Below are 72,089 nucleotides of genomic sequence, written 5' to 3' on the forward strand. Positions count from 1 at the left end.
AAACTAATATACCTGCCTACCCATAATTCTCTTTCCAGCTCTCCTCGGAACGTCTACTCAATATATCTCCACCGAGAACTTACTCATAAATACTTTTTAATGCTACTTGTTTTCATGTATATTCCAGTATAAGCTGTCCTCCAAATTAAATTGTAAACTCCAAGGAAACAGAGGTGGGGTCTATATTTCTTTCTAATTGCCACAAATCCACCCGATAAAGTGCTTGATGAACTCATGGCTGTTTTTAAAAGAAACACTGCCTTAAATCTTTGGAAAAGTAAAAGAGCGACCCTCTTAAAAGAAAATAATTAAACTACAAATTGCTGCATCGATTATAAACTATTTTGTGACTCATAAAGTGGTTTGGAAACACCAAAAAATAAAATCCAAAAAGCCCATAATTATTGTTTACCATTTGCAATTTCAGTGATTTCTTTCAATTTTTATTTTAGGGAGAGAGAGAATGGGGGGGGGGGAGAGGGGCAGAGGGAGAGACAGAGACTCTTAAGCAAGCTCTATGCTCAGTATGGAGCCTGATGCAGGGCTCGATCCCATGACTCTGGGATCACGACCTCAGCAGAAATCAAGAATCAGATGCTCAGCCAACTGAGCCACCCACACGCCCTTCAGTGACTTTTTTTAAAGACCTCTAGGATTCTCCAGCTATATGCCAAGATCATATGGGATAAATGAAGATTTCTATAAATTTCATGTATGACATAATCACCAATTTATTAAATTTCTCAAACCAGAAATCCATCACTGATTCACTAAAACAAAGCATTTCTATTCCATATACCTTGTGTGTTGCATAGTTGTGTGTACAGGGCACTAGGATTAGAAAAAGGATGAATAGATTTTGCTTTACTTAGGGAAGTCTTCATGTGAGTCCAGTGAATGGAAACAGTGACAAGGATCCAGTAATGGACAAGTAATGTCATTCTGCTAATTTCATCTTTGGAAAAATCCATCTGCAAATTTGTCAAAATGATTTGAAGATATCCTTGTATTCTATGTAATATTCTACGTGGGCTCTAAGAGCCAACACAGTTCTTTCAACACTCTCTAATTGAGCATTAATAAATTAATAGCCCCCTGGACTGCTGCTCACGTCACCTCACTCTCTGCATGGCAATGCCAGCTGACTCAGACGCAGATTCCAGGAGGTGAGGAATGACTGTTTCGTCCTCGACAGAGATATGAAATAGTACCAAAGATTCATGTATTTAAGAATATATTTTTCTTTCTAATCTCTATCTTTAAGGCAACTCAATTTATTACTTGGCATTTATATTTCCAGAAATCAAGAGATATGGAGCCTGGCAGATTACGTGGGTGCTAAAAGGCTACAGAAGTGCAAAACTTCCTCTGGTGGTTTTTAAGGTCAGTTCGAGAGATAAAGGCGGAGACCCGTGTGGAGAGGAGACAAGGCCAAGTGGTCTCTCAGAAGCGCTTAGGGGCTGGGCTGAGGTGGCCTCACATAACGGATCAGTTGTAAACAGGAAAAAACTCACAGAAAACTTCAAATAGAACAAAATGTCCGTATCAGAAACAGACTGAAGTGTGTGAATTTTTTTTTTCAACGTTTATTTATTTTTGGGACAGAGAGAGACAGAGCATGAACGGGGGAGGGGCAGAGAGAGAGGGAGACACAGAATCGGAAGCAGGCTCCAGGCTCCGAGCCATCAGCCCAGAGCCCGACGCGGGGCTCGAACTCACAGACCGCGAGATCGTGACCTGGCTGAAGTCGGACGCTTAACCGACTGCGCCACCCAGGCGCCCCAGAAGTGTGTGAATTTTTAAATAGAAGAAGTCTCCCAAACACTGATGGTTCCTTCAATTCACTAAAGAAAGAAGTCTGTGTAACTTTCAAAATTTCTTTATGTTTAAAAAATTTTTTTAAGTTTATTTATTTTGAGAGAGAGTGAGCGTGAGTGAGAGAGGAGCAGAGAGGGAGAGAGAGAGAGAGAGAGAGGGAGAGAGAATCAGAGGCAGGCTCTGCACACTGTCAGCGTGGAGCCTGATGGGGGGCTAGATCTCAAACCACAAGATCATGACCTGAGATGAAATCAAGAGTCTGCCGCTTAACCAATGGAGCCTCTCAGATGCCCCAGTATAACCTGGGGCCTGCTTTTCATCCCTTTCTCTATATTGTGAGTATATTTTTTAAAAGTGTATTTTAAGAGCATGTCTGACACATTGAGGCCTTAGCTGGATATTTACTGGAAATTTTCCAGGATGAAATAACCCTAGAATATAGTGATCATCCTGGGGCACAAAAACCATCTTTGTACTAGCGTGGGGGTGGGGAGAGGGAGAGACAGAGCACACTGGGGCACTGGCTTGGAAAGATAAGTAGTCTTTTTTTTTTAATGTTTATTTATTTTTGAGAGAGAGAGCGTGAGTGGGGAAGGGGCAGAGAACGAGGGAGACACAGAATCCGAAGGAGGCTCCAGGTTCTGAGCTGTCAGCACAGAGCCCGACGCGGGGCTTGAACTCACAAACTGTGAGATCGTGACCTGAGCCGAAGTCAGACACTTAACCAACTGAGCCACCCAGGCGCCCTGGAAAGATAAGTAGTCTTAGAATATATACCAACGACTGGATACGCTCTACAAATTTTACCTGCATCACAATAGATTGAAGAATTTGCACGCTAAAATTGAATTTTAGGAGTTAACTGGGCAGACTCCGCAGTAAAATGTCTGGACTTGAGCCCAGCTCTGCCCCTTACTAGCTGAGATATCCAGGAAACGTCATTTAGCTTCTCTGTGCCTCAGTTTCCTCATCTGTTATGTAGAAGCAGTCGTACATTGCTCATAATACTGTGAGGATAAGACAAATTGATGTGTGCTTGAAGAAGGCACTGGCACATGGTAAATGCTAGTATATTTTTTTAACGTTTATTTATTTATTTTTGAGAGAGAGCAGGGGAGGAGCAGAGAGAGAGAGGGACAGAATCCCAAGCAGGTTCTGTGCCATCAGCACAGAGCCTGATGCGAGGCTCCAACCCACAAACCGTGAGATCGTGACCTGAGCCGAAACCAAGAGTCGGATGCTTAACAGACTGAGCCACCCGGGCGCCCCAAGTGCTAATATTATTATTCTCGTGGTGGTTAGGTGCTGAGACCTTAGACCGAGAAAGTTGGTCTGGGCTTTAATCCCAGCTAAGCCCAACTTGCTGGGTGATCTTAAGCGAGTAATTCAAACCATCTGTTTCGGCATCTGTATCTCCAGAGTGGATGCGATCATTGTACCTACCTCATAGGATTGTTCTGAGAATATAGTAGTTAATACCTATCATGTACAAATAAAAGTGCCACATACCTTGAGACGCCAAAAAATGTAAGCATTTATTCTTTCTAATTAAATTTGGGGTTCCAGATGACATGATGCGAGCTCCGTATTTCATTCTCTGTTTATTCAATGACATTCAAAACTCGGAAATGATGTTGAGGTTGAACCTCTTTCTATACAGAGTGTGTGTCCATGGTAACCTTTCATTAACACTGTTCCCTTGTTTGTTCAGAATGCTGTGCTTCCCTAAGAAACCACTTATGGTGGAGGGGACATGGTATGGACACGGTGCAAGTAGATCGGGGCTCGAGCCCCCTTATTTACTAAAGAAGTCTGGACAAGAAATACATTTGAAAGTTTCCAGCAAAGGGGGCGCCTGGGTGGCACAGTCGGTTAAGCGTCCGACTTCAGCCAGGTCACGATCTCGCGGTCCGTGAGTTCGAGCCCCGCGTCGGGCTCTGGGCTGATGGCTCAGAGCCTGGAGCCTGTTTCCGATTCTGTGTCTCCCTCTCTCTTTGCCCCTCCCCCGTTCATGCTCTGTCTCTCTCTGTCCCAAAAATAAATAAACGTTGGAAAAAAAAAAGAAAGTTTCCAGCATAGCGTCTAAGCCATGAGAAAAGCGGCGAACATGATTTACTCAATAGCTCAATTTCAGTTTTCTTCATCTGTAAAATGGGCCTAACAGTATTTAACTTGCAGAGGGTCGTGAGAAGTCAAAGGGAGGTTACTTGTAACGTGGTGGAGGCCTTTGGACCCAGCATTTCAAACAAATAGTCGTGGCCCCTACACACCAGAAGGCTATCAACGCGTCCCTTTTGGGAAGTTGTTATGTTGGTCCAAGGGAGGGGTGTGGAATTGGGATTTAGGTGGAATTGGGTCACCGAGAATACCTGGGCTTGAAACGAGCCCTTGTCTCCCACTCTTAATGAATGTGCCAACTGCTCCAGGGCCACGAGTGATGCCCCCTCCTCTCTGTTCCCACAGGCCCAGGCACAGCCCTGCATTAGCACAGTGCACTGCAGTGACATCAGCACCACTTGGTGGCAACATCTTCCCCAAACCCTGGGTGGTTCAGTTGGTTAAGTGACCAATTCTTGATTTCGGCTCAGGTCACGATCTCATGGTTCATGAGTCTGAGTCCCACGTCGGGCTCTGCGCTGACAGCGTGGAGCCTGCTTGAGATTCTCCCTCTTCCTCTACCCCACCCCCACTCACACTCTCTGTCTCTCTTAAAATAAATACATAAAAACTTTAAAAAACAAACAAAAAAAAAAACCGATCCAAACATGGGACATCATCAAAGGTAGCCAAGGCCGGACAGGTCAGTGCTTATTGGTGGCAAAAGTAAAGGGCAATGTGTATTAAAACTTCAAAATATTCATATTTTACCTATCAAGTGAAAAAAAAAACCAGGCTACAAAATTATAGAGTGTAATCCTAATCTTCTAAAAACAGACGTATATATAATATACTGTCCATACATATAGATGCAGGAGTGTGTCCATGTAGAAAGAAAGAGTAGAAGTAGAAAGAAATATACAAAAACATTAACTGTGCTTATCTCTGAATAGGTGACAGCACTATGAGGATTTAACGTTTTCTTTCTTATGTTTTCGATAATTAAAAATTGTATCAGAGTTCTATCAGGAGACGAAGGCACATCAGTTCTTTAACAGGGGTGGGCAGGGGCCAGCCAGCTGCTGACCGGGCAAATTTTAATCCAAGTGTCATGGGCATTGCTGTTTTGTTAAAACCTTAACTAGGAAAGTGATGTGTATCTTTAAACATCTCTCTGGCTGCTCTAAGGGGATAAGAATGGACATTAGAAAATCAATTAGGAAGCTATCACAGTAGTCTATTACAGTATGGTGGCTTGGAGTAGGGCAGTGATAATGAACTTGCAAAAGCTGCGTGGACCTGAGATACACCTTTACAGGTGGCAGCTAATGATTTTCTGATGGGTTGGATATGGGACAAGTGGCTTGAGGATGGCTTCTAAGAAGCTAGAAGATGCTGGTACCATTTATTAATATGGATAAGACAAAGAAGGGGGTAGAATACACTTTGGGGATGAAAGTGCTCAATTTGGGCTGTTTTATGTCTGATATTATCTGTGAGAGATTCAATTTGAAGCTTAGAAGAGATGTCTGGGTCAGAAATAAACTTGGAAGTTTCCAGCATAGTATCTAAGCCACAGGAATAGTGGAGGTGATCTAAAGAGACAATGCAGAGGTTGAAGAAGGTGCCTGGATCAAATCCTGATGAATCCCACTGGTTTGATACAGATGCTAGGGAAGAAGCCTGAAGCAGGGTGGGAGGAAACCAGAAGAATGTGGGCTGCTAGGAGCCAGGGGACAAAAAGTCTAAAACAAAAGGTCGAAATATTAGCAGCCCTGGACTGTGGTTGAAAAGAAAGAAGCAATCGTCTGTGGGTGATGTATTCTTTATACTTCCCGTCTTCTTCAGATTTTCTACAATAATGCATTCCTAATCACAACAGGACAGTAAAATGTTAAATGAATAGCTTTTATTTCTGAATATTTGACGCTTGTGTTTAAAACTTAAAGATTAATTATTGATGGGGGGTTTTTTGTATTTAATTTTAATTTTTTTAACGTTTATTTATTTTTGAGAGAGACAGAGAGAGACAGAGCATGAGCGGGGGAGGGGCAGAGAGAGAGGAAGACATAGAATCCAAAGCAGGCTGGCTCCAGGCTCTGAGCTGTCAGCACAGAGCCCGACGCGGGGCTCGAACCGACGAGCTGTGAGATCATGACCTGAGCTGACGTAAGACGCTTAACCGACTGAGCCACCCAGGCGCCCCTTGTATTTAATTTTATATGAGGAAATGACTGTTATTTGGGTTTTCACATTTATTGTTTTGTATGAGAAAAATTATATACTAAGAATATAGAGGCATTTAAAAATAATGGTTTAGAATAGTTCAGTTTTATGGAAAACTTGTGATAGTAGAGTTCCCATAAACCCCTGCACCTAGTGTTCCTTATATTAACATTTTCCATTAGCATAGCATATTTGCTTTAATTAAGAAACCAATATGGACGCATTGCTATTAACTAAAATCTAGAGACATTTTAAAAATCATACTACTATTTGGCTATTAGTTTTTCTATGGGTATTTGATCAATTTTAGGTCTTGCAAATGTTATGCTGAAGAATAGTATTCCACTGCCATCTACTGTTCCGCATAAATACATATTCTTTCCATTTTGAATCAGAATTTTTTTCATTTATCTATACTTTCAGAGCATTTTAGAGTTACAGGTTTCCCTGAAGTGACAGGTCGAGGAGAATTGACAAGATAAGAAAGCGAGTCAAGGGGACAGATGAGGTTGGAGAGGCAAAAGGGGCCAGACCACAGAAGAATTTGTGTGTTACTTTTAGGAATCTCATTCCTGATGGCAGAGGTGATGGGGAACCAGTGAGGGCTGCATCAAGGAGCGTGTCGGAGTCAGACCCACATTTAGCTGGATCACTTTCGTCTTCTTGTGGAAGACGGACTAGGGAGAGGGGCGTGTTGAGAACTGGAGGAGGGCACGGCCCTGGCAGTGAGGGCAGGGAGAGGGGAGGAGGGGTGGAGCTGAGAGTCTGCACTGCAGACTGTCTGGGGGCTGGCAAAACTTTTAAGTTAGTGCATTTGAACAGGATCTGAAAGAAAGAGTCCAGGATGATCTTGGAGGTTTAGTTTTGGTGACCAAGATGATAGAGGTGGTACAGGGGCTACAGGGAGAAGAGTACGGGTTGATTAATGTGGTTGAGGGAGAATCCAGGTGGCGCCACTTACTGGAAGTTGGATATAAAATTCAGAAGCGTAGATAGGAAGTGGGTATCTTTGCAAGTCATGAATAATGTAGAGATAGGGGTTGAAATCCTCAAAGTGGGCGACGTAACACAAAGACAATGCCTAGAATGAACTGAAGGGTGACACAGGAAAGAATCCCAGAGGATCCAACCTTGGGTGAGGGCAAGGGTCAGAGGAGGACAAGCACATTAGGGAGAAGGGGAAGGGACGGAGGGAGAGATTCATGGTGACCCGGGGAAAGAGAAAGAAAAAGCCAGTCCCTGACAGTTGGTGATTGTCCTGGCAGCCAGTAGCTGGGCCAGGACGATCCAATGTCAAGCATAAGTAATCTCACAGAATGTTAACATCAGACAAGGTCACTGTATCATTACGATAGAACAAAACAAAAACAAGACCGCTCCGTGTTCACATCTGGACACAGAAAAAAAACGCACCATGCAACTACAAAATAAGATAGCACTCTTCCTGATATAGCATAACTTAGAACAAAACATGAAACCAATTTGACAATAAATTTCATATATTGAAAAAAAAAGTGAAAAAACAAAACAAAAACAAAAAAAAACTTAGAACAAAACAGCCACATCCCTGAACCCTCTCCAAAATCACCTGGCATCAGCCTAAATCGTTTTTTTTTTTTAAGTGTATCTATGTATTTTGAGAGGGAGGGGGGAGGCAGAGAGAGAGGGAGAGAGACAATCCCAAGCAGTCTCCACACTGTCAGTGCAGAGCTTGATGTGGGGCTCGAACTCACAGAACCGAGAGAGCATGACCTGAGCCGAAACCAATGGTCGGATGCTTAACCGACTGAGCCACCCAGGCACCCCAAGCCTAAATCTTTTGACTGAGCTCTCCTAACATCCTCTGAGACACTCCCAGATTTTCCCGTGGTGTGCAGTGTCCTTTGCTGCAGAGTTAATAAATCTAACTTCATTTGACTATAGGTGTGTTCCTGATGATCTGTAGGCACTGGGCTTTAACATCTTTATGGAAGCCCAGAGAGCAGTTTTACAGAGGGACACATCACAGTATCTAGAGGAACAGAGAGGCTAATGATCGCCACTGAATTTGGCAAATATGAGCTTACTGGGGGAAGAGTTTTAGTAGGATATTGGGGGTAGACGCAGGGGTGTGCTTTTACTAGCGTGAGAGAGATGATTATGTATATTTCTTCCAAACTCTGTTTTCAGTGACATCAAGGTGGTAGCTGGATATCAGCTTTGGGGGAGTTTTACATGATGGAAATTGGCAGATGCTACAAGTTGAGGATGGGGGGGGTGGTCAGAAAGTTGGTTGTTAAACATTTACTATCACACTACTGGGTAGAATAGACAGGAAGGAATGGGAAGGGAGAGTGGAGAGACAATGAAAAGTTTGCATGAACAGGGGAAGGGGAGAGATGGGACAAACATTAGAGGTGAAACACAGAGTCAGCAAGAAGTGGACTTCAGAATGCCTGGTTTCCTGTGCCTTGCTCGTTCTACACCTGCACGGTTATCACTTTGGTTTACTAGTGAGGTCATGGCAGCTTCTCTGGGACCATTTCATTACAGCTCAGGAAAGAATTGGTAGTGGGTGGGATGTTTACAAGGGTAAAGAGGAGGGACAAAAGAAGGAACCTTTTGGAGAAATATTTTCCAAATTCTTACAAATGGTTATCGTAAATAGCACTGGCTCTGGTGACGAACGGCTTAGGACGACGTGTGGGTTTGCCACTCGGGGACTGTGCGGTCTTGAGCAAGTTACTTAACTTCTTGGTGCCCCAGTCCTCTGGTCTATATGAAGGTGATGGGAGGACATGCCTCACCAGGTGGGATGTGGAGTACTTTTCCGGCACATAGTAAACTCCCAGCAAATATTAGTTAGCTGCTATGACCATTAGAGAAGATAGTAAAACAACTACATGTTTTTGTTTTTAAATTATATATTCACGCAGTTTTGTTTGTGATATTTATTGCTTTTATAACCATAAAACACCCCAATCGATAAAAATAAAAACCTTTTTCAGATACACTTTACATTGTCAAGTGCTCTGTGATCCCTGTGTTATCCAGCAGGGGGGACTATTTAATTGTCTATTATCCACTATAAGCTATCATTTCACTAATAATGATTAGGATGAATGATTGCATTGTCTGCTAAAACGTAACGATTTACAGTTGGTATTCGTACAAAGAATTTGTTCCTTACAAGCATGCAAAGGCCCCTTTCTAATCTTATTAGAGTGGGAAACCTATGAACATCATCACCATCAACCCTTTTATTGTGGCTTACGATGTGCAGGCACTATTCTGCACACTTTACATATGTTAGCTCTTTTAATACTCATTGCAACACTATGGGGTGAGCACTATCCACTTTACAGATGAGGAAACTGAGGCACAAAGAAGCTAAGTGTCCCCGTATCGCACAGCTAGTATCAGAAAGGATCTGAACCTGAGCTATCTGGTTCCACAATCTGAGGGACATATGTTAGGTACATCATCCAGACAGGGTGGGTTTAGTCTCTTCCAGAAATTCCGAAGAGCTACTCTGCTCTCTTTCACCTCATTAATACTGTCTTTCCCTCAAATCTATTGGAACAAGAGAAAGAAGGTATATCTAGTCCCAAATCATTTAGAGATATTAAGACCAATGAAACTCTCGTTTTGTCTAAAACCACTTTGCTCCTGATGAGTACTCTATTTGATTTGTAAGAATCTGATTTCTTCCCTCACAAATATACTATAGATACAGCTACTTAAACAAATATTTACCTAACTTTTGAAAACCTGAGAACTTATTTTCTTTACACAATCTTCACCGTAGGCAGTTAACTCTTGGCAGAAGCCCTCCCCCCCACCCCCATGCTCTTCTTTCAAAGTGAAAATATTGGCCTCTAAGGAAAATAGGTGAATTCGGTTCATGTAAAATTAAGGCTGGGGAAATTTTTTTTCATGTGGTTTCAAACACTAACTTTCTCAGCACTTTTATTTCATGAGTCCTCAACAATTGTCGGAGAGCTGCTTAAGGCAAAATAGTCCTCTGTTTCTATCGAGAGTACCGAAGTGAAACAGAGGACTACATTTTAAACATTGCGAAGTCTTCTATAACAACTGGGTGGGATTCAGCAGAGATCTGTGGAGGTGAAAGGTTAGATGTGACCCCTCGTGGGATGTTTTTCATAATTTGCCCAAGGCCACCGTGGAGCCTGACACTGAGAATCTGTTTCTCCTCAGTGCCACTCCCGGCTGCCACCCCACCCTCCCTAGCACACCCCCGTCATGGTGGTGACAGAAGCAGGGCCGGGACACTGGAGGTGGGATTTTAGGCGCTGGCTGCATGCTGACCTATGGCTTTCATTTGGAGAAACCTCAAAATAGTAAAGGAAAAGAGGAGATTAAGTGGGGCTTCAATAGGGACGGGTTTGTGGTGGAGAGTGGACTGCCGCAGATCGGAACCTGAACCTATCTGGGAAGCCAAGATAAAGCGCTTCCAAGACTGGGGTGGCATCTGCTAAATCCTGTGCGTTCAGACATTAAATGTTTCTTTGAGCTCCCCCTAAGACCCAGACACAGCGCCAGCCACTGTGTTGAATAAAACCTGGCCTCTGCTGGCGAAGAGCTCCAGACCCAGCAGGAAAGGCGAGTACATAAACAGATAAAAGCGAGCCACGGTACAAGGTACAAAGGTGGAGAGCAAGAGGAAGTGCCCACCTCTGCTTAGGAGGGTCAGGGACCGGCTCCTGGGTTGCGCACGCGTTCAACCGGAGTGCGGCACTGACCCACAGGTACAACGTGGACACCCATGTCAAACTGCCTGAAACCTGAAGGCAGGATTGTTGAAAATCAGACCATTATCCGACCTCGGGGATGAAATATTTAGCTGGTTGGCTCGGATGAAAACGTGCACCCGGCGAGGCACGGAGAAGAACCACATTTGGCGTGAGAGGCTCCAGGAGGCCGGGGAACGCGGCAGTGGGGAGGCGCAGGGGCGCGCGGGGCTGCAGCCGGGACCCCCCCCCCCCCCACTCCCCCGGGCCCCCTTCCCAGGCCGGGCGCCGGCCCCCCGCGGCTCCAGGGCGGCGCGGGCGGGCCCGGCTCACCCACGCCCGGTGTAACCCGAGCCCGGCCCCGCCTCTCCCCGCGCGCACCCCGGCCGGCCGGGCAGGTCGGGGCGGCGCGCCGTGAGTCACCGGAATCTAGGTGGGGCCCCGGCGCCCCGAGCCGCGTCCTCCGGGAGCCGCCTCCCCGCGGCCTCTTCCCTTTTGTCGCGCTGCCTGCGCTCGCGGGCCACTCTCCGCCGGCGACCGAGCCCCGCGCGCTCCTCTCCTCCGCGCCGCCACCGTCGAGATGCTGCGCTGCGGCCTGGCCTGCGAGCGCTGCAGGTGGATCCTGCCCCTGCTGCTGCTCAGCGCCATCGCCTTCGATATCATCGCGCTGGCCGGCCGCGGCTGGCTGCAGTCGAGCGAACACATCCAGACGTCCTCCCTGTGGTGGCGATGCTTCCACGAGGGCGGCGGCAGCGGGTCCTACGAGGATGGCTGCCAGAGCCTCATGGAGTACGGTGAGTGCCGCCGCCGCCTCCGGGAAGCCCTCTGGGCTGCGGCTGGGCGTGCGCGGCCTCCGGCCTTCGGAGGCCGCCCTAGGCAAAAGGAGTGAACCGGGGCAGAGGTAGTGAGTGATTAAAAAAAAAAAAAATGTATTTAGAGCTTAGGTTAGGCATCCGACCCGAGCAAAAGAAAGCAGTAGCAGCTTTGAGTGTCCAAAACCAGGCTCACAGCTGGGCCAAAATGGCCCTAGTTCAAACTATTTTTTTGTAGGGGTTGTCGGTGACATGCAAAAGGTGATTTTTCAGCCATCAAAGAGGTTTAGATGAGTAAATACAATGAACAAAGTCTATTTTCTTGGAGACCTAGTGAACTCTCTTGTCATTATGCCACCGCCTCCTCTGATTCCTTGTAAGATGAAAATATACGCGCCTTCCCCAAGGTCGGTGTCTTCGTTTGGCTTGAACTGAGTGAAAGCAACTCTTACTCGATTAAAAAGAAAAAATGGAATTTTTGGCGAAAGTGTTAGTTATGATTTCAATGGGTACTGCGGTTCTTTTAAGGAGCAGGCTAGTTCTGGTTCTTTTTTTGTTTTTAGGGGGTGTCTTTTTGACTTAAGTACGGCATTGCTGTTGAGAAAACTCAGTTATTTTCATCTGATTTGAAATCGACACAGCAAACACATCTTCTACACCAGCAAAATGAAGCAGCGTTGACAAATTTCACATACTGCAGTTGGAGTTGCTTTATTTTTCCAGCATGGAGCAGCCTGGGTGTTTTACTTAATCGGCGCCACTGGAAAGGGGCACATTCTTGCCCGCTGCCACCCCCCACGAAGTTTGGTAGTTGCCAAAAACAGCTGGGATCTATTGTGATTAGTGTGTGTGCCTGGGGTGCTGGAGAGGAGGGTTTAAGTACGAGCCCAATTCCCAACTGAAAGCCAAGTGCTCTGGAATGGGGCTTTAGCAACTGAGTTTAAAACCAAGGAAGAAGCCTGCCCTGCCTTTCTCCATTCCCTGCTAGGGCGATTGACTTGATTCTTTACTCTGAAGTGGCCTAGGACTTCGAAGCACGCAGTTTATTTCTGGTTCTGGGGGCCCGTATCCAGAGCCTGGTGCTGTATCTTATCTACTGCGGAATTGTTTGGAAGTTCTCACCATAAGCTTGCCCCACAAAGGGAGGCATGGTCCTCATTAGCAGGTAATGAAATGTAAAGACCGCAAGGAATTCCTGCTTGCCTTAAAGTCTGTGTTTTTCCTCTCTTAAAACAAACAGAACGCCTGCCGGGGTTTCTAGTATCTCAGATCTTTTAGGGTTTTAAAGGGAATTAATTTCTTTGAAGTCATACATCTGTATCTTTTAGCCAAAATGCATTGGAACTCAGTCTCTCTGGGGGACTTACGAAGACTGCTTATACAGATGTGTTCTTGTAAACGGACTTGATGATCAGACGTCAGAACAGAGACTAATACAGACCCAGAGAGTACTCTGCGGTCCTCCGCACGTGAAGGTTACGCTGGACGAGAGGTGCTGCCAGAACGGCCATCAACACTGCTGCCGGGACATGATCTAGCCTGCACGGCTCTCCCTGGCTGTGGCTACAGCCCTCTTGTGAAACTCACACAATGCAGTTCTTATTTTTCCTGGACTTGGAGGATGAGCTCACCTTCCCAGGGCGTGGCTCCTCCAGCCTCAGAATGATACAGTGCTTTGTATGTGGAAGGGAATAAGCTGGTTTTGTTGGTGCAATTTTTTAATTAGAAGGCTAACGCATTAACTTTTTTAATTGTAAAGACAACCCTGATCCAGTCCATAAACTATGTTTCAGTTTGATATAGAAATTGGTTTTTGGTGGGGCGCCTGGGTGACTCAGTCCGTTGAGCTTCTGACTCTTGATGTGGGCTTAGCTTAGGTCATGATCTCACCCTTCTTGGGTTTGAGCCCCCACATCAGGCTCCGCGCTGACGGTGTGGAGCCTGCTTGGGGTTCGCTCTCCCTCTGCCCCTCCCCCACTCACGTTCTCTCTCTTTCTCTCAAAATACATAAACTTAAAAGAAAAAAAGAAACTGGTTTTTGGTAAAGTTCAGTTTTCCAAGCGGGTCTTGAAAAATCTGTTACCTGTATGATGCGGCAAGACTGATTTTCCGTAAGGGGGCGGTGGCATTAACATCTCAGTTCAGTTATTCCTGTGTCGTTTGCAAAGAGAAGTGCCAATAACGTGTTCGATGCAGCTTTTGCTCTAGACCTGGAATCAAATCATGAATCCAGGAGCCACGGTCATGGTCATTAGGCAACCGTGGGAAGAAGAATACTGATGTGAACTCTCAAAGAGAGGTCCATTTCAGGCTATTCTGGTCAGAGATGAGCTGGAGTGTTTATTACACTTTCACTTCATTTTCTGCCATGGATGTTGGCTTCCTTAACAGGTGTAAAAATTGTGTATTCCTACACTATAGGGCGATTATCTAGGCATCTCTGAACCCTGGAGATTTTCAGATAACCCCAGTAAGGCTTTGTGGAAAACAACGTGTTTATGGGAGGTTTATCTAAAATGTAGTGAGCAGTTTACACACACTCCCACGTATGTATAAACACAACAAAGAGTAAGGTGGATGGCTCTACTTAAAATATCTCAATACAGAGGATTGACTTTTGTACATCCACTTTTTAAAAACTTCTTGAAATGTACTAGAACATCAACATGACATCATTGTAACTTAAAACAATTTTTTTTTATTGTTTCATTTATTTTTAAGAGAAAGAGAGAGAGACAGAGAATGAGCAGGGGAGGGTCAGAGGGAAAGGGAGACACAGAATCCAAAACAGGCTCAAGGGTCTGAGCTGTCAGCACAGAGCCTGATGCGGGACCCGAACTCATGAACCTCGAGATCATGACCTGAGCCAAAGTCGGATGTTTAACCTACTGAGCACCCAGGTAACTTCAAGCCACACATGTAACTACCATCGTAACTTTTAAGAAAATATACCTTTTGATTACAAAGTGCTTGACCATCTCTTTGTATTAATATTCATAACATTAATATGCTCATTTTGATATTAAAAACACAGATTATTCTTCAAGTATTGGCAATAATACTAATAACATAGATGCTTTTATAAAGGGAGATAGTTCCTTAGAACTATGTAAAATGCAGAATATTATATTCCTCGTGGTTGTTGACAGTTTTTTAAAGAATTTCAGATTGCCACATCACCTCATTTTTCCTTATAAATCAACCAAATTATAAGCTGGATATTTGTTTTTACATGGTATTAACAACTAAATAGATACCCAGCTTAACAAATACTTGTTTAATTTTTTAAAATATCATGAGCATGTATAGCACAGAAAGAACCTCACATTTATATTTCTCCAAACAGGAAAAGAACATTGAAATAATTGTTCGAATTTCACATGTAAATAAAATGCAAAATTAAATTGGAATGCATGTTCATGCAGACTGTTTTTGTACCGTCGGCACCTTTTATTCCCCGTTTTTAAGAAGAAATACATCAGGAAGCTATTTTAAGTGTCAGTGATACAGATTCTAAAGCCCAAGCAAGCTCTGGCTTGTCAGGGTGGAGACTAATGGAGTTGGATTTATGCACCGGGATAATGGCGATGAGTTTATGCACCAAGAATGGCAGCGGGGAGTCAGTACGGCCAAGTCCAAGAGTGCTTGCTTTAGATCTGAACTCACAAGTTCAGAGCTTCATTTTACCAGACGCCCTTTGAATACCACAGAATGAATTGAATGGTATTTTTTTTTTTTTTTACATGAACTCAGTCTTGGATTAGTCCAAGAATCAGAGTATTTATTATGTGGATCTTTTTAGATTATTTAGCCCTACGGTTCTTAAAATGTACAGGAAATGAGAAGCATAAATACAAAGTGAATAGGTTTACATTAGGCGAAATTGAACTTAGAAGAGTTCATTTTGAGACTATGCTCTTGAGGCCTTTTTGCAGAGAGGTAGGGTGAGATCTTGAAATGTTATTGTTTTATGAAATTAGGCATTAGTAGGTAGATTACTCTTTGTGGGTGTGTGTTCATGTCTTTACACAGAAAAATAAAGGTTGGCCACTCCATTGATTTTCCGAATTAAAGCATAGATATGTGTGTTCATTTATAAAATCCAGACGTGTGGGAACTTGTGACCTAGCCATTTGCTGCACTTGGCAGTAATCGCCCGACAGCCTCACTCCCTTTTTAGTGACCTAACTTGTTTTCTCCGTGCAAGCGGGCACAGACTCACAGGCAATGAGAATTAGAAGGGCGTAAGAGTGCACCTGTTCACACTTTCACCAAAGCCTGTGCTCATCAACACCACCCACGATGAGTGGAGCCCTCTTCCCTTTGTTCGCAACTTAATTCAGTTCCCTGGACGCTGCTCTTGGTTTAAAAGTACTTGTCTTACGCCGATGGAGCTCAAATGTGCTTCCGTGTAAATTCTCCTTCCCAGCCTTCTTCATCTGACAGACTTTCAAATACGTGACCGTTGATCCCCAGTTCCCTGCTAGTCCTCTTGTCCAGGTTGAGGGAGAAATTCTCCATTTTCACATCTTCCCGTATGGGATGGATGGTTTCCCCACGGAGACTTTCAAAGAAGACCATAACGGGGCAAAGTATCATCGTTCCGTAAAAACACAGCGGTAAGTAGTTATCACCTGGCTCAGTTTCAGGAGAAAATGTAGAGCACGTAAAGACTCTCATGCCAACTGGATGCTGTCGCACATGCCCCTGACATTGCTTTGCTTGTCTTCTAAAGCTTCTGCAAAATCACTTCTTCCTATGTAATTTTTTTTGGAGGTCTGTTATGAGTTGCCCTCAAGATTTTTGCTACTCAAAGTGTCCAGACCACTAGCATCAGCATTATCTGGAAGGTTACTGGGCACTCAGTATCTCAGGCCCCACTTTCTGAACCAGAATCTGCATTTTAACAAGGTCCCCAGGTGACGCGTAAGCACTGTATAGTTTCAGAAGCACTGGTCCATATTCCTGCAGATTACCTCCTCATTGGGCATGCGCCAGGCTTTTTGAATATATATTCCATCTATGTGTATACTTATTTGTAGACAGGAACTGTGTAATTTGTAATCATGGTTTTATCCAGTTTTCAGTCCATGACGTAAAGAGTCTATCTGACCTAAAGAACTCTATACAAATAGTATGAGATCTGATCAAAGCTCAGATTTATTAGGTAGGCCCTTCCCTATTAATAGATGGATCTTTTGTTCTGGAAAGGGATTCTACTTTAATTGGGCGACAGGTGGGCATCTGCAAGGTACTGAGTAAGGGGCTAGCTAGACCAGACTGTCATGGTCAGTGTTGGGTGCCCACATGGAAAACTACTGAAAAATGCTGCAAATCCATTAAAAGAAAAACTAACTTTGGAGGAACAATTAGTGACCGTCTCTAAAATATTACCCACAATACTAAAAATATTAGTAGTGCTCTCGTCTGTATGTTGTTTTTTCTTTTTTTTTCCTTTTCACAAACTTCAGTTTGATTTATGGTTTCCAGCGTGGCATTCAAGGTATTTATTTTTCCTCTTTTTTTTTTTTTTTTCTCGCTCCTTTCTTATCCGTTGACCTTACTGGTCTTTTCCTAGCTGTATTTGTCTTGTAACATTGCATTTTCAAATGTCATCACTGGAAAAAAGATAATAGCATTTTTCTCATACAAAAAACCTAAAAGCATTTTCTAGGAAAAACTCAGAATTACATTAGTGACCATTGGTGTCGATCTGATGTTGAATCTTTGCAAGTGAGAGCAAAATTAGGTAGGCTGTTCTTTATCCAAATGGGTCTTTAATGAATCTTATTTAAAAGTGGGTTTATAAAGTGGCTGGTCTCTTTAATAATATGAACTTCTCCAAGTGGCACTTAGAAAATAAATTTAGGATGTAATAGGTTATATACAACACCAAATTGGTCTTCCCTTAAGGAGACAGAACAAACAAAAAATATTCCTGCACAGAAACATAGCATCTGTGTACTTGTAGTACTGCGTGATTTGTGGTCCCTGTTCGGCGAGGGCTAATTGACAGTGAGAATCCTCCCTGCTGTCTGTCGCAAACCATAATTAGGAAAGACAATAACATTTTGTGTACAAAATAATAATGGAGAACAGACTTGTCTTCAGAATAAAGATGGACAGTCTGCCTTCGAAGAGCCAAGGACCATCCATCTGTACATTCATGGAAGAAATAGCTTTAAGATGTTTTCCTCTTGGGGTTGGTAAATACGGTATAATTTAGACCATGGTATAATACAAACATAGAAATCCTTCCTAAAAGGGTTGGATACATTTGTAGGTATTAGGCTCATTCTGGGTAATTAAGTGAAACCAAAAGTACTCGGGGTGCAGACTTAACTTTTCACAAGGTGTGTCGGGGAGATTTGCCATGTTATAAGTCTGCATGGCTGTCGGCCCCCTTCTCGGGAGGAATGTTGGGCTGGGATGACCTTGATCAGACCAGGTAGGGTCCATCTCATCATTTTACAGCAAAACAGCCATTGATAGGAGAGGGCAGATTGCCTTACTCATCGCTCATCAGCCAGGTCTTCAAAACTGTGCCAAGGTTTCTGTCTTCTGTGATAATTAAATGATTCAGTGTGGGTTTTTCCATGCTGCAGGAGCAGGTTATCACGTGTCCTGCTTCCAGGGAAGCCTTTCTCAAGACAAAAGGCCACTTACTTTGCCATTTTGATTTTCTCAGACTCAGCGTTTAAACAAGACACTACTGGATTATTTCACACAGCTTAGGCAAAGTTCTTAAAATGGGCTGTGTTCATATTTGTGTTCACCTGTTGGCTTCAGGGTAGGCGAAGGGGCTCACTATTTTCTGAATTCCTTTCAAGTACGTGAAACGAAATGTAAATTACACTTCAGCTATCATGTTAGAGGGAGTGGGAATGGGGATAATCTGTATTAATCTTCCCCAAATAAACAGGAATAATTATTAATACTACTCGTCATAGCTACATCCCTCATCATTTAGTCAGCTATACTTTTCAAACCTTAATCTGTGACTGTCAGAGTTTGGTCAGCAAAATGTGTTCCTTGTTAGGAAGGTTTTTTTGTTGTTGTTATTATTGAAGACTCACATTCTGCTACACAAGTTTTCATTATGTTTGCACTCCTCCGAATGCTTATACAGATTGGTTGCCTTTCATGGCAGTTTCTAACCTGTGAACTCAACTTAAAAGGCAAAATCAGTGTCTGCTTCTTTGAATGTAATGATTGGATTTAGTTGTAATGATTGACAGTAGCCATAAAAATCCGTAGAAATGAGACTGTAATCGACAGTGGGTCATATACCGAAAGTTACATGTTCTTTTTTTGGCAGTGCTCTGTTTTGGTAAGGAGATTAATCATCTCTCTTAGTTCTTCTCAAACTTTAGTATGGATGTAAGAGATGCCAGTAAGGCACAGATTCCTGGGTACTACCTCTTGAGTTATGATCCGTTGGGCTTGGAGGGAGTCACGGGAATCTGTATTTTTAATAAGCACCACTGATGATTTTGACACCGTGATCTATGGGCTCAACCTTGATATGGTCTGATTACTATTCTTTCCATAGCACAATCCCACTTCTCTTGCAAGTTACCTTACTTGAAGGACGAGGCAAAAGTGAGAACATTTCACATTCTGGCTTTATTCATTTCTGATTTAAAATAAAACATTTCTATTTTATCTTGCCCCTAAGACCTCCGATCGATCTCCGGAAAGAGCAAAAAAGGTCTGGAGGAAAGTAATGAAAATTATAAATATAAATAAAAAATTATATATAAAATATAAATTAAAAATATATAAAATTATTAAAAAATTTTAAAAATATAAAATAGGCCCACTCATGCTGTGTCTCTGCCTCATCTTGCAGGCCACTAAGGGATAGTTTGTGGGAAAACATGGTATTTCTGAGACATATGAAAATGTGTTCTCTTCTTAATAACCTATTACGCCCCAGTCATTCCTAAACCTAGAGGAAGATCTGGAAGGAGCATGGGGGTTGGAGAAAGTTTGTCTATAACAGATGATGATGTAAACATGCAGTGGGTAACTGAGGAACAAGAACGAATGGAAAGAAGTGCAGAAGTAAAGAAATACAGAAAGAAAATGGAGAAAGGTGAGGAACTGGAGAAAAGTCAGAGGAATAATATGCAAGGAACTTTTCGAGTGGTAAAGGCTGGAGCCTTCCTAGCTCCCTGACTTTTCACACAAGGGCTGTCCTCCTCACAATAATGTTGAAAGAAGGCATTTTTAGCCCAGGTTAGCAGATGTGCAGGCTGATGGTGGCTAATTGGTGACAGAGGCAGGGAGCACATGAAGTCTGGCTGGCTTCTGAGCCCCTGTTGTTTTTGCCCCCTGTGTCTTCCACTGTGACCAAATGACCTAGAATTAAGGGAGGATGAATTTGTCAGCCGAGTGGTGCTCGAGGAGGAGTGAAACCAGGACAGATGAACACATGACTTGCTTTTTTGAGTGCAGTAAAAAAGTAAATAGATTAAGAGTGCGTGTTCGTCTATCAGTGAATGAATGGATAAATAAAATGCAGACTGGCCACACAATAGGTGAAAGAAGACAGTCACAAAAGGCCATGCAGTATGGATTCCGTGTATATGAAATGTCCAGAACAGGAAAATTGATAGTAACAGAAACCAGATTAATGGTTGCCAGAAGCTGGAGGAAAGGGGTGGGGGTGGCACGTATGGAGCTTCTTTTGCGGGGATGAAAACTTTGGAATCGTAAGCGGTGATGGTTACACAACCCTGTGAATGAATATAGCAGGAGCATACTTTGAAAGAGTGAATTTTATGGTATGTAAATTATAGATCTAAAAAGAATCATGTTTCGGATTTAGACAGGCTGGAAATCGAACCTGCCTGAAGCACTTATCAGCCGTGTGGCTACGTGACAGGTTATTTGAATTTTCATAGCCTTCGTATATACTCATTTCTAAAGAAATAATGACAAAGATCTTTGATTTTTAAGTAATCTCTGCACCCAACATGGTGCTCAAACTCATGACCCTGAGATCAAGAGTCCCATGCTCTATCGACTGAGCCAGCCAGGCACCCCGCTAAAGAAGTGATGACAGTATGAACCTTAAAAAGATTGTGAAGATTCTGTGAACTAAGGCATGTCAGGTTCTTAGCACAGAGCCTGGCACAGAGCGATTACACCATCAGTGTTAGGCCCTCTAGAGAGGTTGTATTTGAAGAGATTTGAGAAATTCGTGCAGGTTGTGCAGTGGGAATTATTGGCTGGGATTGTTGGCCAGGGTATCATGGCTCTCCATATTTCCACAGGCTCAAGGTAGAACAACACGGGACTGGAGGTGCCCGTGCAGATTTTCAAACCCAGAAATCAACTGTCACTTCATCCTGAGGCCTTTGAGGGCCAATATCAATATCAAGAGCTCTTGTGCAAATACATCCTGAATAGTTCAAGACATTAACATTTAGACTAGCAACTGGATATATTTGTACCTAAACTTGTTATGAAGTCACAGCTTCTTCATAATTAAATTGTTTTATTTCACATCTCTGCCTAGTCATGAGGCAGATGATTTCAATGATTATTTTGGCACAGAACCAAACACTAATACGAAACAACGACGTTTTGTCAAGGTATTTGAACCATTTCCTAACGGGATTCTAATTTAATTGCTCAATATAAAAAATGTTTACTATAATTGTGTTGTGTTAGAACTTGAGTGAACCTTTTAAAGATGCCTGTTTATATGGCCTTTTTATTACGTGAGAAACAGTTTGATGAGTTTGAACTTTCATGTCAGAGATCTAAACATTCGCCCGGACTCTGAGGGGAGAAGGCATTATTGTGTAGCAACGTATCGGGCACCCTCCGCACGAATTGCCTCTTCTTCCCTTGAGATACGGAGACGCTTAAGTGCTGTCAGAAAAGCTGTCCTTGCGCCCAGATATAATGAACAGAGAGCAAAAAACTCCTACTCATGCTTCGACAAGTGATTTTTAAATTTGGCATGTCTGTCTTATTAACTACCGTTTCTTTTCTCTTACAGCGTGGGGACGGGCAGCCGCTGCCATGCTCTTCTGTGGCTTTATCATCCTGGTGATCTGTTTCATCCTCTCCTTCTTTGCCCTCTGTGGACCCCAGATGCTTGTCTTTCTGAGAGTGATTGGAGGCCTCCTGGCCCTGGCTGGTAAGACTATGTCAGCAATTCATACCTTCAGTAGGCATCACTATAGTACTGTCTCTCCCATGACCCTTGACAATTACACTTCCTGATCTGTTTGCAGAAAATGTGTCACCAAGGGCCGAAGTAACAGTCAAGTGTCTTAAGATCTAGGTCCCCTTCCTCCTGTGGCTCAGACGGTATTACATGTCCTCCATCCAAGGGAGGAAGGTTGTCACTCTGCGTGCTGCTCTCGCTTGTAGATGACCCCATGTCCAGCGACACCCCTACCTTGAGGGACCAGGGCTGAGTCAGCCCTGGAAGTGTAGTGTTTCCATAGCGATCCCAGTGCGGGCCTCCTTGATCCCCTTGCTGAGGGGGCTGGAATGTCCCGGAGCCATTTTACTTATTGAAGGATGTTACTTATTGAAGGATGAAGCTTATGATATAGTGGGGCATAGAAAGGGTTTCTGTGGTGGGACGGGAGACTCTAGGAGGCGCCTGGACTGGGATTGCCATTTTGTATCATAGAGCCAGTTCTGGGGGATGGGAATTTAGTTATGTAGGTGAGTGCGGTCAGAGTGAACATTTATTAACGGAATGCAAGAACTAGGAGTCTAGGAGCAAGATTTATTTGAAATTTTAGGTGGGATCCTGGCACTAGGGACCTCAGCCGCAGAACTGAATTTAGATGCAACACTGGATTTTCTGAGGAAGAGAAAATCCACAGGTCTTTTCTCAAGGTACTAACTTAGGCTCGAGGGACCAAAGCAGAAATCCAGCTACAGACCTGGAGTACAAGTACAGAGTGAACAGATGGTCTTGGAACAAGTCAGAAGCCTTGTGATTAGAAGAGGTGCATAAGATCAAGCGTGAGCCCAAAGGGAGACTGCCCTGTTCTGGGTTCCCTGAGCTTAGGGAGGGTGCTCGCAGAGCCTGGGCAGAACAAGTTAGGGGTGAAAAGGGTCCTGGCTCAGAAGAAGGAGGTGGCCTCAGAGAACCAGCCCGTATAGGTCCGGCCCTCACCTTTACCTTGGAGAATTTCCCTTGATTGAAACATAAGGTTTACTCCAATGTTCCTTATGTCTCAAAGTTTGCTTTTCGAATACTATTTTAAAACCAGAAGTGGTTTGGAATCACAAAACATGAAGAATCTTGTTGAATCCTATTTCTGCTTCTATTTGGCTTTCATAGTTAAATTTATAAGACTTTATCAAACCAACACACGCGATGTATCTTCCTTTCACATGCCTTAGAAGACTAGATGGGCGCCTATTTTAATCACCATTAGAAATAACACCAGGACATTCATATTCATTGAAAAACCCCAGTTGGTACCATATGACCCGGCAATGCCTCTTCTCCGTATGTATCCCAAGGAACTGAAAGCAGGGACTTGAACAAGCAGGGACTTGGACATGATTGTCCACCCATGGTCATAGCAGTATTATTCACAACAGCCAAAAGGTGGAAACAACCCAAGTGTTGCAGGAAATGTTAAATGAAAATGTGGTATATCACATACAATGGAGTATTATTCAGCCATCAAAAGGAATAAAGCTCTGATATATGCTACAGTGTGGATGGACCTTGAAAATCCTATGCTAAGAGAAACAAGGTAGACACAGAGGGCAAGTATTTTATGATTTCACTTATGCGACAGAAAGTAGATCCAAGCTTACCAGGGGCTGAGAGAGGGAGGGGTAAGCAGAGTTTAGGTTGGGAATGTTGAAAAAGTTTTAGGTAGAGAGAGTGGTGATGATTGCACAACATTGGGAACGTATTTAGTGCCGGCGAATGGTACACGTAACCAGTGGTTACATGATAAACATGATGTTGTATGGAATTTGCCATCATTTAAAAAATCCCACTTTCCTCCATGTTAGCGTTAAAAACATTACGATCTGGGAAGGGCCTGCTCGAGCTGACAGAGTTGCAGGAGTTTCTGTTGTAAGGAAGACTAATTCTGGCAAACTCCCACAGCTTCACTGCATACTGTCCTGCTTAATTCTGCCTTCTCACCTTACGACTGAGTACTCATTTTTGCCTTGAGAGTTTGATAAGTAGAACGGGGCATGTTGTTAGAAGAGGGAAAGGCCTAGGAATCTTCAGTGTACTTTTAGTGGTTAGCAACGTTCAGTTAGGGCCTACTGGACTTCTAAGAAATATTTCGCAGCAACAATTATTTTTAATTTTATGTATGCCTTGGGGTTACTATCTGAAAAACTGAGTACCGATACAATACAGATTGTGCAGAAATGGATCCAAATCATTGTAAGAACTTTACCTATGATGAACTGAAACAGGTGGTGAACGATATTTAACATTTATGACCAGGGGAATTTGAAGATAATTTAGGCAAGGGTTGCTTTTATGTCTTACGCAATATTTTGCAGTAAATAATAAACTTAACAAGTAAGAATTTGCCATTTAAAGCATATAAGAAACAGAGAAATGTTAAGATCTGCACCGAGATCACTCTTCTTAAATTGCCAGAGAAGGGGAATATTTTGAGTTGAAAAACGGAAGGAACAAACCATGATGTGGAAACACTGATGGCCTTTCTAGCAATAAAAAAACAAAAAAGGAAAAGAAAATGACTTTGAGGATGCATTTGTGGAGCTGGCAGAAAGCATTTCGGTGAAAGGAGGAGGATTGAGGACTCTCTGCTCTCCAGAGCACGGCCAGCTGGCCCCTCTGGGTGCAGACTGGTGTCTCAATGTCACAGATTGAAAATGCATTCATGCCCAATGATGTAACAATGCACGGGTGAACTATGGCGTGAGAGAATGCAAGAACGCAGCATAGTGCGTGGAAGCTCGTTACAGCTTTGTAGAGTTATGCATGTTCATTGGAAAATAAGACAAAAATAGATTTAATCAAGTTTGTATTTTTTTTTTAATTTGCTTAAAATGCCAATATGATGAATAATAACTGTAATAAGGTGACTCTTCTACCAAAGAGCTTAGAAATCTTCTGGGTCTGTGCATTCTTTCTTATATCTTCCTTCCACTTCCCCAAGGCACTGACTCTTCCCCTCTTGAATTCCCGTCCCGCCATCCTGGAACATTCTTGCCTCCGACCTCCATCTCTCCATTTCTATTTATTCTTCAGATTCCTGCCTCCTCTGCAGGCTTTTCTGGTGCTTCCCTACATTGGTCATTCGCATCATTGGCTTGCTGTGCCTGCCACTTAGTCACTCGTTTATTAAGTGACTATTCCAGTGGTGTAGTTTATCAACATTGTCTCACGTATGTGTTGTGCACACGTGTGTATATGCGTACATATTACTTTTGCTAACATGGAAAATATGAACTGTGTTTGGCACAGGAATTACCAAGATGAAAAAATACTCTTCGGTACCACCCTGCTTTCTACTCTGTACTATAGTTTTGCACCTTTTACTTTAGTAAACGTAATGCGTACACAGGTACTACCGAGAGAGTCCCTAATTGTTCTGTCTGTATTTCGTATATTCAGTCTTCTGCTCAGTGCCAGGTATCTCTGACATACAACACTCAATAACCTGTGTTGGCTCATGATTAACCACATTCCCCCGGTCCCTTTCATTAGCGCGAAGTGGATTTAACGGTTATGTAAAGGCAAAGACATCGTGGAAGAGGGAGTTAATCTGTTGTTACCACGCATTCATCCATGCGTCCATATTCACTCTTTGGGATGTTTTTCTTCCCTTCAGCTGTCTTCCAGATCATCTCCCTGGTAATTTACCCCGTGAAGTACACCCAGACCTTCGACCTTCATGCCAACCCTGCCGTCACTTACATCTATAATTGGGCCTATGGTTTTGGGTGGGCGGCCACGATTATCCTGATCGGCTGTGCCTTCTTCTTCTGTTGCCTTCCCAACTATGAAGATGACCTTTTGGGCAATGCTAAGCCCAGGTACTTCTACACATCCGCCTAAGGTGGGGAGTGAGCAGAAGAAACTCGATGCTGCCAAGATGGATCCCAGAGCAAGAAACTGTCTTCCTCAGCGTCCTTCGAACCCATTTGGTGGGCAGTGTGCATATCATGAAATTAGTCAATGCTAAATAACTTGGGAGAAAATATTTCTTAAATGGCAGTACAGTTTCATATTCACCTTTTATATATGTTTGTAAACAAAACTTACTTCTTTTAATTAATTACCTGTAATATGCCCGTATCTCCTTATTTCTACCCATACCATTTATACTGCATTTGTAAAAGAATATGAATATGAAACGTAACCCCTTTATACGGTAAAAAATGAGAAGGCTTCAAAGATTGGTGTGACGGTAAAAGAATATGAATATGAAACGTAACCCCTTTATACGGTAAAAAATGAGAAGGCTTCAAAGATTGTGTGTTTTTCTCAGGTGGAATGGACTGGGTCTATTAAAAGCCAACAAGAAGAGAGCGGTATTAGTAAAAATTGTCAGTGACCAACTATTCCACGAGAAATACAAAAAATATATATTTTTCAAGCCTTCACCTATTTAAAGAAGCAAAATATTTTCCTAAATGCATACCATTTGTGAGAATTTCTAACTAATATCCTGATTTTTTTTTTTTTTTTTTGCAAAACTTCATGTTAACTTGATATGGCATCTACGAACGTTTTCTTTCATAGCCAAAGCCTGCTGCCGTAGTCAGGCCTCCTTACGTAGTGAAATGTTAAGACAAAATTTTCTCTTTTGAAGTGGCTTGTAGGGTTGGGGTGTGGGAAAGTGCTGAATTCATAGATCTGTACTCTTTTGTGTCTATATGTTCGGGAACACAGTAGATCTGATTGAAAGCTGGGCTGGGTCTAACTCATCGCGGCTGACAGGTGTGATTTGGTTGTTTATTGAAGCATCAGGAGGGCCATTCCTATCACAAAGTAGCATGAAGACAGCGTCAGGAGAAGAAATGGCTTGAATTCTTCATCTCAGGTTTGACTGGGCTCTAATCATATAGACACAGCTTCTGATAGATGGCAATTGTAAACAACACCTTAAATGTAGTTACAAACCTGGTCTTCCTTGGAAAAGAGATTTAAAATATCTGATATAAAACATACAATGGGAAAAATCAGGGATGTGAGGTTTCTCTGAATGGCAAATATATGATATATCGCGTTGACTATTATTATTTTTTTACCATTTGTTCTTACATAATGAAAACCAATTCATTTTATATACCAAATTATTATTTTGTAACTTGCAGAATAAACCATTGCTGTTTTCATTACGAATTTTCCCCAATAAACCAGGTGTTCTAATCTCGTTTCTAGTTTGTAGTTTTTGGTTTTGCTTTTTTCTTTTTTCAACTCTGGGGAAGGGAATATTTTTTTTAAGTTTACTTATTTGGAAAGAGAGAACACCCACACAGGTGGGGGAGGGGCAGGGAGCGAGGGAGAGAGGGAATCCCAAGCAGGCTCCACACTGTCAGCTCGGAGCCTGACATGGCGCTTGAACCCACAAACCATGAGATCGTGACCAGAGACAAAATCGAGAGTCAGACGCTCAACTGACTAAGCCACCCAGGTGCCAGGAGAAGGGAATTTTTAAAAAAAATGCTTTGAGTGGGGCAAAACAATAAGAGTGTTGGATAAAATGAAAAGTAGCTTTTTCTTAGTTTTAAGGGTCTTGCTCATTTGCGGTTTCCAATAACAATTTTTGAATGAACTTTAATGGATTCTATTAGTCTCCTCCCCGGACCTCTTCAATGACTAGCACCCGGTACACAGGTATCTATCCGTTGCTGCCACCAGAGGGAAATGGACTGAGAGATTTCCCATAGCTCTAGATGCCAGGGAACATTTGTGTGGTTTAGCTGAAGGTTCATCCTTCTCTCATCTTCCTGCTTGAGATACGATCGTCTTCCATTCAGATAGTGGGACAGCAAGGAATTTCTTTACTTGTTTTCCCCTTTTCCACCTTCCCCCAGTTCTCCACCATGGATTGTAGGTTAATTCTCCTGTGGTGTGTGTAGATGTGAAGACGGGTTGCAGAGTGGCATGGTGGGATATTGGAGCCACTTCTCGGTGCTTCTGTTGGCCGGTTGGTTCTTGGCAGGCAATTTTTTTCTGTTTTTCAACATATGAGCTGAACGTTTCCCATCATAAATTTAGAAGACTGTAGTCTGGGTGATTTTTCACACCAGAAATTTTAAAGGCTTCTGTGACAGGTAGAGGAGTCGAGGTGATAATTAACAATGTTAAAAATGTCATCTTCTGAAATAATAGCACAGGTAACTCAAGAAGATAATGGGTAGCTAGAGATTACGAAAACAACTTGTGTACCTGAAAACGACTCTCAGATACACGGTTCTCTAAAGCAAGCACTCCTGTCTTGGATTTTCCCTGTCCAACTTTCGCCTTTCCCTCCTTAATAAATTATATACTATAGTCTAATGATGCACATGTAGGAAAAATATGGCTTCCTGGGACCTATGGTCTGTATTAACGGAAGCATTTCAATCCGAAATGTTTCCAACAAAGACATACTGTTATCTTGGCTAACATGTTCTACTTCTTTCAGCCCTGTTCAGGCACAGAGATCCTCTGTTCCTTGTTGGTTCATATTCACCAGGACAGATACCTTTATGTCATAAAAGGGGCAGAATTCCAGAGAGTTCTAGAGAGTAACGAAGAAGTTGACTAAGAAGCCATCTAAAGACTAACAGTGCATTGCATGATATTTTCCCTAGTAAAGCTGAGTGCCTTTTGGCTCTCTAATTATATTGAGTCCCCACCCTTTAAATAAGCAGTTGTAGGTCCCCAAACACTTTCTCACGCTCACACTGTAAGTAGTCAGATATGCCGGGTGCCACTTACTGTTGAATGCCACAAAGAAGTAATACGTCAAGGTCCTTCAATTGTCACACAAGGTTAACTATGGAGTGTAATTATTTTAGTTTCAAAACCATATATGACAGGACTGACAATAAAGTTTGATAGGCTTTCCTTTTCTAAGAAAATGAAAACAATGGGAGAACATAGCCATAATATCTTGATTATGTTGACTTTTGCTACCAACTCCTGCTGAAAGACAGCCCTATTAATATAATAAACATAAATGCTGGATCAACTTATCCTGTTTTCCCAGGCGTATCCGAAAAGGCCATATTTGAAGGGCATCCAACTTCGGCTCTTGTTGGCTGTGTAGGCTTGGGCAGTTTACCTCTCCACTGGCCTCATAACCTCATTCATAAAATGATTGCAAATTATCCTTTTTGTTTCCAAATTCTTTGATTCTGTGTGTTTGTATGTGTATCTGCTCATTTGTCAATTTACTTAAATATTCTTGGGTAAAAGAAAATAAGATAAAGTGATCCTATTTTTTGTGTGCTTCCCCCCCCCCCCGCCCCCCAAGTTGACTCTCATAGCTAGAGACAATGATTAAAATCCTAATACGGTGATGGATTTTTTTTTTCTTTAGTTGAAAATGAAAGAAGATTCCTTTAGTTGGAAGAACCACTAAATAAGTGAATATAAACTCTATCATAAACATAAGTCAGCCTAAAGCTTAGAAGAAAAGCTTTAATTGTATTCTAGGGAGCTTCTGATTCAAGATGGTAGAGTGGACTCCATTAAATCCATCACTTCTGACCAATATAGAAAAAAATTGTAGAATAACAAACAAGTCCCAGAGGGATTAAATCCATAACAAGGGAGGTGTCCATCAGCTGACCAGGGGCTTTGCCAAATTTGAGAAGATGAAAAATGTTGACATCGTCAACAGTGGAGTGAAGCTACCACCCAGAATAAACTCAAGCTGGCTGTTGGGAAATTAACAGCTGTGCTGCTTGATAAGGGGCAAAGGGGTGCCAGTCTTGGAGTTGGCAGAGTCAACTGGAGTTCCCAGTACTACTGGGAAAGGAGGAGGGTATGGATCAGGGGAATTGGTCTGCCCCATGAAGATTCGCCAGTTGGCCTGGCCTGGCCTCCCCTTCCTCCCATCAGATTCCTACCCCTTAGGGAGGGGAGCAGTTGACCTAAAGTGCTTACTTATAGGCAGAACCCAGAGATGACAATCGTGCTTATTAAACAGTATGCTCTAAGTGCTTCCCGTGTGCTAACCCATACAAACCTCATCTAGACCCTCTGATATGGGTTTAATTATTCTTAATTGTTCAAAGAAAGAATGGAAACAGGAACATGAAATAACTTTCTCAGGATCAGACAGCTAGTAAATAGCAGGAATAATAAGTGCAAAATACAGCGTAACAGTATTTGGTGCAGTAGGGAACAGTACAGTAAGTCAAATTACCATGCAAGTATTCTCTGGCTTGCCCCTCCTGCCATTATGTTGGTGTGGGTCCCTCAACATCTTCCGCTTCTCCAAGCTCCAGGGAAGGTTGAGCCTTCCCAGTATGCTGGTAGGCAGGTATTGTATAATGCAGAAGTGTAGAGCAAAGGAGAAGGTGGAGGGCCAGAAGTATGAAGGGCTAGACCTGGGTGGGGGGAGCTAAACGGCATAAATGGGAGAGGAAAAGACAGGATTTAAAAATCAATTTCTAGGATCTATCTATCTCACTGCATGGAGTTTAAGAAACCCAGTTCACACTGTTTTGAGTTTTCATGACCATACTCTCTTCTGGATCACTTCCCTATGATGGGACCATGTGAGTCGTTCCTTCATAAGTGTTGCAGGTATAAGCCACTGTCCAAATTATCACAGGGGTCTGAATGAAATGAGAGGGTCCAGTCTTGATTTGGTGCCTTGATGGAGAGGGCCTTGTAGATAAAAACCCAATAGCATCTTTCTGAAGCACTTATTTTCAGTCTTCTGAAAATGGACCACTTTTGATATTACAGATTACTGGCCTTAACTTTTTTTTTTTGACATTAGAATCATCCATACACTATAATATGTTGTGAGTCTTAACCATTGCTTATAGACTACTTTGAAATATATATTACAGGGGCGCCTGTGTGGCTCAGTTGGTTAAACGTCTGACTTCACCTCAAGTCATGATCTCATGGTTTGTGAGTTCAAGCCCTGTGTCGGGCTCTGTGCTGACAGCTCAGAGCCTGGAGCCTGCTTCGGATTCTGTGTGTCCCTCTCTCTCTGTTCCTCCCCCACTCATACTCTCTCTCTCTTTCTCGTTCTCTCTCTCAAAAATAAAATAAACATTAAAAATTAAAAAAAAAAAGAAATATATATTACAAAGAAAAACCACATGGTGAACACGTGGTGTTCTCCTAAAATATAGAATACACAGATATAGGGGCACCTGGGTGGCTCAGTTGGTTAAATGTCCGACTTCAGCTCAGGTCATGATCTCATGGTTCCTGAGTTCTAGCCCCACGTTGGGCTCTGTGCTGAGAGCTCAGAGCCTGGAGCCTGCTTTGCATTCTGTGTCTCCCTCTCTCTCTGCCCCTCCCCTGCTCATGCTCTGTCTCTCTCTCCCTCTCTCAAAAATAAATAAACATTAAAAAAAATTTTAAAAAAAGAATACACAGATATAGATATACCACATCCCATCCTTTTGGCTTTTGTTATGCTATAGACTATTCCTCATCAGAAACAGAAACAAATAGAAAAAAGGGCTCCTTTTCACTCTCCTACATCACTGTGTCTAAATCATTCTCACCCAAGGAGTCTAAACAGAAGAAGGTGAATGCACGGGTCCCAGTTTTACCTTACTTTATACACAACTGTTTCATCTAAAATATAGCTGTGCTCATTGTAATATAACACATATTTTAAATTACAATTACTTAACCCTCCACCTCCCATCCCACAAATCTTCAAACCAAGTGGAGCAGATATGAACAAAGCTCGACATATTTGCGGAAGTCATCGTCTCCTTAGAAACAATTGTCTGAATTCTGATACCTTGACTTTAATTTAGGTGGAAGATACAAGTACACGTTTTTAATAGTCTCACATACTCAATTCCCTTCTGTAGAAAGAAATTCAAATGTTACCAGGAACACCATAACCGAAATCCCAACAATTTTGAAATCGAAGTTGCTGTGAAAAAGGGGTGACCCTGAACAAGAAGATTTCATATAATTATGCAGTGAGGATGCAAACACCTCCGTCAGGGGTGAGAGCGGATTGCTCTGGGACGAAGACACTGAATTCCAGCTCCTTCTTTTGAACTCCCCCCTTTGCCTCACTCTTTCCAAAACAGTTACTTAAAAACAGGTCTACCGAAGTCAAAAGATTGCTTTATCTCACCTCTGTGGATGCGGTTTCAGGTTTTAAAATGCCTGGGGGCAGACTGGGATGGGGACCTGTCAGTCAATGTTCAGCGTCTTTTGCTGTGTGAGGTAATTTTTCGGGGAGCCGGGCTCGCCTTGTCACACGTACAGTTCATTGTTCCTGGATTTCACAATTCTGCTAAGTAGCTGGGTGTATGTTCTGGGTGTGACAGAAGTGAGGTGTGGGAAAAGACAACCCAAAAAGAAAATTAAAAGAGGTTCAGATCCTGTCATGTTAAAAAAAATGTTCCACCTGTAGTATTCTGTGCTACATTGTTGATCTCAAGAACTTAACTCTGTTTAGCTGTGGAAATAAAGGAAAATTCAGAAGTGTGTGTGTGTGTGTATCTGGTGTGGTGTGTGAAGATAGTTCTCTGGTGAAGAAATGGAACCCTGCTGATTTAACTGGTGTAAGATTATCTTAGTGATAATGAGCCACGAAATAATCATAATAGCATAATGGTTTGCCCGGCCTGTTTTTCCAGTACAAAGATTCAAGGTAATTAAACTGCTATTATCAACTGCTTTTGAATTAGTTACTTTTGGGAGGGAACACTTAGATTTAGAGACTGAATCAAATCACTAAAAGTCAATTTAGTGAGACTTTGAAAGCGAGTTCCATATGCAAATCTTCTGTTCCTCTGTTCTATGCTTTCTGTTTTGGTTACTCTGTGGACAGTCTTCAACTGCAAGGCTTCAACCACAATTCATATTCCGAAATGCCACCCCACCCAATTCCTAGTCAAGTAACACCACAGCGCCTAAACATTGTTTTTTTCCAAACGAAACAAAACAAAAAACAAAAAGAAAGACTGATCTCAGTCCAGACAGAAGACTGAAAAACTGAAGTACGGATAGGAGGCTGTCCTTGGCCACGATTACTGTCACATTGATGGAGTTTACCAGTGGAATAATTAGTTGCCTCTTCGGAGCACGTCTAGGTGGTCAGAAGGTGGATTCATCAAGACTAGAGACGGCATCATGAAAAGATGAGTTCTTGGCAGATGGCAAAGAAATAGGAATGCCCGCCCTCTGTGGGGGGGTTCTCTGTGGGGAGGGCGCCGGACCTCAGGAGAAGGGCTGACGCAGCCTTCCGCCAGGAGCACGTGGGCTGGGTGCCCTTGTGCAGGGTGCAGCTGCACGGCCCCACTGAGCAGCCCTGGGATCCGGGCATCCGGACATCACTCCAAGGTGGAGCCCCAGGAGGGATGAAAGTTGCCACCAGGATGGTTTTGAGAAGTTAGTCGAGACTTCTTCCATGCCTCCCTGCACACCTCACCCCTACATGCCTCCCCGCCCCCCCGAGATTCTCTTCTGTGTGGCTCCGAAACAGAGGCAGCTTTTACCATCAACATCCAGGACTTAGGGCCAATGTGAGCACACTCCCCGTTCTCTAATTTATGTCTTTAAAAGGTAAATTCAACCTTCGGACACATCACTGATTAAAGTGGAAGCTGAGTCAGATGACGCTTGTCATTTTCTGTTCACACGTGCTGCAAATACACAGGCCTTAAGGGAAACTACTTATTTAACTACATATTAAAAAGAAATACCTCATTGAAGTTCCTTAGCTCAGAAGGCCACTTGTGTGCTTCCTGACTGAGCAGACTAACCAGAAGCTCCCAGGGACAACTGGCTGAATACTGATTGATTGACTGATTGATTGAGAGAGACAGCAAGAGTGGGGGAGAGGGGCAGAGGGAGAGAGAGAGATCTCAAGCAGGCTCCATGTTGAGCCCAACACGGGGCTCGATCCCATGACCCTGAGATCATGACCTGAGCTGAAATCAAGAGTCAGATGCTTGACCGACTGAACCCCCTACCATTGGCTGAATTTTAGCCTAATTGTCCTAGCAGGCTCTCTGGGGATCACTGGATGAACTGTCTCACACACACACAGGGGCGCTGACCTGGAACCACGGGAAAGCCGAGTGGTTGAAGGAAAAGCCATTTCAAGTGGCAGAGCCAGCTTCTAACCTTCCACTTGAGTCCCCTCAGTTTAGCTGGCCTGGTACTGAGCGGCTTCTGGATAAAACATGGCTAGTTGTTGTTCACATTCTTTTACACGACGGTTTTTTGTTCTAAGAAGAGGTGAGAAAAGAGGTGAGAGTTGATGGCTGTGTAATCCTAGGGCTGCTTTGGGAAATAAATGAAGAGTGACGGAATACTAAACACAGGCAGCCTGTTTCTGTGGTCTTTCTCTTAGCAGGTCTGCAATGAGGAAAGCAGTTTGGGGACGTATGTTTGTTTTGGTAACAGAGCAGCCCAATCTGTCCTTCCACCTGGGGGTGAATGAGTCATCACAGCATGAGTTAGGACTGGCAGAAAAGAGGAGACAACTTCTACATACTAAAGCACAACTTTCTCTTGAAACACCTTTTCCAGTGAAAAAGGAAGTTTGGAGGAAAAAAAAAAACAGGCAAAATGAAATCCTCAGAGAGGCATCATAAGGTTTATATTCTGTGCCAAGCTGATATGTTAACATAGTTTCTCATTTGTAGGGATTCACCGCTGGGAATGCTTTTTTTCTTTTGAGTTTTACAAATGTACTTAAGATTTTTGTAAAAGAGAAGTCATCATGTAGAATTGACCTAATATTCTCTGCACAAGATGAGAGGTCAGATTTTCACAAGAGAAATGCATACAGAAAGTTCCAAAAACTTCGTGTTCCCAATATTAGCAGCTGTTACTAAATAGGATTCTACAGTCAGGTAATAGCAATAATATCCACCTTGTGTCACCTTCTTACTGTGTGCCAGGCTTTTATTTGATGACCATAGTGACACTCCCGTTAGGGAGATACATTATCACGTCCATGTCAGAGTTTGGGACACTGAGGTTTAGGGAGGGAATAATGGAACCACCATTCAAGCCAGGTGCATTTGATTCCAAAGCTCCTTCTCTTAACCATACACAAATATGTTTGGGAAATACAGAGGTAAATACAGTTTAAAGAATTTTGTTTTGTTTTCTGCTTTTTAAAATTATTATTATACAGATTTCAGGACCGTTAATGTGCTAAAATGAATTCTAAGTCATCAAGAGGTTTTGAAATCAGAACACTTCCTTTTATTTTCATGGCACACTGCCACATTTGGATTCCTGAGACAAGGACTTGGGGATATGGAGTTTATTCGGGAGGTGATCCCAGGAAGCACAAATGAAAGGATGAGGAGAGTGAAACAGCTGAGGAAAAAAGACAGGTAAGTGTGTGCGTGTGGTCAGATCACTGCCGCCGAGGCTCAATATTGCTGAGGAGCCGTGGAGAATATACCTCAAAATAGTCCTACTGAAGGACAAGGAGACTGGGCTATTTATCTAAGGACTTTGTCTTTCATTGTTGAGATTTGCTCCTGGCATGTCTGGGCTGACCTGTCTGCAGGTTGAGGGTGCTCCAGACTTGCCAGGTAAAGTGCTCAGGCCAACAGGAAGAAAGAGAGATGTTTGGGTGGGAAGCAGTCAGTGTGTAAGGCAACTGTCCGCCGTGGCTGCAGGTTAAATCGGGGAGGAGTTGGGGAGACATGGGTGGACATCTACATTGTCTGCCGTAGTCCCTCACTCCTGGCTTTGCTTCGATCATCCTGCTCTGCTTTGGGTAGACTCTGGAATTCATGCTTCAAGGTAGTTATGGGCCATAGTCTCTAAGCAGAATCTAAAAATGGGAGGATGAGTGGGACACCTGGGTAGCTCAGTAGGTTAAGCATCCCACTCCTGATTTTGGCTCAGGTCATGATCTTGTAGTCTGTAGGGCTCCCCACAGACAGCATGGAGGCTGCTTGGGATAATCTCTCCTTCCTCTCTCTGCCTCTCCCCCATTCACACCCTCTCTCAAAATAGACAAACTTAAAAAAATGGGAGGATTGATAAAATACATTACAGTCTTCATAACTGCAGCTGGGGCCAAGGTTTTCAGATATTTCATAACATCAACTATATCCCCGTGTGGTGATCAAGGTCAATGAACACCAGTATATTAACTCTGATTATTGGCCTACTGGTCTACCTGCACGAGGGACCCAAAATGACCAGTGTCCGTAACTTTAGGCTCGGTGGAACCCTTATTATATCCCCTGGTTGAAACTCCTCCCACCTTTTGGAGACCTAGACCTCTAATTCTGCAGAGCCAAAATTTTCTAGTAGAGGCGGGGCAATTTCCCACAGTTAAGATACTGGGAGTAAAGGTTCCAGGGGCTGATCCCAGCCCTGAAACATCTGTGAGCTGGTATCTTAGCTGGGACAGTAAAAGGCTGTTTTAATATTTTATCAGTCTGGCAGCTTCTGAGAGAGTATAGTATATGGAAAGACCTCACGGTCATGTGCCCATTGTCACACCTTGGCTCCCTTAGTTTAAGGAAATATTATACAGGATCTCATGTCAATAACTCAACAGCTCCACAAGCCCTTGGATAATGGGGCTCGAAGGGGCATTGTAGGCAGGGAAGGGAAACAGAAATAAACATCAGCCCTGGTAGGATGAATTACTACCCCTTCCGGGATGGAAGGGTCTGATGTCTCTAAGTGCTTTAAGTTTTTGAGGGGTGGTTCATTCCAACAACTGTCTCTCAATCTAACATCCTCAAGATCCATTCCCACATGTGTTCCCTCAGTGCCCACTGGATAGACCAACCAGGCTCTGCAGTTATTTTGGTGGACAGACCATTTCTTCCCATGGCATGAACTTCACTGGCCCATTCAAGATATCCTAAGCCCTCACCCTAGTGATTGGTCTAGAAGCACTGAGGGAAGGAGCCATGATAAGGACACTATCACTTTGTGAGGCACCTGCTTCAAGCAAGGAACTTTATGTGGTTCCAGGCAATGGGAGGTAGCTTTTCTCTGCTAAGGGGTAGGGAACCATTCAGACAGTATGGCGCTTTCCACCCCATGCCCCCACCCCAGGTCTTAGAGTCCAACCCATTCCCTATCAGCGCCTGATTTTTAACATGGAAGACCTCCTAGAACTGTTTTCAGTCTCCTTCGTATGTTTATCATCCTTGTATCAGATCTTAGGTTGGACTGTCAACACAGCTTGCCTTCTAGATACAGGAGGTAAGGACCTCTTTAAAATGCTTCCGCGGGGGACCTCTGGCTTTCACGTTGTGCCACAGCGAGTTGATGCTTGGTGGACCCAAGAGTTTTGCTCCCGCTCTCCGGTTAAGAATCCCACCATCCTTGTCATCACTATTAGCCCCCATGTCTTTCAAGGGTGACAGAGAGCACACGAGCCAGTGCTTCCTCTTCTACCCAACTATCACAGAGAGCATTTTAGTAATCGGGAAGCTCCAGGCTGTCAGGAGTTGTTACTACAGCTGCCCATACCACCAACAGTGCCATCCTGGCTGCCATCCTCTGACTGGAGTGAGCCAATGGCTGGCTCTGTCCTGAGGCCCCTCCCAGAACCACTTGTTGTAGATCGGTTTTTCACAAAAGTAGAATGTGACACAAGGATTAGTATTTAGGGAGGTGATCCCAGGAATCTCAAGCGGGGAAGTGAGGAAAGTAATATAGAGAAGGGAGAAAAACCAATAAAGCGGATGTTAATGTTACTACTCCTGGTTACTACCGGAGGGAACGGGGACTTGATCCTGCTCTAGACCCTCTGTGCAACCACGCAGAACTGTCCCATGAGGAGAGGCAGAACCTGGAGTCTTTATCAACTGACCTCCGTCCCTTAATGGCTGAGGATTAAATCTTCGGTACTTCAGAGGAGTCCCGTGCTGGGGCTGAGCAAGCTGGTCAAATCCCTCGGGCAAAGAGGCAGAGGGACACCACGGCTGCTTGGGATGTGCGTGGGGACCATCCGCCACAGCTGTGGGGGGCACTGAGCAGCTTTCAGAGTGGACGTCAATAGCACCAGCCCCACAGTCCTATCGTCATTCAGCAGAAGTCTGGCTGGGAGACACACATCTGGATTATTTACCCCACGTACTTCCATCGCTTCTCATATCCCGTAGGATTACATTGCAACTCAACAGCATGGCCTTCAACACCCTCCATGATCTGGCTCTGTCTACTTTTTCGTCTTGAAAGGTAGATATCTTGAAAGAAATTCCTCTTTCAACCACTGTCTTTATCCTTGCCTACCATCTCACTTTTGGATTCTCCCCAAAGATCTAAATTCTTTTTTTTAAATTTATTTTATTATTATCTAGAGTTGTGTCTCCCTTTCTCTCAAGTCCTGGCGCTAGCTATAGCCACCAAGGTCTGGCTCATCCAGGCTCGCCAAAACATTCCTATGTCACATCACTGCATATTTACAAAGCAAAATAATACAGGGATTGTGAGTAGACTCTGGTGTCTACTAATGACATCTTTGCTCATTAGTAGCTATGTGACATTCAGCAAATATTTAATATCTTTAAGATTCTGTTTACTAATCTATTAAAAGAGGGTAATTATAGTTGCTGTGAGAATCAATTGAAAGGCTGTATGAAAAGAGTCCAGCACCATGCTTAACACACTGAGTATTTAAGACATTGGAGCTGATGTTATTTGTGTATATATGGAGATGAGTTTTTGGAACGCTTTCTAACACTGCTTGCTCCCCATCAACTTGTTTTGCTGGGGCTCTCCTTGGGGTGAGAATAGGGATCAAGGAGGGGTAATAATCAAAGAAAAACAGTGAAGCTAATAACGTGCAAGGGTGGGTGTGCCATTCACTCCTTTAGAGAGAGGATAGGAAACACTAAAGTAAGGAAGCAAGTTGGCAGCTTGGAATCTCCAGGCTGACCTTCTTGAGTCTCCTCAGTTGTGAAATCAGCCTAACTGAAAGAGAAAAGGAATTTCTATATTCTAAACCTTCCCTTACGTAGGAAGAGCAAAGTGGGGAGGTCTGATTGCAAAGTTTCATTCTCAACCTTAGATAGAGAGAACTCAGGATGTGATTTATATTAAGTTCCCACTAAACAGGGGAACCTCCCGCCACAAAAGAGGAATTGTGGGTGCAAGCAGAGGGTGGCTTAAACATCCTACTTCTCATCTTAGGATAAAACTCTGGGTTAAAACGAGGAGTCAAAGAGGGGTAGAAGTCACAGAGAAGTAGAGAGGAAAACTAGCGCGTGCAGGTATGTGTGTCGTATCGTGTGCCCAGCTTCCCACTGAAAACTTTAGAAAGAAGCCATCTCTCTCCGCCTGCCAGGTATGGGAGTGATCCAAATCCTCCCCACCCCACACCCCACTATGCGCCAGTCAGTGCCAAGAGTGGATGAAGGAGCTATGTGATTATCTGAGGAGGTCAGAGGCTAGAAAAATGGCTCACATTTGTTGAGTTTGGGTTTTTTTTCCCCAAAGTGCTTGCCTTTCTTTATCCTTGTATCTCTGTGAGAAACAACAGACATTTTGACATCAAGTGGGTGTGTGACTTGTACAGAATTTACCTTAAACCAGGGAGTGAGAGCCAGGTCTAACTTCTACCTTTTGACCCGATGATTAACGTTTGGCCGTCTGGTCTTCATTAGTGAGGTGTCTTAGAGATATCAGATCGCCCCTTTTGAGACACGTAATTACCAGAGAATGAGCTCAGCATGTCAAGGAAAGGAAGAGATGACACGAGGATCTGGCTGTTCGGGATCATGATGTTCAACTGTCAAGTTTGGATTTCCGTCTTTCATACGCTTCAAGAACTTCTGGATTTCCACACCAGAATGTCTTTAAGGGGCCATCATTTTGCTTGAAAGCCTCAGAGAGCACCACTATTTCACTCTGCTCCGAAATATTCTGGCCCCGATCCAGAGTTTCCAGCCTCTCATTGCTGATGAGAGCTGACGCATGAGCCTGACAAAAGAAAGCAGGGCTGGAACAGTCCCAGAGCCCCAGATCCTGTTCTTTGTGCCTCTATAGGATTTATTTCTTCTTTCTGATCACCCAACAAGATAATGTTTTTTTTTTCCTAGCCCCATTTTTACAGATGAAGAAACCAAAGCATAGTAAACTTAAGAAATTTGACTAACATCACAAAGCTAGTAATTAGTTGGACTGGGACTGAACCTCAGGCCATCTGGCAAGACATCCTATACTTGTAGCTTCTCTGTCACATCACCACTTAAGGGCTACAGTATCCACAGCACCCTCTGAGGCCAAGGAGGGGCCATGTCAGCAGCAGTTGCTAGACAAGGTCCCTGAGAAATGGCCTCTGTGCCTTGCTAGAGCAAAGGAAACAGACCATTCATCACTCCAGGGATGAGCCTCTGCCAGGAGACAGAGGCCAGTCCGACTCGATGGGGGAAGATTAGGATTAATGCATTATGAAGTCCATGCGTTCCCACAAAGAGGTAAACACTCCCTGTTGTCTTCCTCCGGAGGAAGAGATGGATGGAATGGATGGAAGATGTTTGGGGAATGGCTGAGACAAGAGTGTGAACTTTGGACAGCTAAGCATTTACTCTAAAGGAATTAAGGTCACCAAAACCAGACTTGAACCCAGAACAAGCAAAGTTTCCTTTCACTGGCAACTTCGAGTGCACGGCTACCCGCTCCCATCCCCCGCCATCAGCAAGGAGCAAACTGGGATCAGTTGTGGAAAACAGAAGACCTACGTTTTGTTTTGTAGGGCTCCACAGTATATCTCCTCCTTTCTGTGCCTAGACTTCAATTTCATCATGCTAACCTGCCAGCTCCCTAAAGGCAGAGAGCATGCGTGTTTTTTATTGCTGGCACAGAACATAAGACAGGGTGCATAAAGGTGCTCATTAAAGCCTCCCGAACAAATGAATGAGTGAATGAATAAATGAATGAACGAATGAATCCCTTACAGCATGTGCCTCTTGGGCCCACAAAAAGTTACTTTAATCAACTTCTTGTTGCGTTAGTCAACTACCATCACCATGGATTGTTTTCATTCACTAGAGAACTAGTTTCTTGTTATGCAGCAACAGCTCTAGCAGGGAATCAACTTGAGAGGGCACTGATTGTTAGTTTCTCCCAGTTGCCTGCACCATGAGGGGTGTCTTCGTAAATTATTCCCTTATACTGGAGCCTAGGTTTTTATAATGTTTTTGCCATTATCAATAAATGTTGCAATACGTGTTTTTGTGTATTTGCATTTATCTACTAGATTTATTCCTTTGGGAATAGACTGTTAGGAGTGGATTGTATCTTTTTTTTAATGTTTATGTATTCTTGAGAGAGAGAGAGAGAGAGCATGAGCACGAGTGGGGGAGGGACAGAGAGAGAGGGAGACACAGAATTCGAAGCGGGCTCCAGGCTCTGAGTTGTCAGCACAGAGCCCAACATGGGGCTTGAACCCACGGATTGTGACATCATGACCTGAGCTGAAGTCAGATGCTTAACCAACTGAGCCACCCAGGCACCCCTGGCGGGGCTGTGAAAAAGTACAGACTTTGTTATCAGATAGAATCCTACCCTTTTCACTAGTTATTGGCATGGCCCAAGCAATTGGTTTGACTTACTGACCTTTAGTTTGTTTATATGCAAAATGAAAGATATTCCAACCTCATAGGTCTACTAAAACAATTAAATGAGATATTCCAGCACCTGTGATGTAATAAAGACTCAGTAAATACTTACAGTTTCTGAAATATATGGCTATATTGCTTTCCAAGGCCTTATGGTGCCACCAGTTCTAGGAATTATTAACATTTCTTTGTCATGCAGTCATTAAAAAACCAAAAAATTACATAAATGTACATAAATATTATTAGTATTATCCAGAATATATTTTTAAAGATTTCTACAAATGAATTAGAAAAAGAAAGTAACCCCAGAGAAAAATAGGCAAAGAGTATTAATAGGTAATTCAGAAATTGAGAACCTGAACGGCCAAGAAACATAAGATGGTTAACTTCACTAATTTTCAGATAAATGGCAATTAAAACAATGATATACTATTTCACTTACCACTAGACTGGTAAGATCAGAAACGTTGACAATACTTAAGTAACTCCACGGGCTTACTCAGACCACTCATAAACTGCTGCTGTGAGTGCAAATTGCCTCAGTGCCTTGGAAGAACAATTTTGTAACGCTGACAATTTTTGTAATACTGCAAAAGTTGAAGACGTGCATATTCTGTAACCAGAATTTCCACTACTGGGTTTAAACTGCAGAAAAACTCTCAGCTATGCCTATCAGGAGACACATCCAGATACTTCCATTGATAGAGTTTTTGTGATATTGAAATATTGGAGGGGCGTCTGGATGGTTCGGTCGGTTAAGTGTCTGACTTTGGCTCAGGCAGGTCATGATCTCACAGTCCGTGAGTTCGAGCCCCGCATCGGGTTCTGTGTTGACAGCTCAGAGCCTGGAGCCTGCTCTAAATTCTGTGTCTTCCTCTCTCTCTATCCCTCCCCTGCTCACACTCTGTCTCTCTGTCTCTCTCAAAAATAATGAATAAACATTTAAAACAATTTTTTTATTAAAAAAATTGGAAACAACCTAAATGCCCATCAATAGGGGAATAGATAAATACATTTTAGATAAATCAATCTTAAGCAAAGGAATACTATATAACAGTTGAAACTAATGAACTAAATCTGTGTGTATCAACATACATAAATTTAAGGAGTTTTATGTAGAAAATGCTGTCACAGATTAATTCACACAGTAAGAAAATATTTACACAAGATTAAAAGCCCATCAAGCATATGTATATACTTCATTGTATATGGATATTATTGTATATAATATTGTATATAAAACATGGGCTGATGCATAAAAATATGCATCAAATTTATGGTATGATTATATTTAGGAAAGGTGAAAGGGAGCAAGACTGAGGACAAGAATAAAAGAGGTTTCAGATTTATCTGTAACATTGTCTTATTTACAAAAAAGCCTGAAGCAAAAATGACAAAATGTTAGATTGTTTTTTTTTTCTTACCTGTGGTTGGAAAACAGAAATATATGTATTGCATTCTTTATATTTCTTTAAATAGTTAAAATGTTTCCAAATAAAAAATGAGTTTCTATAATAGACAAAACTGAAATTTTTTATAGTTTACAATCACTCTCACCCCTCAAAAATTGTGAAAGTCTTTCCATGACAGCTCTGTAAATGCACACACATTAGTGTCATTTATCTGTGAAACTTAATGCCTATTAAGAGACGCTTATAGGGGCGCCTGGGTGGCGCAGTGGGTTAAGCGTCCGACTTCAGCCAGGTCACGATCTCGCGGTCCGTGAGTTTGAGCCCCGCGTCGGGCTCTGGGCTGATGGCTCAGAGCCTGGAGCCTGTTTCCGATTCTGTGTCTCCCTCTCTCTCTGCCCCTCCCCAGTTCATGCTCTGTCTCTCTCTGTCCCAAAAATAAATAAAACGTTGAAAAAAAAAAAAAGAGACGCTTATAGGGGCACTGGGTGGCTCAGTTGGCTAAGGGACTGATTCTTGATTTTGGCTCAGGTCATGATCTCATGGTTTGTAAGTTCGAGCCCCACACAGGGCTCTGTGCTGACAGTGCAGAACCTGCTTGGGATTCTTTCTCCTCCTCCCATGCTCATTCTCTCTCTCACTCTCTCTCTTTCTTTCTCTCTTTCTCCAAATAAGTAAAATAAACTTAAAAAAGAAAGAAAGAAAGAAAGAAAGAAAGAAAGAAAGAAAGAAAGAAAGAAAGAAAGAAAGAAAGAAAGAAAAAGAAACACTTATAGAGGAACCTGGCTGTCTCAGTTGGTAGAGCATGGCACTCTTGATATTAGGGTTTGTAAATTCAAGCCCCATGTTAGGTATAGACATTACTTAAAAATAAAATCTTGAATGAAAGGAAGGAAGGAAGGAAGGAAGGGGAAAAAGCAACACTTATCCTATTTAGAAACCCTGCAGATATTTTCACAAGTTCTTGTGTCCTTCAAAAAAACAAGTCAAAATGATACATAGCTGAATTTAAAAGTCCTACAATTCAGGGGCACCTGGGTCGCTTAGTCGGTTAAGTGTCCAACTTCGGCTCAGGTCATGATCTTGCTATCTGTGAGTTTGAGCCCCATGTTGGGCTCTGTGCTGACAGCTCGGAGCCTGGAGCCTGCTTTGGATTCTGTGTCTCCCTCTCTCTCTGCCCCTCCCCTGCTTGCCCTCTCTCTCTCTCTCAAAAATAAATAAACATTAACAAAAAGGTTCAAAAACCTTATGAAGGAAAACATGGGCCCTACCCATTTTCTGCTTGCTTTTTGTGTCCAGGCTTCTAAAAGCTATTACTAACCATGGAAAACTGTCTTACTTGTCTCTTCTGATACTTACCTCCATCCTTCAAAAAATGTCCTTTATTCCCTTGAGTTTTTTATTTTATACGACCTCTTACCATGGAAGAGAAAGATATGTCCATCCATATTTTATATCCATCCCACTCACTCCTACACATGCAGGTATATGTGCACATACGCACACGCACACACACACACACACACACACACACACACGCATGCAGACGTACAGACACTTCTCTTCTCAAGTTCCCAGTGATGTTATGTCACTAGTTTTGGTTACATCATGTTCATATTTTATTATTATGGTTCTGTAAGCATAGTTCTCAGCTGAGTCTCATAGTGAATGATGTCATGTCCTCATCCAAATGTTTGCTTTTATTGGAATGAATTCTTGGCTCATTTTTTCACTTGCTGAGGATTTTAGGTTGGAAATTTCTCTCAGGATTCGAAGGCATTTCTTCTAGATTCCATCTTGTTCTTGAGAAGGCAAATGCCATTCTGATTTCCTTTGCTTGTAACTCATGTTTTCATCTCTGCCAGATTTTAGTATTTCCTCTTTCCTTCCATGTTCTGAAATGTGTGCTGTGCCTTAGGGTTGGTTTTCATCCACTTGCAGTGTTTTGCGTCTCTGTTCTCCCTTTCTGTAACTCCTAGAAGTCCTCTCTTGGACCTGTACATGTCCCATCTTCTAATTTTCTATCTTTTTCATTGTTCCATCTCTTTTTTTTTTTTTACGTTTTATTTTTATATTTGAGATAGAGAGAGACAAAGCTTGAGTGGGGGAGGGGGACACAGAATCCGAAGCAGGCTCCAGGCTCTGAGCTGTCAGCACAGAGCCCGACGCGGGGCTCGAACTCATGAACCATGAGATCGTGACCTGAGCTGAAGTCAGATGTTTAACTGACTAAGCCACCCAGGCGCCCCCATCTCTTTTCTTTTGGCTTTACTTTCTCTTCTATTTTCCATCTCTCTGTCTTTTTATGCTTCCTTTGTAGGGATTTTCTCAATATTAATCTTTCAGTCTTCCTGGATTCTGAAAAGTTTTCTTTGATCATATTTTTAACTTCCAAGAGCTTTTTCTTATTCCCTAATTATTCCTTTTCTAAAAATAATTATCCTGACTTATTTTGTAGAAGCAAAGTCTCTCCTCTCCCATATTTATAAGTTTTTGAAGTTTATTTCTGGTCCCATCCCTGTCTCTTTTTCTTTTTAGCTCCATTTTTAATTGCCTATATTTATGATTTGGTGTCTGTTTTTCAATTTTGAGGCTTTTCTTGGATGTCTGACGATCCTTGGTTATTCATATATACCTCAGAGTTGGACACACAAAAAAATGTTTAGTTTGGAAGTTCCGTGTGTGTTGATTGAGCTCAACTAATGGGATACACCATTGGTTAAGGGGGTGAATCTGGTCTGAAGGAGTCCAAACGGCCAATATATGTAACTCTTGTTTCTTGGGCAGATCAGTTTTCTTGGAGCAGAATTTTCCTACTGGCCCAGAAGGCAGGCTGGTTGTTGTTATTCTAGGAGCCAGTGGGAGAATGAGCTGGAACATTCACCATTGAGTATGTAGACTTTAACCCACCTGTGTTCGACATGTGCCTTATTTCGCCCTCAACTAAGATTTGTCCTCAATCCTCTCTGGGCACATTTCTAGTCTTCTGCCAAGGCTGAGAGTGTCAACTATGTGGTGGGGAAGGGAAACTGGGCTGCAATACGCTTCCTGTAAAAACTTTGAATCGATCCTCCTATGTTCACCTTCACCCCGACTCCTTGCCTTCACAGATACGATTTGTCTTTAATTCCTGAACCTCTCTGAAGCAGGAATCGGCTTGTCTCTTGTTGGCTTACCTCTCTCCCCACCCTGCAGCCATATTAAAGATTAAAAAGCCCTTAAAAATTTCAGCATGTGCTGACATGGGAAGATCTTAATATATCATGAAATACAAAAGGCAAGTTTGGGGCACCTGGGAGGCTCAGTTGCTTAAGCTTCCAACTCTTGATTTCAGCTCAGGTCATGATCTCATGGTTTGTGACATCGAACCCTCAGTCAGCCTCTGTGCTGAGGGTACTGAGCCTGCCTGGGTTCTCTCTCTCCCTCTCTCTCTGCGCCTCCCCTGCTCACACTCTCTCTCAAAAATAAACTTAAAAAAAAAAGGCAAGTTTTATTTCTGTGATCTTATTTCTCTTTATATTAATATACATACACATATATGGACACGCATATATACATACATATGATATGTTATATAACATATATATGTGCGTGTGTGTTGGTGTGTATGTTTAATAGACAAAGAGAGAACCATGGAATAATGCATACCAATCTTTGGACATGCATATATACATACATATGTTATATAACATATATATGTGTGTGTGTGTGTTGGTGTGTATGTTTAATAGACAAAGAGAGAACCATGGAATAATGCATACCAATCTTAACAGCTGTTAATTCCATGAATTCTGGGTTGAGTGGGGTATGACTTTCATGATTTCCTTTTAAATCTTTTAAACAGGCACCTTCAAACTTCATAACAATTACTATTGTTATGGTATAGATTTAATAGTTCTTTCCAGGTGATAAAAGCAGGCTATAGAATAGTATGTACAAGATACATATTTTATTATGTAAATACTCACATACAACCAGGGAATGAGAGAGGCAAGGAAGAGAGAGAGACAATAGAGAGGTTAGGAGAACAAGCCTGAAAATATATAAAGAGGAACTACTTCAGGATAATAAGGTTAAAAATATTTTTTGATGATCTGTTCATTTTGCCATTCGCTTCCTCAGCACATATTTATTACATACATACTTTGTGACAGATCTCCAGGCACTGGAGATCCAGAGGGAATCAAGATAAGCCAAGGTCCTACCCTCGTAGGACTGGCATTCTGGCCCCTAAGAGCGTGTGCACTGACTTGCTTTCATTAAAAAGCGGTGTCTTCTACCTAAAAACAAAGAAACAAACAAAAAACACTGGCATTCTGATGTGTGGAGACAGCAAACAAATCAAATATGTTGATTTTAGATAGGGACAAGTGATATTAAAAAACAATTTTGAGGAGAACCTGGGTGACCCGGTCAGTTGAGCAGCTGACTCTTGGTTTGGGCTCAGGTCATGATCTCATGGTCCATGAGTTCAAGCCCTGAGTCAGACTTCGTGCCAACAGCACAGAGCCTGCTTGGAATTCTCTCTCTCTCTCTCTCTCTCTCTCTCTCTCTCTCTCTCCCCCTCTCTGCCCCTCCCCTTCTCACATTCTTTCTTTCTCTCTCTCCCTCTCTCTCAAAATAAATAAACTTTGACAACAACAACAAAAACCAAACAATTTGAGCAATGAGGGAGAGGATGTTGGGACTGTGGTGACTTCCTGTAGCTCAGAGAAGGCTTCTCTGAGAAGGTGAGAAAAGAATGTTGAGGAGTAGAAAAGCCCAGAAAAAATTTCAGGGAAAGGTGTTCCTGGCAGAGGAAACAGCAAGATGGAAATGAACTTGGCATGTATGAGGAACAGACAGAATGCCAGTGTAGCTAGGATATAATGAATAAGGAGAAAGGGGTAGGATATGAGTTTAGCAAGATAGTCGAAAGCCAAATCATATCGATTTTAGATTTCATTCTCCTTGCAGTGGGAAGCAATGCTGGGGAATGATGTTATCTAATTTATACTTTTAGCTTATCATCTGTCTGCTAACTGGAGAATAGACCAGGACCTGAGAAGTGTGCTTGGGATAAACTGGAGGCAGAGGGACCAGTCAAGAGAGTGCTTCAGTAGTCCAGGACAGAGAGGATGGAGGCGTGGACTAAGGCGGTGGTGGGGAAGAGGAGTGATTGGAATCCAGAGATATTTCAGAGGTAGAGCTGGCCGTACTTGCTTGGATGTAGTTATGGCTGGTGGGGTGAGGGGAGTAATGAGGGAAACTGGATAATAAAGGATGATGCCTCCATTTTTGGCTTAAGCAACTGGACACTGGTGAGATTGAAAGTCTAAGAAGCAGATTTGGGGGAGAAAACTAAAAATTCTCTTCAGATATATTCCATTTGAACTGCCCACTAGACATCCAAGTAAAGAAGTAAAGAGTGAACAATTGAGTAGATCTTCCTGAAGTTCAGAAGTGAGGACAGATCTCATCAGCATAAAGATTTTATTTAAAGCCATGGGTCTGAATTAGATTCTATAGGGAAAAAAAAAAGGACAAGGACAAGACTTTGGAGTCTATCAACATCTAGAGGTATAAAGGAGGTTGAGAAGGGGCAACTAGTGAGGAAGGAGGAAAACTAGGCGAGCAGTGTCATGAGAGCCAATTTTTTTAAATTGAAGTCAGATGTGAAAAATATACCTAAATAATGTTTGTATTTAGTATGTTTAAAGGCTGTGTAGCAAATTCTAATGCGGAATTTTTAGGTAACATTTTTTTTAAATCAAGGAAACAACAAAGTCATGAAAGCCAGTTACTAGTCGGGTAATCTGAATTTGAATGCCATGCTTTATCATTTATTCTACGTCCTCTGGCCAAGCATTTCATCTCTTGGACCTAAAATGTACTCCTCTATAAAAGTAAAGATACCTTGAGGCTATGTGGATGAGCCAATGATTGGTATATAAATGGAGAGTTGCTATTTTCTTTTGGGTTGCCTTTGGACAGTCACAAAAACAGCAGCGCTGTGTACAGAGGACACACACTCCACCTCTATTTATAAGGCCCTGTCCATTTTGAAGATAGTGCTATTGATTCTCTTTTTATCTATAATGCATCCTGGACCATAAGATCATATATCATGACACCAAGATTCTTTTTTTAAAAATTATGTATGTATGTATGTATTTTGAGAGAGAGAGAGAGAGAGAGCACTCAAGTGGTGGAGGGGGAGGGTCAGAGAGAGAGAGAGAGAGGGAGAGAGAGAGGATCCCAAGCAGGCTCCATGCTGTCAGCGCAGAGTCCAATGAGGGGCTCGAACCCACGAACCGTGATGTCATGACCTGAGCCGAAACCAAGAGTCGGACGCTTAACTGACTGAGCCACCCAGGCTCCCCATCAAGCTTCTTAATTTCCAATTACTCGTGACTCAATCAATTCTCTTGAGGAGCACAGAAGGACCCAAGATGAAGTGGCTCAGACTCCAGCTAAATCTATTAAGATGTCTCTGAGAAACATTCTTCCTACTCGTTGATGAATCAAATGGCAGCCATTTTGGTTTTATTCATGTACTTTGCTTTAAAATGGTGACACCTTCCACAGAGGTCAGAAGTTAAATTCATATAATTATTCAGCTTACTAAGGATAGTCCAAATATTCTTAGGGTTCCAATACTCTCCATGAAACGCTACACTGTAGCACTGTGGTGTGCACCTGACATATACGGGCACCCTGGTGCATCACAGTCCTGTCATTGGCTTCCGACCAAATCTTGGTCGGTGCACAAGTTGGCATTGTTTTTGCCGTAATGAATGGCATCGAAATGTATATCCAAGAGGTAAAGGAACATCAGACTCTGGAATATGACGCAGCCTTAAAAAGAGAGGAAATCCTATGACACGCTCCAACACGAATGAACCTTAAAGACATTATGCTAAGTGAAATACACGAGTCAAATGTTAGAGAAATATCTCATGGTTACTAAAACATGCATGAGCTTTAATCATGTTTTTAAGGCAATCTAGCTGAGAGCAGTGAGTGCTTTCTTTCTTTTTTTTTAAAGTTAATTATAATCTGTTATCTACAGGGAAAAGAAATTTGACTATTTTTTAAATTATATTTTAGAGAGAGAGAGAGAGAGAGAGGGAGACAGCATGAGTAAGGGGGGGGAGGGAGAGAGAGAGAGAGAGAGAGAGAGAGAGAGAGAGAGAGAGAGAGAGAATCCCAAACAGGCTCCATGCTCAGCACAGAGCCCAACATGGGGCTCGATCCCACGACCCTGGACTTATGACCTGAGCTGAAATCAAGAGTCAGATGCTCAACAGACTGAACCATCCAGGCGCCCTGTGGGAACTGTCAACAAGGGTGCCAAGGCCATTCATCAGGAAAATGAGACTCTCTTCAACATATGATGTTGAAAAAAAAACTGGATATCCACAGGCAAAAGAATGAAATTTGACACTTACCTTATGCCACATGCAAAAATTAACTCAAAATGGATTAAAAACCTAAACGTAAGACTTAAAACTATAAAATTTTTAGAAGAAAACATAGGGGGAAAGTTTCATGATGTTGAAATGGTCAGTGACTTCCGGATATGACACCAAAAGCATGGGCAACCAAAGTAAAACTAGATAAATGGGGCTACATCAAACTTAAAAACTTGTATGGGTCAAAGGACACAATCAATGGAGTGAAAAGGCAGCCTACAGAATGGTAGAAAATATTTGCAATTCACATATCTCATAAGGAGTTAATATCCCGAATACGTAAAGAACTCCTACAGGTCAGTAACAACAGAAAGAACCACAACAAATAAACCAATCAAAACGTGGACAAAGAACATGACAGACGTTTCTCCTAAGATGATATACAAGGGACCAACAAGCATGTGGAAAGATATTCAAACCTCACTAAGCATCAAGAAAATGCAAATGGTAACCACAATGACCATTACGATAGTTACTACAAAAATAAAAACAAAAACAAAAACAAACAAACAAAACACCCAGTAAATAAAAAGTGTAGGCAAGAATGTGGAGAAACTGGAACATTCATACACTGTTAGAAGGAGTGTAAGGTGGGGACAGCCACTATGGCAAACGGTGTGGTAGTTCCTCAAAAAACTCAAAATCCCTGTATGATCCAGTGATTCCGCTTCTGCATATATACCTAAAAGAATTAGAAGCAGGATCCTGGAGAGGTGTTTGCACCCTTATGTTCATAGCTGCGTTATCCACAGCAGTCCAGAGGCAGAAGCAGCCCTCGTGTCCACTGGGGGATGACTGCAGAAACAAAAGTGTGACACTATATACTTACAATGGAATATTATTCCTTAAAAAGGAGGAAAATCCTGTCACATGCTACAACATGAGTGAACCTTTTATGCTAAGTGAAATAGCCAGGCGGATAAACACAAACACTGTATAATTCCACTTATATGAGGTATCTAATGTAGGCAAATTTGTAGAACCAGAAAATAGAATGGTGGTTTCCAGGGGATGAAGGGATGGGGAAATAGGGAGTTATTTAATGGGTACAGTTATACTTGCACAGGATGATAAAGTTCTGGAGATCTCTTGCACAACAATGTGAATCTACTCAACACTACTGAACGGTATATGTATGGATTTCTCTATAATTAAAAACAAAAGATTTTTAAAAATGTGCTATAATCTCCTGAAGACTGAAAACCACTGATGAGAAACACTAAGTGATACAATTCTCACTTTTTTTTTTTTTTTTTTGGTGTGAGAGCAAGAGCCTGAACTACAGTAAAGAGTGCTTTCTAGAACGTATTACTTTTACAATCAAGCTTTGGTCTCTGCTGATCATTCAAGACTTTTGAAAAGTTCCCAGGTATCTACATTCCTGATTGAGAGAATCAGAACTTTACGGGTGGGGCTCAGCAATTTTTTTAAGTTTTTTTTTTTTAATGTTTATTTATTTGCTTTGAGAGAACACAAGTGGGGAAGGGTCAGAGACAGGAGACAGAGAATCTTTTTTTTGCTTGGTTTTTTTTTTTTTTAACATTTTTTAACATTTATTTATTTTTGAGAGACAGAGAGAGACAGAGCATGAGCTGGGGAGGGGCAGAGAGAGAGGGAGACACAGAATTCAAAGCAGGCTCTAGGCTCTGAGCTCTCAGCACAGAGCCCTACGCAGGGCTCCAACTCACAAACCGTGAGATTATGACCTGAGCTAAAGTCGGACGCTTAACTGACTACACCACCTACGTGCCCCTACAGGGTGACAGAGGATCTGAATCAGCCTCTGCACTGACGGCAGTTGTGGGGCTTGAAGTCACAAACCATGAGATCATGACCTGAGTCGAAGTCGGATGCTCGACCGACTGAGCCACGCAGGTGCCCCTACCCCCGCTTTTTAAAGTAGATTTCATGCCCAGTGCAGAGACCAAGGTGGGGTTTGAATTCATGACCTCAAGATCAAGACCTGAGCTGAGATCATGAGTTGGACCCAGGGGCCCTTATTTTTTAGCTCTTCTGGTAATTTTGAAGTATAATAATTAACTACTGGTGTAAACCAAAAGACTGACCCTCCTTTAGCTTCAAAACACAGTGTTCTTAGTTTCAGCTTCCTTTCTGGTGCTCTCTACCTGAAGATTGATGTCAAATGAGCTATTTAGAGCAAAGATAGTTTGAATGATACTATTTATGAGAAGCTTCTAAAACCAGAGGCAAAGATAATGACTAATACTATCCTCAGAAACAGGACCCAACATGTTTTTGGCAAAATGTCTTCACTGAATGACACTCGGGACCTTGCCCAGTAAAAATAACTTTCAACGTGGAAGAAAAATTAGTATTGGGTATTTATGGGCAGATGTTTTGTTGTATAGTTGAACGAAAATAATGATAGGCTCCGAACGAAGCAGTTCTTGTAACTGGGTGGCTTACGTATGATGGAGAAATGCTTAATGGACTTTGACCAATGTATGACTATAGATCTGTGTTGTTTTTATTTAGTTGCTATTATTTCGTGAGCTCTATATCAGGGCGTACTGGGCCCAGTGACTTGTGTTGGAGGAGGGTCCTTGCTAGTATGATAGAAAGAAGGCAGGGCTCTGAATGCCAACCCAGCACAGTTGGTATTTCCTATGATGCCTCTTGACTATGATTCAGTGATAAAAGAAATGTTTCAAGATTTGCTCAAAATCAGTCACATCAACAAAATGGAGTCAGGTATTTTTAGGGAGTTGGGGCCTAAACTCAACATGCAAGGAAAAATACTGGATAATCAAATTATCCTTGAAAATTCTTTACATTATCCAAACAGGGAAACCGAGAAGCAACCTTTGATTTTCCCTTGTATTTTAACTTGGCCTCCATGTCTCTATGGCTGTGCAGTCAAACTGAAATGGATGAAACTACAGAGTTAATGAAAGGCGAATTTTTCTTCTCCGATTTTTTTGGTTCTGTTTTTCCAGTTCAGATGGTTTTGCTTATGTTGGTTCTATGCTCCATTTAAATAGCATCCTTCTCCTTCCATTTCCTTGTTCTCCAGTTTTGGAGAAGCAGATCCTTTAGGCCCACAGGTCTTGGAGTCAGGCTTCCCAAGTTCAAATCCGGGTTCTACAACGCATCCACTATGCTCTTAGACAAATTACTTCATCTGTACAAGTCTTGGGTTGCTGATTTGTCAAGAGAGGGTGGTTAAGTGTGCCTGTATCATTAGGCTGTGAGGATTAAGTGAGTCAATACCTGGGGGCCCCAGAGGCAGCGCCTATGAAAAGTGCTCAAGGATCCAAGTGATTACTAACTGGTGGTGGTAGTGGGGGTTGGGTTGACAAGGCAGTGTCCAGTCTTGAGAGACCTACAGTAGGACTGGGAGAAACCTACGTACTTCCTTAACAGAGGTGTTTTCCTCAGGCTATAGAGTATAAATGTTCCTTTTATGACTCCAGTTATTATTACTTGAATGTTACCCTCTGCAGCCTCAAGAGCCATGACATCAGCCTCTGGCTAAAGGAAAACCCAAAGTGAGTGACTGTTTATTCTTTCTTGAAACTCAGTTGATTATGAAGAGGCAGTGTGGCCGGAGTCACAGAGCCTCCCTCAGGGCATTTTTAAGACCTCCTCGTCATCCCTCTTGAGTGATACATAGGCTGGAATGTTTTCATTAGAGCGAGTAAGTAGCATTTATTATAATTGTTTCCAGGAAAATAATGTGTTCTAGTAGCGAAGATGTATAAGTATTGCTTGCGTTTCTTACACGACGGTGACCCAATCTCGAAAGTCCATGAATACTCACTTGTGTGAACTGCGCACAGAAATCAGCTGATGAGAAATCAGATGAACTGGCTCTTTAAATAGAAGCTACCTTGTCTTTTGGTTAGAGCACAGAATGACTGACATCCCCTGCAACAAAGGGGTGGCTCATTCAATTCTAAGACCAAGATTTTGTCTCTCAGAGTCCCTGCTCTCAGGACTTCTGTGGGGATTTTATTACTTGTGATCAACCTACATAGCCTCCAAATTAGCAAGTGAGGTCAACTTCTGAAGGCCTCTCTTTGAAATTGGGAAATCAGTTGGCTGAGTAGATCGGGCCAGATTGAGGAGGGCCTCAAATGCCAGGTAAAGGGATGGGATGCGCGAGAGAGGACTAAGAGTAAGTTTTTAAGTTGGGCTGGTAGTCCTGAAGCACTCTAGCTCTGTGCCCCCTCTGAAGCTTCTCACATAGTACATAGCTCCCACTCCTGCCTCTGGTCTAGGACACTGCTTGTGAGAACCAAGTCCACAGGCACTTACGGAAGCTGCAATGGCCCCTCCCCACCCTACCTCGCCCTTCCCCACCCAGCTTTTGAGAGTATTCCGGCCCTTCACCTGGGGCCCTCCACATGGGCCACACCCTTGAGGTGACTCAGGAAAGCTGGCCTCAGCCCTCTCTGGAGGCTTGGGAGGATGGCGGCCCCTCTGCCCAGGGCTCTGTGTCCTCTGCCCAAACAAGCAAGGCAGCAAAACATAACTCACTGGCTTGGTAACTCTCTGGTGATTTCTCCCAAGCTGCGATGGGTATTATTCAGGTGGTAGTTTGCCGTCTCTCAGGGGTAGGAAAAAAATACAAGGACATCTTGCATAAACTTTGCAAGGCAGACGTGCTTTCAGAATAGATGCAGTGATTTACCAATTCACAACTATTTGCTGAGCTCCTTCCGTGTGTGAGACCAGCACTGTGTTAAATAAAGGCTGAACAAAGATGAATAAGACGTGGTCTTTGCTGTCAAAGGGTTCTATGCCTCATAGAGGAGGCACGCGTTACTCAGATGTCAACTGCCTACTTCCCACACATTTCTGACATTTGGTAGGAGTGCCTTGACCTTCAACTCATGGTTGGGGAGTCTTAGATCTCCCCAAGATTATCTGTCTGTCTGTCTGTCTATCTATCTATCTATCTATCTATCTATCAATCATCTGTTGACATATAGATATAAGAAGATATATCTATATATCCAACTAATTTCAAAAGTTTCCTTGCAATCCCGTGATTCCTCTGTCTCTGGGTCTATGTCTATACATGTTACTTCTGATTCCTTTCAGAGACACCAAAATGACAAACCCAAACTCGTTGCTCCTAACAACAATCTACTTATTATACGGTTGGTTGGCTTTTCCAGGGCGAAGGGTCTCATTGTAAAGCGTGTGGCCTTTTGTATCTTGTTAGCTATACTCTTTCTCTCCATGTCCATGTTTCTTCTTCCTTTATTCTCCCCACCTGCTCTGAGGATCGAGTGAAGTCCTCTCCTTGTCTGACGTAATCTTGACCTCTTCTCTGAGGCCTTAACACCAGATATTTCTGGCCAGAGACTCACTAAATCTAAACAATGTTAAGATAATATTTCCCAGGGTGCCTGGGTGGCTCAGTCGGTTGAGCATCAGGCTTCGGCTCAGGTCATGATCTCACGGTTCGTGGGTTTGAGCCCCACATCAGGCTCTGTGCTGACAGCTGGGAGCCTGGAGCCTGCTTTGGATTCTGTGTCTCCCTCTATCTGTGTCCCTCCCCCACTCGTGCTCTCTCTCTCTCTCTCTCTCAAAAATTAAAAAAAAAAAAAATTAAAAAAATGTTTTTAAGAAAGTATTTCCCAACAAAAGTGGTTCTTGTCCTAAGAGAAATCTCATGCCTGCTACTAAGAAAGAGAATATTCATCTACTCTTATCGTTACATATATTAAAAATAAATGTCATTATGATAACTCTCCTTGTAGAGATCTAACCAAGGTACTAGGGGACTCAGGAAAACCTTCACAGCTATGAGGCAGTGACACAGCCCTATGTAGGGTGGGCGGCAGACATGCAGTTTTGCTGACCTCAAGCTTTCGTCAAGTTTTCGTTTTAAGCAGTGTCATAGCTGAACTCTCAACTCTCAAGAGGTAGTTGCCCCAGAGAAACCGGAAGAGCAAATCTGGAGACTGGGCACACCCATCGCAGTAGGACGGGGCAGATGCTCTGGGCAAACGCAACTGGAAGCGGTGGGAGGTCTGGGAAGGTGAGGCATGAGTGTGAAAAGGATGGGAAGACTGCCAGGTGGCAGTCCAGGCAAGGGACAGCATCAGGGAGGCCTAGCCAGGCAGGCTAGAGTACTGGCAGGGGAGCAGCATGTGGGCATCTAGGTGCCGAGCGAAGAAAACTTGTTTGAGATTTGGTCAAGCAGAAGATCTTGCAGAAGCTAACAGAATATAACCAAAAAATGGGGTTTTAAGAGTAAAGCTCTCACCCTGGGAGGGAAAGAAGAGACTGGCAGAAGCCAAGAAGGTCGGGCCTATTTGGACATTAAGCTTAATGTCTTGAGTAAAGCTGAGTCGCTTGAGCACAGTCTCCAGTTCTGCATGATGACGTTGAGGCACAACTGCCATTGAGGGGTTGGCACCAAGTGGGCATAAAGCAACCGCCAACAAAACCTCTTTTGTGAAGCAAGAGAAGAAGCCACCTTGAAAAGATACAGCGAAGACGAGAGACAGTGGAGAGTTTGTGAAATGGTGCGGGTCTGAGAACTAGGGCATGCTGGGAAGCCAGTGTGTGGCCTGCTGCATTGTGGTGGCCCTTTTCACTCGACTTACTCAGAGCCACAGATGCCTTAGAGGAACAATTTTATACTGAAACACATCTTCTCTCGAATGCTTCATTCAGTCACTTCTCAGTTCACTCCAAGTCATGTAGCTCAGTTAGTGGAAATGTGAAGAAACCCTGAGGATGTGGTTTGCTCAAGGTTACTCAAATCAGTGTCTCAAAATACATGAAAAGTTTCTATCCTGGAAATTGTCCTTCTTCAAGTCACCTGAATGTGGTCTCAGGTCCTCTTGTAGCTTGGCAAAGTCCTTTCTGCAGCCCTTGGTAAACTTGGCAGAGAATCCAGAAGACTTTTGTTTCCCTTTCTTATAGAAGGTTCTGGTTTAGCTAATGTGTTCTCCAGTGTTAGTTAGTACAGCCCAAAGCCTAAACAGCATAGAGACTGCAAAAATTTAGATAGCTGTTCAGAGACTTTTTTCCTCTCCCTTCTTAAAAGAGCACTGTTCTAGCTGTTCTTTCTCAATAGTGTCTTCCTTCTCCTGGGAACTTTCTGCTTCTACTGGTAAATGGTATGTATGAATCTGCCCGGTCTTGCTCCACAGTATCTGTCTGCATCACTCAGGTATTCAAAATTAGTGCGCTGTGAGCAAAACTGACATTCTAATAGTTTCACAAATATCAGACCACATACAGAGTGGGGTTTTAGGAGGTACTTTCCAGCTTGATTTTCCTCCCTCAACAAGAAATCCACAGGAAGGGCTATTTTAAAAACCCATTTTTTCAGACTTCTGGGTTGCACGTTGGTGAGTGAATATATTGCAGGACAACCAGGTATGTAAAGGAGCTAATAGATTCTGGAGGAAATGATCGGTTCTAAGAAAAACACTGCTTCGTGACATCATGGGAAGAATAGACAAGTGGTCTCAGACTTGTCTTCTAGAATAAGTATACAACTGGCTAATGATGGCAGAAATTCTGGAAAGGTGCCATGTTTCCAAATAACTCTGCATGAGGGCAAGACCTGTCAGTCATCGATAAATTTCCATTTGCAATGTCCACACCCTTTGCACTCAGAACCCTAACTTTGCTCTTCATTTTTTTTTTCCCCTTTTCTTTCATAGTCTGAAATTAATTTTCTCACGGAGGTAGCTCCTGGAGATCCCCTACAGAAATATAATATATAGAATCCCATATGCGACGGGGAGTTTTGGTGGCTGAGCTAGGAACCTTCTTCCCTTTCTGCTCCCTCACCTTCTCCCCCATATCTACTGTCAATGAGATATACATGTGAGGTTGCATTTTTAACTCAGGGTGGGGGAAGGAGATTTGGGGAGATGAGGTTTTGTTGGAGGTTTGCTTTTTCTCCAATTCTGAGTTGGAGCAAAACTGGTAGTGCTTTTCTCCTGTGAAGTTTCAGATTCTAGCAAGGGGTAATAGCCAGACTCAGAGAGCTTGGGGTCCAGGTAAGCCATGTGGCCCAGAGTGATGGCTGCTGGGTGTGGAAGGGACCCCAGATCCGACTAGAGAGTTGGGCATGATGCCTTTGAGAACTGGATGCTTCCAATTCCGATAGTCTCCCTTGATGCTAAACTTTGTTAGTAATTCCATGGCTTATGTTATTAAAACCGCATTACGATAAGGTAATACTTCCGTCATATTTGTCTTTCTTCTTGCCACATTGTCTGATAGATTTTAAACAATGTAATCAAAATGTGGATTGCTTAAGGGAGAATAAAAAAGGAGCCCCTTTACTTAGACTAGCAACAGGAATTTCTCTCGATCCCAAGCTGATGGCGTCAATTACACAGCACGACTGTGTTTAGGTTCCACGTATCTGTATCTGTCGTCTCTGTCCTGAGTGAGAGATGATTTTTTGTTGCTGCTCATCAGAGGGCTGGAGCAGCTCTCTAGTAGAGGCCTTGGAGAAGCTAGTAAAGAATATCCTGGTACCCACCATGGTGGTTTCTAACTGCATGAGAAGCTCTCTGCAAATTCTCTGTTGCGTCACGCCATAGAGGAGTGGTTCCCAAGGCTTACCCGTGGACTCCTGCAGATCTGATTGAACAACTGACGTTTATCTGGAGTAAGATGAGGAAAAGGATAAAGTAGTGATTTCTTTTCCTTGGGATTCACTTAATTAATTTCAAGGCTCTCCTTTATTCCAATTCTGCTTTCCTCATCTTTAGATGTTAAAATGTCTTTTAAGAAACAACGATGAGAATAAATGACAGGGTCCTCTGTTTACTTGTTTATAAGTATGATACTTGATAAAATAGGACCCTGTTAATTCCTCAAGTTTTGTTTTGGCTTTGAACATTCACTAGCACGGAAATCACTACCATAGACATGGTTGCCAACCAGACTTTTGAGGAGGAAATCTTAAAGTTGACCATTCCATTGGACCCTGAGCCCAGCCAGTAACTGACAACATTGGCAAACCATCGCGATGCCTGCTGTGTTTGTTTAAAAAAAAAAAAAAGTTATTTCAATCTCACCTTCCCTAAAACCAACATTTTCACTGAACTGCATTTTGCAATGTTTCTCATTCTGGGAAACAAAGAAGTGGGGGGGGGGGGGGGAGGGGGCGTGGGTTCCCCTAGGGCTCACGTAGGGAGTTAAGCTGATGAAAAATGTGGAGACCAAGTAACCATTTCAGCAGTGTGGAGTCCGGAATTGCACTCACGTTGCCCATGTGAAATAAATAAGGAGGAGTAAAAGTGCCTGGCACTCATTCCAGGTGAAACAAGGAGTGGCCCCTAGTGAGTGGGACCTGGGCAGCGTCATTTGATGGGTGGGACCCACTGGTTGGGATTGGGTCACCTGCCCCAATGCTGGGAAGCACCCATAGCTGGGCTACAGGATTTACCTGTCTGATGGCTCGGGGAGCCCGGGGCACTCGCTAAAGCTCTATATCTATCAGCACCAAGTCTACCATGAGAAAACCTGAAATAAGACCAAGCAAGCAAAGCCTGAGCTGGAAGAAAGAGAATGCTTCCCATACTGTAGGGGATTCAGGGAAGATTTAGATGGCCGTCTGCAGGGAGAGTCTGTTAGACACTCTCTGCCACTGTAAAGGACTTGGGAGAGTAAATCCTTTTGCCTGATCCTGCCTTGCCTAAGGGGCTTTGTTGGGTGGATGTCAAGTACGATTGTGTTCTGCTGTAATTGCTGCAATTATCTGGGGCTCAAAGACAGAGACAAACCACTGAGGCTGTTGTAGGGTGGTGACGGTGGTGGTAGGGAGGTGATCCAGGATTTCTCCTCAGATGAGTGGCATTGTCAGTATCAATTGTTGGGGTGGCGGAAGTGGGAGATAGATGGAGAAGAATTCATTCATTGAGTTCCCTTTCTTATCAGTAATGTATTGTTCCCAAGGTAGATTAACTCTCCTGAAGTTTTCAGTTGTGCCTGCATGAGCCCCTGAGATGTTCTCTTGGTGCTTCATGCGTCTGTATCAATGGGAAAGCCAGGGCAGGGGGCAAAAATTAGTGCGTTAGACAAATCTTATTGGGTAGTGGCTGCTTGAAGTTGTTTGGGGCACAAAGATGTGGAAAATGTGGCCAAAGACCTCAGACATGCGTGAGGACAGAAGGATCTGACATGGTGCCTAAGAAGTGTCTGATATAGAACATGCCTTGTACTCCTTAGGCTCGGTTGTGCTCTCTATATGTCCGACACCCATAGCTAAGGTTTGGAGACTACATTTTCGTGAGAACAAAATTTTCTCACGTATTCCACAAAAGAGGAAGTCTAAGTTCAATCAGTCATAGAATCTGTTTCAAGGTGAAAGCCAGTTACGGCTCTGAGAAGATCAAAAGCAAGAGGCTTAGGGAAATAGACTATCGTCCCTAAAGCAGTAGCTGGTCCTGTGGCCCGAATCGATTTTCATCATCTTCTCGCTTCACCATCCATTCTAGAGTCCTTCTTTACTCAACCATTACTGAACTGACCTGGATGATTTGCCTGGTGGTTGACCCAGATCTTTTCCTCACGAGACATGAGCCCTTAGCTTACCTTGCTTTTATTTGGGTTATGATGCCTGCAATTGTCCATCTGTCATTCTCACTGGGCATGGAATCACCAAGAGATGCTGCACATATCTCTTGGATTCTAAACATACTCTTCCCTGACCCATCGTGTAGAAGAAACCCTAGAACTTCATCTTAATCACGGCTGGTTGTTTCCATGGCAGTATAACTCCTTTAAATGGCTAGTGGTTCACTGCTGGGTGATCTGGTGGTAGTTACAGCTCCAGGTTGTCTTGTGTCCTCTGGCTGATGGTTTTTCTCAAAGAACTAAGGCTTCTAACCTAGCAGAGCCAAAGGCTGTAGGAAGAAAATCATAGATTCTATACATGGGATACTGGGAGAGATGGTGAGAAGGTACAGTTCTACTTGTACTACTGGGTTTCAGGACTCATGTATTTTGGCTCCTGGGGATACAGCAGTCTATATCAATTTTCGGTTGTGTGTGTCTATGACATTCTAGAGACAAGTATCTTTTTTTTTTTTTTTTTTTGAGAAAGAGAGAGGGGGAAGAAGTGAGGGAGGGGCAGAGAGAGAGGAAGAGAGAGAGAATCTCATGAGGGACAGTAGAAAGAGAGAGAGAACGAGCTCAGGTCATGGTCTCACAGTTTGTGGGTTCAAGCCCTATGTTGGACACTGTGCTGACAGAGAGAGAGAGAGAGAGAGAGAAGAAGGGCTCACCCGAAGCAGGGCTCGTGTTCATCTGAAGTGGGGCTCCAGCTCACCCTATGTAGGACTCAAACTCATGAACCGTGAGATCATGACCTGAGCCAACGTCAGATGCTTAACTGACTGAGACACCCAGGGGCCCTCTAGAGACAAGTATCTAAAACCATGCAGTTTTGACCCTAAGGTGGTCCCTTATCTGAATCTTCAGCGGATTACCATTTTGTTAAGCCAAATGCCTCTGAGTGATGGATGGGGCACATGATAAAAACAGTGGGTACTGCGTTCATGTGCCTATATGTTTGTACTTCCCTTACTATTAAGGATTCTTTGATCTCAGGCAATGTTATACAGGGCTTTAAGTTGACAATTGAGATATTCTCTAAGCTCTTGGTTTATGATGCTGATAGGGGTACTAAAAGTAGAGAAGGCAAATACCTACCTGGAATTGCTATCAATTCTGATAAAAACTGTCAGGTTTGAAAATTGATTTTAGCCGACTTTTAAGCTAGTAGGTCAACCTGTTACTATTTTATGGATGCTGGCAGAAGACAGAAGACTCTGAGATCAGAGACACAGACTTTTCACTCCCTGCACAAGTAGCATGATGTAGGCCATTTCCTCCAGACTCCAAGGCTCGCAGAGGTGTGATGGAAGGACCAGATAGATGCGGTGATTTGCATTACAATTGAGGAATACTCAGCTTGGGAACCTGTTGTTTTAAAGCGAGCAATAAAGTAGCCTCTGTTTGTCCTGGAAGGAGATGCTATCTCGTCCCTCAAGGTTGATTGCTGTAAACACAACCCTGAGAAATGACCTGGGGAAGAGCTACGAGGGCCTTGGATTCTTGGCCCACCCAGAAAAAATGTGCAGACATGCTCAGGGCCTATGGCACATCATCTGTCCTAACGAGGACAAATCCCTGCTTCTTCCAAGAGAAAAGGACAAATGTAATCAGGTTGCCACCAAGTGGCTTTCTGGCTTCCCTAAGGAATGGGTCCATACCGAGGGCTCAGTGTCTATGACCGCTGCAAGGTTAGGCGTTCATCCATAGCGGTGGTTAGATCAAGCTCTGTGACCAAATCAATGGGGGGGGGGGGGGATGGAATGAGATGGGGGAATTGGCACTTTTTCCAGTTTTAGACTTTTCCTTTACTATCATAGTAAGTGATGAAGGGCTTAACTCTTTCATACCTCGCTTTATCCTTTGTGGTTTGTTGCTTTCGTTGGTTACTCCCACACCTTGTAGCTCAGCTCTCTCTCCCAGCTCAGCTGAGCACCTGACACCTTCCAAGTCAAGCAGTTTCCCCAGTATCCACGAGTTTAAGTATACTCTTACTTTCAGCCACTTTTGACAACCAAAAGCTATAATCCCATAGCACCTCTCTCTATATTTCTGTGTTGCCATTTACAACATGCATCAGTCAAGAAAACAAAAGCCACTCAAGGCTATTTCAAGTACAAGGGGATATAATACAGGAACCTCAATTCCAAGAAAACATTGTGAAGGGTTGGGCGGAGGCGGGGGAGGGGGGCAGCCACAGATAGCTTTTAGGAAACCAAGCATTCCAGAAATTGTGGGCAATCACCACAGATCATCTCAGGTGCCTGCAGCACCAAAGTGATCTGCAGGAAGACACTTGGAGAAGCTGCAAAACTTCGCGTCTGCCATTTGTCAAAGAGACATGCCTCACACTGCTGCTGGAGTGATAATGGCCTCTTCTCTCTCCTGCCTCCGAGATGTTATGCAGTATCTCTCAATGGCAGAAGCCAAACTGGAACCTTGCCAACAAGAGAGAGTGCAAATGTAGTTTTCAGGCCTCCAGACCCTGGGATAGAGGGAGAGCCCAGAAGGAGCAAGGACAGTATGGGTATACCTGCAATCTGCAGACAAAGCATATTATTTTAGGATTGTGTGTCTTTCTCGTTTCAAGACTGCTTCTCCCATCTTTATGCCCCTAACACCAAGTACACTGAATGACACAAGGCAGATGCTCACACACTGCTATGCTTCTTAGTCCACTAACTCTAAAGGGTCACTTTCCAGAAAGCAGTTTCACAGGTTTCCGTAACTGACGTGCGTAGTTGCTAGATAAAAAGCTTTTCTCTCTTTTATAATTTCCAGGCAAAAAGCCCAATCATGTTTTCTAATAAAAATTTCTTCTAGGGGGTGCCTGCGTGGCTCAGTTGGTTAAACGTCTGACTCTCGGTTTCGGCTCAGGTCACGATCTTGATCTGCAGTTGGTGGGTTCGGGCCTTATGTTGGGCTCTGTGCTGACAGCTTGGAGCCTGCCAGGGATCCTCTCTCTCTCCCTTTCTCTCTGCTCCTCCCTTGTAGGTGCATGCTTTCTCTCTCTCAAAATAAATGAAACTTAAAAAAAAAAATTCTTCTAGTCACTCTCAAAGATCAAGCTATCATATCATAGCTAGCTTTGCTATTTGTTTGTATATTAATAAATAGAAAGACAATAACAGATTATACTTGTCTAGTGAAGTAAAAATTGCTTTTGTCTCATCCTGTTCTCAGTAAAAACTGCATAAAACCACAATAACTCCAAAGTTACAATATAATAGGTAAGTAATATTATTTTATAAAACACTTACATGAATACTTTTCAATTCTTGCAAACTTCCTTACAGCCTTTCATCTCTTACAACCCTGGGAGGAAGACAATATTGTTTCCCCCTTTTCATTGATGAAACATGCTTCAAAAAGTTGAGATACTTCTCCCTCCTTACTTGACATTCTTTTACTGAATTCAGATATCTCAAGACGTTTTTGTGTTTTAAAAGTGTCATATGTTTGTTTTTTTTTTTAACGTTTATTCATTTTTGAGACAGAGAGAGACAGAGCATGAACGGGGGAGGGTCAGAGAGAGAGGGAGACACGGAATCTGAAACAGGCTCCAGGCTCTGAGCGGTCAGCACAGAGCCCAACGCGGGGCTCGAACTCACGGAGTGTGAGATCGTGACCTGAGCCGAAGTCGGCCGCTTAACCGACTGAGCCACCCAGGCGCCCCAAAAGTGTCATATGTTTTATTAGTTAGGTTGAACATTTTTCCTACAGAGACAACCATAAAATATTTACATTTCTGGCCACAAAAAAATTGAAAATAGATATTTTCGTTATAGTTTTTACAATTGAAAAGAACTGTTTTCCTCAACAACATTCCAAGAACTAGCCATGAAGCTTCCACTTAATATTCCATTGATGGTAAATTCCTTATTTCACTAGGCAGTCCATTCCCTCCTGGACTGACTATATATTATTGATTGAGCATAACCCATTTCTCTTTGGCTTCGTTCTCACTTTGCCTTCTCAGTTACACCATGTTAAATTAATCTCCGTACCACATGTCAATACTGTAACTTTGATGAAGACATATGGCATGATGGAAAGAACTCTGAACTAAGAATCAAGAGATTTGGGTTACTGTTGCAACTCGATCACTAACCAACTTTTTATCTCAACATCCCTGCATTTCTTTCTCCCTCTCCTTCTTCCCTCCTTTCCTCCCTCCCCTCTCTCTTCTTTCTTTCCTTCCTTCCTTCCTTCCTCTCTCCCTCTTCCTTTCATATCTAAAATTGTAGGGTGGTGGTAGTAAACTTAACTGAGCTTCTGTGCATTTTTTTTCTCCGTGGATTTAGCACTGGTAAGCATTCCAGGAAAAGCTGAAGAGTTTTTCGTGTCCTGACAGTGATCTTGTGCTCACTGCCATTTGTGTTTCGGGACACATGGAATGACTATCTTTCCCAGCCCCCATATAGATAACAGGGCTTTGCAACTGACTTCTGGCCAAGAAATGTAGATCAACGAATATGAGGTAGCACTTTCACACCTGGCCTCTAAACCTCATATGCTTCCCTCCCTCCTTTGTTCCCCCCTCCATTTCTGTTCTATAGTAGCAGGTGCGTAAACACTAGAGGAAAGACATACAAATGAAAACAACAGCGCCATACCATTTGGGGGGCCATGCGTGAAAAACATTAAACCAAATGGCAGTTATGAAATGTTAGGAAAGCACGCGGGGAAAAGGCTCTCTGCCACTGCTACCGATAATTTAATAGAAACGTGACTTGGGAGCGACAAGGTGTCCGTATTCATCAAAATCGAAATCACATATACTCTCTGCAACCTTTGCTTTCTCGAATCTGTCACAGAGGAAACGCCTAGTTGTCGGAATTAAGACATAGGAAGGGAAGTCTATCTACAGCGGCACTTTCAGTATCAGAGAATTGGGAGCTGTCTACACGGCAAGCAACGTAAACAACGATTAAATATATTATCACACACCATGACAATTTAAAGGAGGATATTTTTTATACTTGCGTATTGTTTACGGTTTGTGCACTGACATTTGAAAAAAAACGATTTACGTGTTTTTTATAACTATTCATGTGCATATAATACCTGTGTGTTTAAAATGGTCATGAGCGCTGCCAGGTGACCTTGTCTCATTGTTCAGGCACAGGGAGGAGTGAGGACTTGTGTTGTTTCCCGGTAACTCCAGTAAGTGCTGGTCTGCTCTTGTCAGGTCACTCTGGGAGGGAGGGAGGCTTTGATGTTCGTCAACCTGGCAGTGTCACACTGGTTCTCTTGTGCTCCAGCCTCGGGTGACACTGTGCCTGTGATCTTAAGTCGAGGGGCAGCAAGCCAGCTTGGCGTCACTCCATACTCCGCAGCGAAGGCTAACGGTTGTGGTAACAATAAACAAGGTGCAGAGCACATCCGGCATACATCCTAGCTAATCTTGTAAAATCTCTGGGATCCTGTTGATGCAAATTTTGAAACACCAGTAATCCCCCCAGAAGCGACCCCTGTTGTCGAATAATGCCCAGCCTCAGCTACCCGCCTTCGGCCGTCTCTTTTGGAACAATTCTATCTACGTGCACCACCTTTTCATGGTTAACTGGTTGCATGAGAATAAAGTACACGTGCCTGGGATGATTTGGGTAAGGCTCTAATGCAAATTTTCTTAAACTTGAGTGAGGCTGTGGACTCACTCCAAGACATGGCAGTACCAGGCAGCGTGCCTTGTCATCGACTGCTTCAGACCTTGGTTTTTATGACAGAGTTTTGACAATCTAGAAGCACGTCGAAACATTCTGGGGAACAGAGCCCAACCAATTTTTTCGCTAGGGCTAATTTTATAAAAGTCGTATTAATCCTTGAATAATGATGGCCTGTCACTTTCAGTGAAAACAAATCAGGTCCCAGACAGAGTTTTCTAACCAACTCTTTTTTTGTCAACAACATCGACACGATGTATTATTGTTAAATGGATTCATGCATATGCTGTGGAGTCAAAATCTGCAATGGCTACCTTCTCTAATGACTCATTTTCCCATAAAAAGGCATACTTCACAAATGGGTAATTCACATTAACAGCTTGTCAATGACACGGATTCTTCAGGCAGTTTTGCTAATTGTCACTTACGTACTTAGACACCGGTCGGTCTGGGACCATAGGGTACACATGATGATATTCCAAACTTCTGGCGGAGGCGGGACAATAAATTCCAAGCTATAATGCAACTGATGGGTCAGTACATTTGGCATCCAACATTATTCTTCCTGGATGGTGGTCGACTCTGTGCTTAGCAAAGGAATCTCCCATCCTCTCCATGGTAATGGAATCAATGACAAGGTTTGCACATCCACGGCATGCTGCTTGCCACTCTGCCAGCCAGTGTCCACGGCAGTCATGGCTAGTTTGCTAGTTGATCCCATTTTTCTTTCCAGGCAAGCCCAGGTATGCCCTCGGAATCCTTCCCAAAAGATGTCCCGAGGCAGCCACCCACCATCACAAGTGGCACATGAGATTCATTTGGCAGTAGGTTTATCCTATTATAGGATAACATAATTACCCTATTACATTATGGGCTGAATTGTGTCTCCCTCAAAAAGTCATATGTTGCAGTCCTGATCCTGTGTACCTCAGAATATAACTGTGTTTGGAGATAGAGTCTTTAAAGGGGCAGTTAAATTAAAACGAGGCCATTAGGGTGCGCCCTAATCCAACATGACTGGTGTCCTCATCAGAGTAAATTTGGACACAAACATGTACAGAGGGTAGGTGATGGGAAGACACAGAGATAAGAGAGGCATCTATCAGCCAAGGAGTGAGGCCTAGCATAGAGCCTTCCCTGATGGCCTCAGAAGACACAAACTCCACAGACACCTTGGTCTCAGACTTCCAGCCTCTGGAACTGTGAGAAAATAAAATTCTGTTGTTTAAGGCACTCTGTCTATACCACTTTGTTATTGCAACCCTAGCAAACAAATACCAGTCTCATAAATAGAGCAAAATAGAAGTAAAGTGGTACGATTAAGAAACTTCTGGACTATTATAACAATGGAAAGGACTCTTTGCAATTTGCTGATACTCACGTTTTAAAAATAATTCCTTAACGTTTATTTACTTTTGAGAGAGAGAGAGAAAGAGAGAGAGCACAAACAGGGGAGGGGCAGAGAGAGAGGGAGACACAGAATCTGAAACAGGCTCCAGGCTCTGAGCTGTCAGCACAGGGCCCGACGCGGGGCTCGAACTCACGAACTGGGAGATCATGACCTGAGTTGAAGTCAGATGCTCAACTGACTGAGCCACCCAAGCGCCCCAATATACTCAGATCCTTAAGTAAATATTGTTCCTCTATGTTGAACTATGAGCTATCAATACCCCCACTCTTATCTGGCTTGTGATATACCATACTGCGAGTATTATAGAGTAAGGACTCTAAACAAAGGAACAAAATCGTATGTATAAAATACTAGAACAGACTTGGAAGTCATAAACTGAATTTGTATCATGATGAGTCTAGAAGTATGAAATGGCTCTGAAGTCAAAATATATAATATAGTAATAATGGCCTCCAAAGAGGTCCATGTCCTAAACCCCAGAACCTGTGAATATATTCCATTACGTGGCAAACGAGAATGAAGGTTGTAGTTGGAATTAGGTTGTTAATCAGCTGACCTTAAATAGGGAGATTATCCTGGATTCTCTGCGTGGGTCTAATGTAATCACAAGGGCCCTTTAAAGTGAAAAAGGGAGGCAAAAAGAAGAACTCAGAGTGATGCAAGAAGAAACTTCAGTATGAAGAAACTCAACTCACCATCGCTGGAGTTGAAAATGGAGGAAGGACCCACCAGCCAACACACAGCTGGTATAGAGCCTCTGGCAGCTGGAAGAGGCAAGGAAATGGATTCCCTCCTAGGTCCTCCAGATAGGAATGCAGTCCTGCCAACACCTTAATTTTAGCCCAGTGAGACGCGTATCAGACATTTGACCTACAGAACTGCACGGTAATACAGTTGTGCTGTTCTCTGTTGCTAAATTTGAAGTAATTTGTTACGGCAGTAACACGGAACTCATGGAAGTTCCAACGAGTGAATATATTTGCAATGCCAATTTTAGAAAAAATATGGCAGAAACAGATTTGCTCCTGGAATCATTGCATTTTTAAATAAAGGTTTATATATTTTTGAGAGAGAGAGAGAGAGAAAGAGCGTGCGCGCACACAAGTGGGGGGAGGGGCAGAGAGAGAGAGAGAGGGGAACAGAGGGTCTCTGAGGCAGGCTCTGCACTCACAGCAGTGAGCTGTCAACTCATGATCTGTGAGATCATGACCTGAGTTCAAGTCAGATGCTCAACTGAGCCACCCAGGCACCCCTGTATTTTTTTTAAAGGTAGGTGCATCATGGAGTCTCTCTGCTCCTTATCTTTATTTTCAACTTTGCTTTTTGACTTTCCCCCCTCATCCTGTACTTTCTGTTCCTCCACACCAAAAACCCCAGCAAGAATGCATGATCTCCTCATTTGTTTTAATGGCATCACCTTCATCCAATCATCTTCATTTAAATCTCTGAAGACAATTTTGACTCCTTTCTTTCCTTCCATACCCTCTGACTCGTTAGTTTTCACAGCTGGTACACCTATCTGCATGTTTCTCGTCTTTACTCCTTCCTTTTTGTTCCTGCCATAATAATTCTGCTCTCTGCCTTCAACTCCTCATGCCTCTCCAAATTTCCTAACTGATCTCATGGCCCTCAGTGCCTACATTACCCATTCTTCCACCCACTATTGCCAGGAAAATCTTAACATGCACGTCTAACAATCTCCTTTCCTCAAGGTTGTTTTTCAAGGCCCTCTGTAGTGAGGTCCCAGCCTCTCACACCATCACTCATTAATCCACCTACGTACGCCTTAGGGGCTAGGCCAGTGGTTCTCAACTGTGATGCACGAGAGAATCATGTTAGCAGCTTTCAAAAAAACACTGATTCCTTGGCCCAATTAACCAGCATCTCTAGGCGCGGGGTCCAGGAACTGGATGTCTTTTAAAGTTCTCCAGGTGACAATAATGTCCTGTCCAGACTGAGAACCCACTGCCCTAGGGCGATTCTCAAACAGGAGTGTCCATCAGAAGCACACAGAAGGTTGGTTAAAACACAGGTTACTGGGTCCTACCCTACCCGAAGGGTTTCAGATTCAGTAGGACTGGAGTAAGACCTGAGAATTTTGTTTTGTTTTTAATTTGAGATATATTTCACATACAATAGTAATCCTTGGAAAGTACACAATTCAGTGGTTTTTGGTATATTCACAAGGTTTCACAATCATTACTACTACTCCTAGAACATTGTCATCACCCTAAAACAAACCCATTAGGATCCACTTCTCATTCCCCCTTCACCCCAATATCTAGAAGTCACAAATATAATTTCTGTCCCTGTGAATTTGCCTATTTTGAATATTTCACAGAAATGGAATCATATAATATGTGGTCCTTTGTGACTGGCTTCTTTCACTTAACACAATATTTTCAAGATTCATCCATGTTGTAATATGTTTCAGTATTTCATTCTGTTTTATGTCAGAATAATATTTCATTGCATGGAAACATTATTTTATGTATCCATGTCCAAATGATGGACATTTGGGTTCTTTCTTTCTTTCTTTCTTTCTTTCTTTCTTTCAACTATTATGAACAATGATGCTATAAATATTCATGTACAAGTTTTTGTGTTTTTAATTATTTTGGACTACATATCCAGGTGTGGAATTGTTGGGTCATATGGTGACTCAATAATTGAGACACAAGACTCTATAATTGAGGATTTGCATTTCTAACCATTCCCAGGTGAGGCTGAGGTTGATGGTCTAGGAACCACATTCCAAAAACCACTGCTCTACCCAAACTGGACTGGACTACTAAGTGTTCCCTCAAATACCTGGAATCCTTGACATCTGTGCTTTGTTGGTCACTTGGTCTGAAGTCCTTTCCTCTCATCTTTACCTTGTGAAATCCTACTCATCCTTTAAGACACATCCCCGGGCCGCCTTTGCCATAGACTCTACACAGCTTTGTCTGTGTATGTGTTTTTCTTGTTCCTCTGATTGAGAGCTCTTTATGGGCATTGAGTGCGTTTGAATCATCTTTGTATGAAAGCCCTGAAGCCCGGCACAATACTCACACATTGTTGGCCCTCATTAGTATGTGTTCAGTGGAACAGAAGTTCCAGGTCTTCTGAAGGGGTAGTCCAGAGACAGGACCCTAATAGGTGGGGCTTTGTGTTTCTCCTTCTTCCAAACATCTGATAAATCCCAATAATTCAGGACTCCTTAAGACCTTTCACAAGCTCCTGCCCAGCTGACCTCATGATCGGAAGACTGAACTATAAAGATCCTTTTAAGTTATATTGTCTAAAGATTATTTTTTATAGTCACTCCTCAGACATTAAAAGAATTGTAATTCTACAAGCTAAGGTCTCTATGGAACGCTGGGATATGACTGGGGCAGTAAAATTTGCCTGTTGATAGGTTATGTCAGATGTAGAGTAGCACATCTATTTGTGCAGTTTTTCATGTAACTTCCATAGGTGCTCCATGGAAAGTTGCAATAGAGCATTTTCCATTTTCCTAGCCATGCTGAGAAATAGTCGAAACATTGCACAAGCCCTCTATTAGCGAACTTATATTTAAGGGTTGGTCATGCTACCGAAGGCTGTGATGGGGGCTAATACGATAGTGTATAAAAAGGACCTGATCCACTTTCAATACCCAATATGTGGATCTGCAATTAGTAGTAGTCGTATTACCCATGTCCTCAACTCTTATTGCTAGTAGAAGATTTTGTTTATAATTTGCCCAGAAAACGAAACCATCAACTAGAATTCTGTCTTGTCCTGTCCCACGTGTGTCCGCACCTGCACGCAGACCTTTCATTCTCTTGCAGAAGGTGAGCTCTTCACTCCTGTGCCCCAGAGCCCCACCCCTTCCATTTACTTACCCAGGGACTTGGCTCCAATAATCGTCCATTTCTGACTCTCCTGGCAGGGGAATCAAGCTAGGCTTAAGCATTTCTTTCCCTTGCCCCATACGGAAACTAAGAAGGATCTCACCAGCGTTTGAATTCTTCTGAAGTATCTCATCTCAAAATTTCGCTAGCATAAGGGAGGGATTGTGATATTGTATCTCACTGAATCCGCCCAGAGAGGAGTCCTAAAAATTATGAAAGGGTTAACAATATGTTGTATTCCCTTTTAGAAGTCTGTCCTTTGGGAATGTTCGTCATGTGAAGTGTGTGAATATGGGCCAAC

At 42.9% G+C, this 72,089-nt stretch overlaps 1 protein-coding gene across 1 annotated transcript; it reads left to right on the plus strand.

Annotated features, from left to right (window-relative positions):
• Nucleotides 1-11,245: 11,245 nt before the first annotated feature.
• Nucleotides 11,246-27,053, plus strand: PERP (p53 apoptosis effector related to PMP22). The gene is made up of 4 exons (XM_027056782.2): nt 11,246-11,665; nt 21,699-21,839; nt 25,510-26,082; nt 26,140-27,053. The coding sequence occupies exons 1-3, from the start codon at nt 11,452-11,454 to the stop codon at nt 25,734-25,736; spliced, it is 582 nt and encodes a 193-aa protein (XP_026912583.1). The 5' UTR covers nt 11,246-11,451; the 3' UTR covers nt 25,737-26,082; nt 26,140-27,053.
• The last annotated feature ends 45,036 nt before the right edge of the window (nt 27,054-72,089 follow it).

Source organism: Acinonyx jubatus, chromosome B2, assembly GCF_027475565.1.
Source record: "Acinonyx jubatus isolate Ajub_Pintada_27869175 chromosome B2, VMU_Ajub_asm_v1.0, whole genome shotgun sequence".
Taxonomy (NCBI): domain Eukaryota; kingdom Metazoa; phylum Chordata; class Mammalia; order Carnivora; family Felidae; genus Acinonyx; species Acinonyx jubatus.

What these genes read in the sequence shown, in the direction of transcription:
- PERP (XM_027056782.2), top strand. Translation starts at nt 11,452, where the DNA reads ATGCTGCGCTGCGGCCTGGCCTGCGAGCGCTGCAGGTGGATCCTGCCC. An exon ending in CCAGAGCCTCATGGAGTACG is followed by an intron (nt 11,666 to 21,698) that starts GTGAGTGCCGCC and finishes TTTCTCTTACAG; the next exon opens with CGTGGGGACGGGCAGCCGCT. An exon ending in AGGCCTCCTGGCCCTGGCTG is followed by an intron (nt 21,840 to 25,509) that starts GTAAGACTATGT and finishes TCTTCCCTTCAG; the next exon opens with CTGTCTTCCAGATCATCTCC.